Here is a 69,430-nt window from a genome sequence, read left to right on the forward strand (position 1 = left end):
GCGTGCTTCATTTAATCTTCTGATTGTAGTGGCAAGTCAATGGAAGAGGTAGAGATACAGACCCAAATAAGGTAAAAAATGGTAAACAAAAATGGCTAGGCCTTCTCATTAATTGCCCCAACATACTACCATAAATAGAGAGGCTTCTTCCAAAGTTAAAGACTTACCATAAATAGACAGGTCTTTTAATTAATGAGAATATTTCTTTGTTGGAATTTTAAGCTTTTCCCACCAAAGTCAAGGATAAAGCAAGTAAAGCATGGGAATGTGCTCAGTTTGGTTGGGCTGGTGTAAGGTGCATGTTTGTCCTACATCAAACCCATCTGGTGATTTGGTTTAGAACCGGACTGAGCCGATAGACCCATCCAAATTTGGTTCCGGATCGCCAACCATTGAGCTGAATCACAATCTGGTGAGCCGTCTGGAGAATTTTTAGATCCGATTGTCATTTTACAACAACCAATCTACTGTTCGAGTCAGGTTTCTTCCCAATTATTTCTGTCATCTCCTAGTCGAATTATTGAGGGTCATTTGTGTATTTCAATAGGGAATAAGTGAAACGTGGAGAATTGTCAATTAAAGGAATTGTAATTGTACCATAATTAAGGTGAGTAGGACATCTCATGGTATCTCATTTACTCGTATAATATATATTGTGTATAAATAGACATGATGAGCATATGTATGAGATAACTAGGGTAGCATGCATATATATATATATATATATATAAAAGACACCATTGACTTCATGTGATGTGCATTTGTATACGTCATGGGTTAGTATCTAATGCTTATGGTGATAAAGATACAAAGGATGCCATGTTTGTATTTGTGAAATGAATGGTATGAATGTATGTATGGTATGATATATGAGTGGCATCATGGTCACTGGCATGTGATGATTGCGTCATCAAAATAGTAATGAATCGTATGTGCAAGTAGCGATAGAGTTAACAAAACATGAATGTGCATATAAATTTTCTTCACTTAGGAGGGGAGAAGGAATGAGAGGTTAACTTGTTTAATATCATTGAAAAGTACAATATAATTTTAAATAACAAAAAAAAAAAAAAAATGATACCCATTGACTGTCACCCCTTTTTAATTAGGGGTTAGGTAACTAGAAGGGATGTTTGTGTCTACTAACTCCATTGATCAAGAATTAGTGCTTGGTGCTACGGTGACCAGGATAGTATGATGCATGTTCTTGGGATCGCTCTATGACTGGGATGGATAAAGTGAAATTGGATGTATGGCTACCCTAGTTGTACCTCCCAGGATGATTTGGTGGTATCAACAAAAATGCCCTAGAAGTGCTCTTAGATTCCAGGATGATGATGATGTGATTTTCTCATAGTTGTGGGGTATATGAGATCCCAATGTATCGATTGGAGGGCCTGATGCTTCGGACCAAGGTAAGAAAAATGGTGGTGTAGTAAATTGGTCACCGAGGATCATAACGTATCCTTGATTTTGCATATTGATAGATCAATAAAGACCTAGACTTAAAATGAATCCATTAATGAGTAAAGTGCATGTGGATTTTATATGATGTGTTTATGAGATTTGATTGTACAATGTATTTTTAAAATCATGCATGCATCCTTATGAATTTTTAAATTTCTAGAATACCATATAATAAGGCCATTCATCTTAATATGCCGTATCCATGTGTCATGAAATGGTTTACTCACTAAGTTGGTTAGCTCACCCCTTCTTTACAAATGTTTTATTTTAGATTATTCATAGGTGGTAGGTCCCCAAAAGAACCAAAGAGTAGTTGCTGGTTCAGAGTGAAGAACGTTCTTTTGATACCTCTTAACAAATGAGTGTGCCACTTCCACTTGTACCAACAATCCTATTCCAGCTCCACCATCACCATCACCATCATTACCAAATGTTATTCGGATTCCATCTTCTTTTGCAGGACATGTGTTGGACCTGCTTATCCTAGCTAGACAATATGGATTGGGTTGTTTTGGTGGGATTAGCATCAGTCGGGCTATTCGAGTGGAGTTGCTAGAGTGTTAGCATAATTTAAGAAGTTACATCCATCAACCTTTAAGGGTATTATATCTATAGACCCCTTTAAGACAGAAACTTGGGTGAAGGAATTTGAAAATATTTTTATAGCTTTGGGTAGCATCGACAAACATAAAGTCATTCCTGTTGCCTTTATGCTTCAAGGATATGCTTACAATTTGTGGGAGTTGACCAAAAGGGTGTTGGCTGGGTAGTAGATCACTTGCAAACTTTTTCCTAACGCTTTCTAAGATGAGTAATTCCTCATTGCTATAAGGAGAAACAAAAAAGTAGAGTTGATATAGTTACAACAGGGGAGTATGATGGTGAAAGAGTATTATAGACACTGATTTATGACAGTATCTCAATATGCTCAGTTCGGTAAGGGGATACACCCTAATATCTAGAGGTTCATGGTTGCAGATGAGTTGGAGACTTATTCACTTATTGTGAGATGTGCCCATGTTATTGAGTTTCGGTCTCATACGCAGAAAGGATTAGGGTAGGAAGACATTTCGCCAGAACCCTTTAAACGTAGAGAACGATTAAAATCACCCTGACCGTGGTGGATTAAAACTTCCAAGGAAGTGTAGAGAATCTAAAGCGAGTACCCAGGTTCATTCAATGTAGTTTTTTGGCACTTAGTTTAAGAAGAGCGTTTTAGATCTCATCCGTAAGTCAATTTCTCTGGTACTTTGATGACTACGTCAAAGTGAATTTAAACGGATTTGTACACTTACAGATGGAGACATCAGCAGTTGGAGCAGTCATTGAGACCATATGGTCATATTTCAGACCGCCATTGCATACAACCTCAGCTCATACTGGGCTCATTGTTCCCTATCATCCCCAAGCAGAGTGATCATCCCCTGGGGAAAAAGATGAGGAAACACTAATAAGGCTTGGACTAGCAGCTGGGTTCATATCCTCTGCTTAACATCATAGCTTAGTGCTACTAGCTTGTAAGAGTGAGAAACTCAATTTCAATTTGAATTTGAATTATTCATATACCCTTAACATGGGTAGTGGTTATATTTGTAGTATTTGAATTACAAAAGGTAACGATTATCTTGGAGCCTATATTGGAGCTGTTACAACAGTTACAATTAGATTAGGATTGGAGCCAAATGAGAGGAAACCTTCATGTCCGATTTTGAGGGGGGGAGATCCTATAGGAACCTATACCAATTTTTCTTTTGCTAGGCCCCATAGCTAAAAAGCCTACCTTCTTACGATTACGAGGTTTTAATCAAATATGAAATCGAATCCTAAAAAAATATAGCATCCTGCTTTATTATACTACCAAAGGATTCGATACATTTCAAAATCGAGAAATCTCTACGGGAGTGGGTGCTATCAGAAAACAATTTGAATTTGAATTAGTTTAAAATTATTTGAATATGAATGAGTTAGTCGTTATCCTTAACAGCCCCCCGCAAGCTAGAGGTGGTCTTCTGGCAAATATTTAGCTTGGACTTCAGATTATGATGTTGACATTTGGAGAGAGGCTTGGTGAAGATATCTGCTATTTGGTCACGTGTCGATATGAAGCGAACCTCAAGTTGGCATTGTGACACAAATGGCGGACGAAGTGAAAGTCAACTTCTTTATGCTTCGTACAAGCATGAAACCATGGATTCACCATGAGATATGTAGCCTCTAGATTGTCTCACCACAATATTGGAGGTTTGGTTTGAGGGACACCTTACTCCCGTAGCAAAGACTGTAACCATATTACCTTTGCCGTTGCATTTTCTAATGCCCTATTCTCGGATTATGTTGAAGATCGGGCAATGGTGTGTTGGTTTCTAGCTAACCAGGAAACTAGATTTTGATCCATATAAATTGTATACCCACCTGTAGACCGTCTGTCGTTGGGGCAACCAGCCCAGTCTATGTCACTGTAAGCATGGATTTTAGTGGAAGAGTTGTTACTGATAAGTAATCCATGTGTAACGGTCTCATTTAAGTAGCATAGGATTCGTTTCACTGCACTCTAGTGTTCTTCTGTGGGCGCCTTCAAGAATTAGCAGACCTTGTTTACTGCAAAAGAAATGTTTGGCTAGGTCAGTGTGGCATATTGGAGAGCCCCTACTGTACTTCTATATAATGTTGCATCTTTTAGTGGTTTTCCTTGATCAGTTAAGAGACTTGTATTTGTAGCCATCGGGGTCTGAACCGGTTTTACACCTTCCATGTTGGTTCTTTGGAGAAGATCAACAACATACTTCATTTAAGAGAGAAGCAACCCAGTAGGATGTTTGAGAACTTTCACACCCAAAAAATAATGGAGTTCACCTAAGTCTTTTATTGAGAATTCTGTGTGTAACCGGTTGATGAATCCTCGATAAGAGAGGGATTTGAGCCGGTGATTACAATATCATTGACATATACTAACATGCATATGGAAAAAGTGTGTCAATGCATTATAAACAATGAAGTATCGGTTTTAGATCCAGTAAACCCCAGTGACTCCAAGAAATTGCTTAATCTGTGAAACCAAGCCCTTGGCACTTGTTTCAGACCGTATAGTGATTTTTGGAGTTTGCAAATGTGGTGACTTCAATCCTAATCAATGAATCCTTGTGGCTGATTCATATAGACTTCTTTAGTTAGGCAACCATTTAAAAAGACATTGCCAACATCTAGTTGTCTAAGTTATCAATTCTTGGTCACTGCTAGAGAGAACTATCCGCACAGTGGTTGCTTTAACAACAGGACTAAATGTTTCTGTATAGTCAATACCCTCTTGTTGATTGTAGCCTTTGGCTCCTAGACGGGCTTTGTATTGATCTATTGAGCCATCTGAATTTCTTTTGATGCGATAGACCCATTTGGATCCAACCACATTTTCCTTGGTATTGGGTGGAACCAGAATCCATGTTCCATTTTTCATTAGGGCATTGAATTCCTAGTGCATCGTATCCCTCCATTTTGATTGTTTATTGGCTTCGGTGAAGCAATTGGGTTCCAATTTAGGCCGAATTTCAGTCAAATTTACATCGGCCAAAGGGTACTTGGATGAGGGCCTTAGGTTTTGACGTAGTGTCATATAATGGGTCCATATTATTTGGACTAATGGTGGTGGGTCCTCCAAAATAACAGGTTGTGAAGAGGTTGTGGGTATGAACTCTTGCGATTCTGCAATGTCATTAGTTGGACTAGAAATCAAAGTGTTAGATTCTGGAATAGTATTGAAATTAGATAATGTTGGCATTGAATGGTCAGTAGTGGGAGGGGGGGTTGTGAAGATGGGGATAAGGGTTGAGGATCATTACCATATGCAAGAGTGTCACTTGGGGAGGGCATACCGGCTGTAGAGATAGTCGACCAATGATGAAGAAGTGGTGGATTATTTGAATGGGGGAAATTGAGGGAAGCAAATGGGAATATTTTCAATAAATTGAGAGTGAAATGAAATATACATGCGACCGGTTTTGTAATCCAAACAATGGTACCAACATGCATTGAACTGTAGCCTAAAAACACACATGGAGTAGAGCGGAGCGAAAATTTATGGGAATTGTAGGGCCTTAATAATGGGAAAACTGTAAAACCAAAGATTTTAAAAAATTTGTAATCTGGTTGTTGGTGAAATAGTTTTTGAAATGGTGAGGTGTTGTTTATGATTGGAGCTGGTAAATGATTGATGAGATAGATGGTGATTTCAAATGCATTAGGCCAATACTTGAGTGGGAGGCATGGGTTAGTACTGTCAGGGCAGTGTCAACCATATGGCGAATTTTTCACTCAGCCACTCCGTTCTGCTCATGTGTATGTGGGCAGGCTACATGATGGATGTTAGATCAAACACCAAGAAACACGAATAAAGAAAGACAATAGATCCGTACGACACAGAGATTTAACGAGGTTCACACACCAGGGTGGTGTGCTACGTCCTCGGGCGAAGAAGAAGATGATTCACTATGCAGAACAAGGATTACACCCTAGCAGCGGCGAGGAAGAACTCGCCCTGAAACCCTAGCTTCGTGAAAACCCTAGAATACAATGACTCTCAACAAGCAACAGTACATTATATATATATTCCAAATAGCGGTTCGACCCATCGGGTCGCAGTCGATCCGGTCGAACCATACCGCGGGGGCGTACCCCGCACCCCCATACGAGATACGAGATCAGTGATCAGCTCCGGGCTTGGGCCCTCTGCTTCCATCACAGATCTCAGAAAAATTTCTATTCGGGTCGCCACCAAAATATGTCGGATCGGGTCAATCTTCAAAACGGGTCAAGAATTCGAGACAAACTTAACAGATCTCCACCTTGCCTTGAATTCTCCTCCAACAGATAAACAAATAGCTAATATCTTCATCTTCTCCAATAGCCCTCCAAAGGGCTGAACTCAAACATGACAAACACCAAGTAAGTTCAAGCACTTTATGTGTTGGTAAGTTCGAGCATTGCTTGAACTTACCAACACATAAAGGCTTAGTCAACATATCAGCTGGATTGTCTTCAGTACCAATCTTCAACACTTGAATATTACCTTGAGCAATTATCTCTTTTATGAAATGATACCGAACATCAATGTGCTTTGTCCTCTCATGATACATTGGATCTTTAGTCAAGTGAATAGCACTCTGGCTATCACAATGGACAACAGTCACCCCATGATCCATGCTGAGTTCTCCCAACAAACCTCTAAGCCAAATAGCTTCTTTAATTGCCTCAGTCACTGCCATATACTCTGCTTCAGTAGTAGATAATGCAACTGTAGCCTGTAAAGTAGCTTTCCAACTAACCGTACTTCCTCCAAGAGTAAATACATAGCCTGTGAGTGACCTCCTCTTGTCAAGATCACCTGCATAATCTGAATCAACATAACCAGATAAATTATCACCATTCCTCCCAAACTCCAAACAAATACCAGAGGTCCCTTTCAAGTACCTAAGTATCCACTTCACTGCTTCCCAATGAGTTTTACCTGGACATGACAAATATCTGCTCACCACACTGACAGCTTGTGAAATGTCAGGACGAGTGCAAACCATAGCATACATAACAGAGCCAACTGCACTAGAGTATGGAACACGTGACATGTACTCCACCTCTTCATCTGTCTTAGGTGATAGAGCAGTTGAAAGTCTAAAATGAGATGCAAGAGGAGTAGTTACAGGTTTGGCATTTTTCATGCCAAAACGATTCAATACCTTCTCAGTGTACTTTTGTTGAGATAGCCACAGCTTCCCTGCTTTTCTATCCCTCTTGATCTCCATACCAAGGATCTTCCTTGCTGCCCCCAAATCTTTCATCTCAAATTCAGAACTTAATTGTTCCTTCAACCTATTGACCTCATTCCTATCTTTTGCTGCAATCAACATATCATCAACATAAAGCAACAAATATATGAAAGACCCATCAGAGAGCTTTCTGAAATAAACACAACAGTCATATTGACACCTGGAGTATCCAAAACTAGCCATAACTGAATCAAACCTTTTATACCACTGTCTAGGAGACTGTTTCAAACCATATAGGGACTTCTTCAACAAACATACATGGTCCTTCTTACCTTCAATAACAAACCCTTCAGGTTGATGCATATAAATCTGTTCTTCTAGTTCACCATGCAAGAATGATGTTTTCACATCAAGTTGCTCCAACTCCAAATCATGCATAGCAACTAAAGCAAGTAGGACACGAATAGAACTATGCTTAACAACAGGTGAGAAAACATCATTAAAATCAATTCCTTGTACCTGACTGTAGCCCTTTGCAACTAAACGTGCCTTGTACCTAGCATCTTCAACACCTGAGGTAGATTCCTTCTTCTTGAAGACCCATTTGTAACCAACAATTTTCTTCTCTGTTCTCAGCTTCACAAGCTCCCAAGTCTGATTTTTATGAAGAGATTCGATCTCCTCATTCATGGCAATCAACCATTTTGTAGAATCAATTGAAGCAACAGCTTCAGAATATGTTGCAGGCTCACTATTTTCAATTGTATCTGCAACAGACAATGCATAAGCAACAAATTCAGCATGCCCATACTTTTGTGGTTGTCTAATATTCCTCCTTGGTCTATCCTTGGCAATGTTGTACCGCTCTTCTTCTTGATTCTCTTGAGCATCATCTCCTTCAGTAAAAATAGGCAACTGGACTAAAGTAGATTGTGCTTTGTTTGAAGATGAACTACCAATTTCAAACTCCACCTTCTCTCTAGATTTTTCGAACTACCAATTTCTCTCTCATAATGAATAGGAACTTCTTTCCTAGGATGCAACATAGCAGATTCATCAAAAGTAACATCTCTGCTAATAAGAAATTTTGGAGACTTTGGATCAGAACACCACAACCTGTATCCTTTCACTCCAGATCCATACCCAAGAAAAATGCATTTCTTAGCCCTAGGTTCCAACTTCCCTTCATTTACATGTGCATAAGCAGGACATCCAAATACTTTTAAATTTGAGTAGTCTGCAGGTTTACCTGACCAAACTTCTTCTGGAGTCTTGCACTCAATAGCTGTGCAAGGAGATCGATTCACCAACAAGGTTGCTGTGTTAACTGCTTCTGCCCAGAACTCCTTGCCCAATCCTGCATTTGATAACATACACCTTGCCTTTTCTAACAAGGTTCTATTCATACGCTCCGCCACTCCATTCTGCTGGGGTGTTTTAACAACTGTATGGTGTCTTGCAATACCTTCATTTTTGCAGAACTCATTAAAGTCACCTTCACAAAACTCTAGGCCATTATCGGTTCTCAACCTTTTAACTTGTTTCCCGGTCTGCTTCTCAAGCAAATTCTTCCACTGTTTGAAAGTGACAAATACTTCATTTTTGTGCTTCAAGAAATAGACCCAAACCTTCCTAGAGAAATTGTCAATGAAAGTAAGCAAGTATCTTGCACCAGCCCCCTTTGAAGCAACCCTAGAGGGCCCCCATAGGTCTGAATGAATGTAGTCCAAAGTTCCCTTGGTCCTGTGAATAGCAGTACTGAAACTAACTCTTTTCTGCTTCCCAAACACACAATGCTCACAGAACTCCATTGCTCCTGTACTCTGACCACACAACAAGCCCCTTTTACTTAATGATGCCATCGCTCTTTCACTCATATGGCCTAACCTCATGTGCCATAAATTTGTGACATCTGATTCAGACATAGATGATGAAGCTGCTGCAACAGACCCAGTGACTGTAGTACCCTGCAACACATACAAACTGCCAACCTTGATTCCTTTCATCAATAAGAGAACTCCCTTGCTGACCTTCATGACTCCACCTTCAGCTATATACTTGCACCCATTTGAATCAAGAGTGCCTAAACTGATGAGATTCTTCTTCAAATCAGGGACATGCCTGACATTGGACAAGGTTCTGATAATGCCATCATACATCTTGATATTGATCGTTCCCATTCCAATAGTCTTACAAGAAGCATTATTTCCCATCAACACAACTCCACCTCGAACTGATTCGTATGTGGAGAACCATTCACGATTGGGACACATATGGTAGGAACAACCAGAGTCAAGAATCCATTCATCCTGTGATCTAACTTTATCATCAGTCACCAAAAGCATATCAGACTCACTCTCATCTTCAGCAATACTGGCTTCTGCAGAATCATCTCTTTTCTGTTGATTTTGAGCACCACCACCTGCCTTCTGCTTATTTAAAAGCTTATAGCATTCAGATTTAATATGCCCCTTTTTCTTACAGTAATTGCAGGTTAAATTCTTGTGTTTAGATTTTGATCTAGCCTTCTTTTTGTCACCATATGAACCTCTTTCATTCGTTCTCCCTCTAGCTACCAAACCAACACCATCAGATTTATTGGTAGTTGTCAACTCATCATCAATCTTCTGCTTGCTTTGCAGATTCGTTTTAACATCCTCAATAGAGATTGTCTCTCTACCATAAATCATGGTATCCCTAAAGTGCTTATAAGATGGAGGCAGAGAACATAACAATAATAGGGCCAAATCTTCATCGTCTATTTTAACATCTATCCTTTTCAAATCAGTAACAATAGAATTGAACTCAGATATATGGGATTTAATAGAAGTACCTTCACCCATATGAAGGGTATACAGTTGTTGCTTCAATCTCAACCTATTGGTGAGGGATTTGGTGAGGTAGAGGTTCTCTAACTTCACCCATAACTCTGCAGTTGTTTTCTCTGAGAGAACTTCCTGTAGAACATCATTCGAAAGACACAACTGAATAGCTGAAAGGGCTTTATCATCCAAATCGCTCCAATCATCATCGGACATAGTTGCAGGTTTCTTCGCCTTCCCAAATAGGGTTTTCTTCAAACCCTGCTGCGTGAGAACAGCCATCATTCGAACCTGCCATAAACTAAAACTGATGTTGCCGTCAAACCTATCAATATCGTATTTCGTTGAAGCCATGGATCGAAGTAACCAAAAGCTCTGATACCAGTTTGTTAGATCAAACACCAAGAAACACGAATAAAGAAAGACAATAGATCCGTACGACACAGAGATTTAACGAGGTTCACACACCAGGGTGGTGTGCTACATCCTCGGGCGAAGAAGAAGATGATTCACTATGCAGAAGAAGGATTACACCCTAGCAGTGGCGAGGAAGAACTCGCCCTGAAACCCTAGCTTCGTGAAAACCCTAGAATACAATGACTCTCAACAAGCAACGGTACATTATATATATATACTCCAAATAGCGGTTCGACCCATCGGGTCGCGGTCGATCCGGTCGAACCATACCGCGGGGGCTACGCCCCCGCACCCCCATACGAGATCAGTGATGGGCTCCGGGCTTGGGCCGACAGAAAATTTCCCATTCGGGTCGCCACCAAAATATGTCGAATCGGGTCAATCTTCAAAGCGGGTCAAGAATTCGAGACAAACTTAACAATGGAGGATGCTAGTTTTTGAAAAAATATGATTGAGTGTTCAATATTTCCCACCCCAGTTTGACTGTATTGCTTTGAAGGATTTTTCTAATTGTTTTGCAGCCATGGTTTTGAATATTGCAAAAATTGAAGGAACCATGGACCAATTTTGAAATGGGTAATACTAGGTATATTTCAAAAAATCATCAACAAATATTATGAAGTACTTATAACTAGAAATTGAATCAACTGAAGTAGGACCCCATACATCAGTGAAAATTAAATCTAGTGGTGCTTTACTGATGCTCTTAGTGGGGGTAGGGGAGACTTATATGATTTTCCTAACAAGCAGGAAGCACATTTATTGAAGGCAAAGGTTGAACGTGGTAATTGATTAGAACGAAGCAAGGAACGAACTTTCCATTGTTGGGGATGACCCATTTTGACGTGCTAGTCAGTGATGGAAGCGAGGGCATCGAGAGAGATATTGTTGGCAGATGGAGGTGTGGATTGAAGACTCGGAAGCCAGTATAACCTATCCTTAAGCGAACCTCAGAGCAGTGGTATTTGGTTTGCAGATTCTTCACAACAAAATGAAATGGATGAACCTTAAAGATGCATTTATTATCACAGGTAAAATGTTGTACTGATAGTAAATTTCATGTAATTTTGGGAACATGGAGTATTTGAAAAAAATTAATAGCAGGAGTTTTGAAGGTAGATGAGCCAACATTATTAATTTCTAAACCAGTTCCATTACCTACACGAAGAGTTTCGTTGTCAGTATGTGGTGCAGAGATCTGCAGATTGGGGATGTCATGTGTCACATGGTGTGTGGTAGTGGTGTCAGGAAATCAGGCTGATTGTGATGGGGTCGGTAGAATGCCGGTCATATTAGCTGCAGGTGGTGCATTGTTGGAGGATTGTGAATACCTGAAATAGCACTTTGCCGCTGTGTGGTTGTATTTTTGACAAATTTGGCATCAGTCCTTTTTGGTTTTGGAACAATTGTCGTGGCCACAATTTTGGGAATAAGAGGGATCCTGTGATGGAGGAAAAGGGGGGGGGGGGGGTTAGAAGATTGAGAATAAGAGGGGTTCGGTGATGGAGGGGGTGTAAGAGGGTGTGGAAGTGGTGAGGTTGGCCTCTACTGGTGTTATTGCAGACTTGAGGCGTAACTCATGACTTAACAATAGTCGATGAAGTTCGGAAAAGGAAATAGGATCCGCCTTTGTAGCAATAGCAGCTACAATATCAAAAAAATCTGGACCCAGGTTTTGGAACACAATCGCATTCAATTCTACATTCCCCAATGGTCGACTGGTAGAAGCCAATTGATTTGAGATATATTTGACTTCACAGAGATAAGCAGAAATAGTTTTGTCACCTTTATTAGTGTTCTGCAGCTGCATTTGAAGCTGGAAAATACTAGTATGCGACAATGAGCCAACAGCTGCTTAGAGGGCCATCCAAACATTGCAGCAGTGGCTAATCTGACAACATAAGGTAGCACCTCAGGAGATAAAGAAGATATTATCCAGCTTAAGACAAGCTGGTATTTCTGAATCCAATCTTCATATGCTGGATTTGATGTAGCAGTGGTCTCCTCTGTAGGGGTATGCATCCGAAAGGGACAGACGATGGAGCCGTCATGATATCCCATTAAATCCTGGCTATGGAGAAGTGGGAAGAGTTGGGTCTTCCATAAAAGAAAATTGTCTTTGGTAAGCTTCAAACTGAGGTGGTGTTGAATAGTAGGAAGGGATGAAGATGACGACATTGTGAAGAAGAGGCTACCAATGAATCGTTTGGTCGACTGATACCATGTAAGAGAGAAACTCAATTTGAATTTGAATTATTCACATACCCTTGACATGGGTAGTGTTTATATTTATAGTACTTGAATTACAAAAGGTAACAATTATCTTGGAACGTATCTTGGAGCTATTACAACAGTTACGGTTAGATTAGGATTGACTAATTCAAAATAATTTGAATTTGAATTAATTCAAAATTATTTGAATATGAATGAGTTAGTCGTTATCCTTAACACAACTGATAGGTTTTTACTGACTCTCTCGTTATCTGCTTCGTACTTTAGTGATCAGCAAGTTTCCAGTCGAGCCAATTCCCATTTGTCAACATCGGAATCAGATTGATATTCTGAATGTTCAGTAATGCATCATGTTTTTACTCTTTCTTTCTCTAAGAACAACTATAAATCTAAGTAGTTTTTGATTTTCTATGGACCACTTGGACATCCAACCAATGAGGTGATGACACATACATGCGTGCATATGAACTTCTAAAGATTGTGCTACATAGTCTTTGAATACATTCTATGAGTTTATGGGGGATTCAATTGTTGGAAATTGAGTGTTTGGTGGCCATTCGATGGGGGGCACGGGGAACTTCTGCCATTGTTGGCACTAGTGGGGGCGGGGATGCCTCGTGAGCTAGAGGGACCCAAAGGGTGGGGATTCTGTTACAGTTGTCCCTGCAGTAGGAAGCACCTCTGTCCCCTACACAATAAAAGCTTTTAACAGCTCTTCCAAATTCCTGGAGGGAGAGGGGACCTTTGCAGCTGAGGTGCTCTCTAGAGTCTTGTTTCTTCTGAAGTAAGTCCTCCCAAAGAGCCTTTAGTAACTCGTTTGACACAGAATCACTCTATATGGAGATGAACTATGGCTCGAGGAGCTAGTAACACACGAGGATGGTTGTGTGTGTGGTGATTGTGCTTCAGGGGCACTTGAAGATGATAGTAGTCATCTTCATCTTTTTTATTCTTTTTGTGTACATACCTGATGTAACCCTAGCGGTATTATTATAATTATGTTCTGACAGGAGTAAACTTTCTTTTGTATAAACATGATACATATCAATAGAATTCACCAGCTGTGTTATCTTATTGATTACTATTATGTATTGTGGATTTTAGATTAATTTCATAACTTTGGGAGCTTCAAGTACTGCATCGAAGATCCTGGATGGATTGTAGATATAGTTGTGTATCCAGGTCACCAGTCTTCATGTAAGTTGAGACAAGTGTGACAAGCTGATGAGCACATTTGTGTGTGAAATCTAGGGTATAAAAGCACACATTTTTACATATTTAGAATGGAGATACCTTTGGTTTTACTCTCTTTTTGCAGGTTTTGTATTTTAAAGGCCTTAAGGACTATCGGGCACCCTATCTCCAATTTTACATATAAAGAGGTCCTGTTTCTTTTCATAGCTACAAAAAGGACGAAATTCTGAGCAAGATGGACATGTTGCATTAAAAGTACATATTCGTTTGGACAATCGTACACGAGTTTATTCTTTTCCGGCCAGAAAAAGAATAATGGACTAGAACTGAACCGAGATGCAGGCCAGCCCTTTTGCAGTTGTCCTAGGAGAATATTCTAGATGCCAACAAGATGGAGGGACCCACTGTTGTTTTATGGTTGTCTTTGTTGGCAACTCGGCCACGTGGCGGTGATGACGTGACCAGTTTGGGTGACATGGATGAAAATGATGACATGGTAGTGTCCAGTGTCACCGATGAGATAACAGAGCAGCTTGGTATGCATGGAGTGGTTTAATACATCATTAATAAGTGGTACGGGTTTCTGGGTCAAAACTGGAAAAATTGGCCTATTTACGATCGAGGGTATTTTTGGTAGTAAAATGACATTTTTGGAAAATCGTTTCTTCATAAAAAATATAGATTGTAATTTATCTAGTCTAGTGCATCTGATTTTGTCGTATTCCGATACCGTATGAAGAAGTTACAACATTTGTGGCAGTCGAGGATAATTTCAGCATTGAAGATGAATTTTTTAAAGGAAGTGTTCTCCATGTAACAATACGACAAAATACAATCTTTCCAACGGTCCTGATTTCATCGCGTTTCGATTTCGTATGAGAAAGATACATCATTGGAAAGGTCTAGGGGCATTTTGGTCTTTTTACATGGATGATTTAGATGATTGAGTCTTCTGAAAAGTCGTAGAGCATCCAGTTATGGTTCCAACGCACTTCATTTTATCTCGATCGGATATCGTATGAAAAAGTTAAAAGTATTTTTGTAAAGTCGGTTTGAAAATCCAAACCGAAAATCCATCAGTTGCTCTCGGTGTTGGGTGGATTTTTCAGAATTTATTTTTGAAATTTGAAGGGCTTTTGTGTAATTTCAAAATTTTGAAGGTCTGAGTTGCAAGGGGTCTTTAAGCACTGAAATATATAGAGGCAGGGGCTTGATTGTAATAAAGGGGAGTAAAGGGAAGTGAAATAGATGGTCAAGATTCGACCACGTAGACTTGATGCCCATCCAAAGGCTGCTGAGATTTTGCGCTGACATGGACAAGATAGATGCTTGCGCGTAGGATTTGATTGGTTAGGTGCATAATTCTTGATGCACTGGCGCTACACCTTATCAAGGCATGTTAGTGTGTTTTGCGCGTGTATAAAAGATATAAAAAAGATTTCAATTTTAATGATCTCATGAAATCTGATTAAAGCCATCATGGAGGATTCGGATCCAATGGTCATTAAGCCTTTCACTTTTGTGAGTGGGAGACAAGCTCCCTCAAAATCCGGAAAAGCAACCAATCATAGATCGACAACAAAAAGTGCATGCTGACCGCTGACGTCATTAGTTGATTATTTTATTCGAATCTTTTGGTTGAGATTTATTATCCGTTATTTTAATCAGACGGTCTATATTAAGAGATTCTCCTTGATGAGATCTACGACCAGATTTGTGCCACTGTTGCGCGCACCGCCGGTGTAGCCTACGCCACTCCTACGAAGATTTCATTTCAGACTATCTCATTGCTCCAACTTCAAATGGTCATATCTCCTTCATTTTAACTCGGATTTGGGTGAACCAAGTTGCAGCTTCTTTTTTTTTTTCAATCCCTACACCATGGAAGCAAGAAAAATGAGTTTTGACTAAAAGAAGACTACGGTTTTGGTAGGAGAAGCTTTCCCCTCTTTGTTGGTCCTTGAATGAATATAAATACTTGATGATAAATGTTCTTAGGCCATTAAAGGTGGTAAAAGAGGTGGTTAAAGTGTGTTAATGGTACATTAACTCAAAGCCAAGGAGGAAGAGAAGAAATCAAGGATGTATTTGCTTTGAAGAGCAAGAAGCCAAGGAGAGAGAAGGTGTGAGTACCAAACTTGTCAGTACAAGTTTTTAGTCATCTCAGGCAATCGGTTGTGAGATTTTCTAACCTTTGATTTTACATTATATGCATGTATGTATGCTAGAGTTAGTTGTGGATGAATGTATACATGCTAGGTTAGTTGTGGATGAACTGTAAGTATACTAGCTAGTTGTGGATGTATTTGCTAGGCAAGGCTTAACTGTAGGGCATTGATATAAGCCCCAATTTACTGTATTATTTATTGTGTGCTTAGTGGGTGCTAAGCACCGGGAGTGAGTGCTCCCGTGTAGTGGGTGCTACACATTGTATCGGTACTATGAGTGCCATCTCAAATTCGGCTTGAGAAAATTGGGTGTGGGTGCTCCCGACTGTGGGTGCAGTCATAAGTAGTATATTGAGTAGGTACGAAGCCTTGACAGGCATTACTCCGGGGATGTAGGAAAATTGTCGAACCTCGTAAAAACCCTGTGTTGTGGGTGCTTGTTGTTTGTATTTTATATTGAAGTGCGTGGAATGTGGAATGGGTGTGCACACTTGGAAGTGCCTGTGAGAGGCTGATTGTGCATACGACTGTGTGCAAACAGGGACAGGTATATCAGGTTTTTCTTGGCCAGAAATTGGACAGGTTTTTAGGGATTGGAATTGGAATCACTGATTCACCCCCCCTCTCAGTGACTGCCGGGTTACAACACCCACATGGGGCGTTGAACACTCTCTCTCTTCCACTTTGGGCGATCCTATCGTTTATGAGATTTTGTTGAAGATTCTTTCCAATCACTTAAAGACAAGGGGCACGGATGGAATTTTCTCATAAAATAGAATAATGTCCAAATCAAAGCAAGACAAGAAAATCGTCCAAGAGGGTTTTTGCGTAAATTTGAAAAAAAGAGAGAAAAAATAGGGAAAAAAAAAGGAAAAAAGAAGCAAAATCATGGGATTCCCTCTCTCTCCTATTTTTTTCCTATTTTTTCTCCATTCTCTCCCCTCCACCTCACAAAATTGCCCAAGGGATCCACTGTGACATCCAAGAATATGGCAAGTACCAGACCTGCTTGGGAGATCAGTGAGGTTTCCCCAGCAAGAATACTGCAAGTACCAGGGGGTTTGGGAGATCGGTGAGGATGTGCAAGACTTTAGTCCCACATCGCCTAGGGAGAGATTACTGGGCTAGTTGATAACCTCTAGCCTTCTTAACATGGCATAACGCATTTTAAAGCCTTGAGGCGGATGAGCTAAAGAGAATAATATTGTACAAGGTTAATAGGGGTGGGACATTTACAAATGGTGTCAAAGCAGGCCCCGATAGCGTGTGGGGCCATAGCGGGGATGCTATGCCGAAAGGGGGGAAGTTGTAACACCAAAGAATATGGAAAGTACTAGACCCGCCTGATAGACTGGTGAGGTGTCCCTACTAAGAATATGGCAAGTACCAGGGGGTTTGGGAGATCCATGAGGGTGTGCAAAACTTTAGTCCCACATCGCCTAGGGAGAGATTACTGGGCTAGTTGATAACCTCTAGCCTCCTTAACATGGCATAACAAGTTTTAAAGCCTTGAGGCCCATGGGTCAAAGAGGACAATATTGTGCAAGGTTAATGGGACTAGGGCAAGGTTACTAGACTCTTACCCTTATTCTGGGTTCGGGTCGTCACATCCACCCTTAGGCGTTCTCCTCTTTTCTCCCATATTTTCTCCCTATTTTCTCATAATTCCTATTTTCCACCTCATCACAATTGACTGTCCAAAACCCCATTTTTTAGGAAACTAAACTTCCCCTATCCCTTATATAAGAGGATCGTCCAAGCCCTAAAGGGGTGTCCTTCTCTTGTGCTTCTCTCCGCTAGTTTTCTCTTCTTCTCCTAGTTTTCATTATGCTCTCTTTTTAGTTCTAGTTTTATTTCTTTATTTTTACTTTAAACACTTTTGTAACTTGGTTTCATTAAATTAATGCAAAGTCTTTTATGTTTATTTGTTTATACAATTCAAGTTATTCAAAGGTGTAATAATTTTAATTTCTAGTTCTAGGATTAGTTCTAGGTGACAAGAACAAGTTGTGGAGCATCTCTTTCATCAGTTTTTCTTTTCTAGATTTGTTTTCTCTAGGCCTGGCAATTTCAGATTTGGTTCATTCCAGATTTGGTTTTTAGGACTGGTAGTATTCCAAATTTCAATCAAGTTTTCAAGTTCGAGTTTTGAAGTTCAGGTAAGTAGGCTTCTACATAAGTCTTCTCATCCCCCCTCTCATTCTCTCTTCTTGCTACCCATTCATTCTTAATTTAGGATTTAAATTTCAGTTTTTTACTTTGATGTTTTCCCTTTCCCCCAAGGTTCATGACTAGATGCATGTGTTGGCTTTGCTCCTTTTTAGCCATGGAACCATTCTTTTACTTTGATTATTTATATTGCATCCCTTCCCCTAAAGCTAAGTAGAAAAGCCCTTGTAAGAGTACTCTCTGATCAAGTAGAAAAGCTCTTATTATTTATGGTGCATCCCTCGGGTTAAGTAGAGATACCTATTTGTGTGCCTCTCTCTAGCTTTGTTCCCCTTTTTTATTTTTTTATTTCAGTCCTTCTCTTTTACTTTTTATTTATTGCTTTTTATTTATGTGGCTTGAGTATTTAAATTCCTAGATGACGAATGGTTATGTTTTTAATTTCAATTGCAATTCCAATTTCCCTAGATGTGTTGGTTAGGACGTTATTTTAGATGCATGTGTTTTAGGGCGGTAGTTAGAAGTAGATCACCATAATTAATTTGTGCACTTTCGCATTACTAGAAGAAACTTAAAATAAAGTAGCTGTTCTCCTTGGGTTTGACCTTTAGCTACACTGATCCGTACGCTTGTGGTTACTTTTAAAATTCAAACACAAGCCCATATATAGAAAAACGTTACACTTTGAAATGAAGGCAAGCTTGATGAATTCTGAGCTTGCAAAATGAAATGATGGGTTTGAATTTGAATTCAAGCATTGTCACATATAATGTACTTATCAATGGTTTTTCTTAAAAAAAATAAAAATAAATGAAATCAGGAAGCTATGGTATTATTCAGTAGTATTGTAGATCAAGGTCTGTTTTCAAATGTTATCACATTCAACCCTCTCATTGATGCATATTGCAAGTTCAGGGAAATGGAATAAGCCATTAGATTGCATGATTGGATGTTAATTAGAGAGGGAGCTCCAGCCCAACGTTTCAACTTATAATTGCTTGATTGTAGGCTTTTATGTGGGAAACAAAACATGGAGAAGGCTAGTGAGCTTCTGGATGAAATGGTAGACAAGGGTGTGCCAGCTCATCTTGTGACCCATAATATATCGATTGATTGGTACACTGTGTAGATGAGGGGAGAGTCAAGAAAGGCAGTTGGGTGTGAGACCAAAGTCATGTTACCTGCAAACTTTGATGGATGGGTTTCTTTGGGGAGGGTATCACCTATGTAGCAAGCTAATTGCATACATAAATGACTTCTTACTAAAGTTCATGTATATACCATCCTTTCATTTGAAGATGCTTCATTGTTTTAGTTGTTTCACCTCCTCCCTATCTTTTGATGTATCATCCTTTAAATGCGATTTAGGCATACCATGTCCTATTTAGAACTTTGGATGTATGTAGTTCTCATTTAGTTCTATGTGTGAATGCTCCTTGCAAATGTGGGCTTGGTTGTTATTTTAATAGGTATAGATGTCTTTCATTTCCTCCATAGCACGTCAACATAAGTATAATTGACCATAAATTTCTGTAATGTAACTTACTTTATCCTTCATTTACTTACAAGCATGATTGGAAATTCAGGTTTTGACATAGGCCTTAAAAAAAAAAAAAAAAAAAAAAAGGTAGAATTACTCGAATCAGTCAAAATTTTAGAAAACCTGGTCAAGAGACATGTAAACTCAATTAGGGTAACAAATGATAAGACTCGATCATAAAACGTTCAAATAAAAAAAGACAAGGCTTTGTTTTACCTGAATCACTATATGTTTGGTGAGTCTAGTTGTTTGTTTAAAACACTATCAAATTGGTTCACTACTTTAGTAATTCACTTATATTATTGAACATCTTTGTAATGGTATAAGCTCAAAATTCAATAATATGTTATTCTTATTTTTTCTTAAATTCTTAGTTTTATGTATTTTTTTATTAATTTATATATATTTATTATATTTAAAAAATTAAAATAATAACATAATTCAACTGGATAAGATTTGATTAGGCCTAGTCACTAGGGTTTTTTTTTAAAGGCGAGTCGAGTAAGAAAACCTGATTTTCTAGCTATTACTAAAAGTAACAAAAAATAATAATAATAAATAATTGAAGGAGGTTAGGTATTCTGTTGGCTTTCTTAGAGCTAGCGGTTCAACTAATAGGAGCGTTGGACTGGTCTGGGATAAGTTGGGCTGGGATGAGAAGGGCGTAGGAGACTTTTTAAAAAGAGGAAAAGAGAGATAGATAAAGATTTAGGTATACCGGCGGCTTACTAAGCCTTATTGGTTGACGGTATTTGAAAGAAAAAAAATTTTAATGCATGGATTGCCCTCTCTCCAACATACTGTTGACCAGCCCTGGTTTGAGGAATAGTCTAAGGCCTGTTTGATAACGTTTCAAGAAACGCGTTTCTGCCGTTTTTGTGTCCAGAAACGGAAGAAACAGAACAAAAAACGTTTGATACAACTGTTTCATGTCACTTGTTTTCAGAAATAAAAATTGAAATTTCTACCTATTTATGGTTCAAGAAACGACCCAGGCGAAACACGTTCTACTTGTTTCACCGTTTTTAGAAACGACTCGTGACCATTCTTTCGCTGGTTAGTATTGATTTCTAGAAACATGACTTATCAAACACCTTCAATTCTGTTTCTATTTTTAGAAAAAAAAAATTATGTTTCTACAGAAACAACAGAAACGTTATCCATCGGACCCTAAAGTTACACGTTTTTATGCGGGAAATTACTTAAACTTGCGTCATATGATTAAATCAGCCAAGAAATTTTATATGATTATCCAAAAGCTAAGCAACGCCACCATAAAGTTAGCTTTATAAGAATGGGTGTTTCTCTTTATCTGTATTTGCATTCGTCTATATATTTTAATATTAAATTGGATATCATCATATATGCTGTTAAATATAAAAAGCCAGAAAAATACAACTGCATGCCATTGTCATCTCAAGGTGCAATTTTATACTTCTAAAGGTACAAACATAATCATATCCCTTAAAAATAAATAACTTTTACAATTAAAATATTGAATTTCTATAAATTAAAAATACTATATTCAACTCAAATCGATATCCCTACAGATTTGAAGGCAAAGGCATACTTTCAAAGGTTCTCTTTGAACATGTCGAATGCAATGTTTAAGTTGCTTCTCTTTTTATGTCATGCTATATAATTTAATCTGCCTCCAATTTATTATTTAAGTATTTGGAAAAATATTTGGAAAAAAGAGGTGTATTGGGCAGCATTAAAAGCTTTTTCCTAAGAGAAATCTCTTTCTACCGAAATTCAAAATTTTGGCTCATTTAGTGACTTCACTCACTGCTCGCTGGCTCGTTCAGTCACTTGCTCATGAACTCGTTGCTTCGCCAAAGGCCCTTCCACATCACCATATCTGTCACCTCTCAATATCCCTTCTCCAAAGTTGGGGGCTGGAGCCAATGGAGGAAAACGTTCATAAGCCCAAAGGGTCAGTAAACAGAAGGGTCCGTAACCAGAAGGGTCCATGTAGATTGAAACTCATACCGTGCTGATTGCGGCTGATGTTGGCATTTCTTTCTCTAAGTTATAGAGCATATTCATAGAGTCTTGTCACTTTCCTGTCCCTATCTAGTCCACCAGCCAAGCCCAGTGAACCAGTTGATCCAACTTGGAAGTCGGAGAAAGACCATTTGAAACTTATTAAAAAAGTCTCGTGGAGCAAACTAGCAGTTGTCCCTATCTAGTCCACCAGCCAAGCCCAGTGAACGAGTCGATCCAACTTGGAAGTCGGAGAAAGATCATTTGAAACTTATTAAGAAAGTCTCGTGGAGCTAACTAGCAGTGACCAAGACCCTCAAGCGAACAAGCCGTTGAACAAAGAAAAGTAGGCCAAGACAAGCTCCACTCTCAAGCTTCCTAAGCAAAATCTCTTTCTACCGAAATTCAAAATTTTAATTTTAGTCCAAACTAGAGGTGAGTATACTGCTATTTCGAAAGTGGAGTTTGTTTGGGAACATAGCATATACACTAATGCTCCTAGAGTTTATCTTTCTCCTCTCATGAGAGTGTTAAAACTTCCATCATAAAACCAGTTGGCTTGAAGTGGGGTGACTTCTTGTGGGTCTTATACATGATAGTTGAGTCATCCACAGCCAATGTGAGACTATCTCAATAGACAGGGATTTGGTAGCTTACACAATGCTCCTCGACATAGAACATTATAAATAAATAAGGGTTTAGGGATCCAAGTTTCTCATCAGAGCCGCTTCCACCCTTCCCGGAGATGTACAATGATGGTGCAAAAATAGAGACCGGATTTGGAAAAGACGAAGTCCCAGAATTATCACAAGCGATAATAGAGATTCCAGAGTGTTGTGTTATATAGATTAACTAAGAAAGTAGTTAGATACATCGAGTTGATATCTAGGATTTCCACTTACATATAACTCCATTGTTTAGAAGAGTGCTTCTTCCTCTTCTATTCTTTAATTGATTTCATTCCCGTGACAGCATCCAAGTTGGGATGGGATTATTAGTCCGGGCTTGCCTTCTACCTCCTTCCTCCCCACATCCTGTGCCTCTCTCCTGGTAACTTCCACTGCATCACAATACTCACCATGTTAAGTAAGAGAGGGGGTAGCGGTCATGGTAAAAATGAAAATTAGAAAAATCTAGAGAGAGAGAGAGAGTACCCAACGTTGAGGGAAGAAAGTGGCTGTGAAAGCATGAAGGGAGGTGAGTTCTGGCCCTCACTCTGCGGCACCAAATGCCCCTGTTGGGCAAGTACCTTCTCCTTCTCCTTGAGCTGTTTCAAACCAAAAATATAAATCCAATTCGCAAACTTAGAAGCGGGATGGAATATCTCCCATGAAGACAAACGAAGCTCACCTTCTTCATGAGCTGGTTATTTTGCTCCTGCAACGCTTTCTCCTGTCACATACGCAAGTGAGATAGTGGTGGAATAAAATTTTATTAAACCAACCTCAAGTTGAATCCAAGCCCTGAATGGGATGGAGCACAACACTACTGAGACTAAGTTGGGCACATGCCACTAGTTTTCCTAGAGCTAGATGCTCAACAAATAGGGGGTTAGGGGGGACTTTTCTAGGGGAGATAGGTGGACATAGAACTGGGCACAACGCTAGCATGCTCAGCCTTTCCCTGAGAAAGAAAAAAAGATACAAGAAGATGGATACAACTTTTTCTTTTTTCATGTGATTATACAGGAATATACGTGGTAATTACAAAAGGGGGAAAAAGCTGGGCATGCCGCCTGTCTACCTAGCCATGTGTCTCTCTCCTCCCTTGTGAAATGATGTCCTTGACCAGCCCATCCTGTGCTCTGGATTGGTGCATGTCACTTGCGGAAAGTGAGCAGCTTGCCCAACCCTATATTTTCCACTCTGTCAATTCTTTTTCCTTGTTTTCTCCCTTAACCTCTTTCATACATGATTGTGATATACTTTCCTAAATTATTTGCTATTGAGAGTTCTGTGCATCAAGGCCTTACCTTTTTCTGTAGTTCGGATATGGAATCATACATAAGCTGATTCTGCACAAAAAAAAAAAGGGATTCTCAGAGTGTCAGTTGGATAAATGGGAGTTATCAACTCCTGTGATATCATGATATTTTCTATGATATAATTCCCATGTTTCATGAAGGAAACATCCACCTATTAGTTGGAGGTTTTAGTCCCTATGAAAAGAGAGTTGGATGTTAAGATAAAAGCCTGGATTGGACAAACTTCATCTGATCCAACATAATAAAAAAAAAAAAAATAAATAAAAAATAAAAAAATCAGTGGTTTTGATCCTCATGATTATAATAGAGCCTAAGAATTGGACAAACTTCAGTTCTTGTCTAATAAATTTGACAAGTATTTTTACCTTTCTTGTTCGTATATGCTTAAGAGCAGTATCAAGCTGTTGCTCTAAATTTTGGAGTTCTTTGATACTCAAGGACTCAAGATCTTGCCCCATGTAGTGCCTGCAAACATCAAATTAAAATCTGTTTGGTAGCCTCTATATGTATTTGTTTGTATAGTCACTCACTGATTTATGCTTTTAGATCTGTATGTATACCTTTGGTTTTTCTGTAGAATATCAACCTTGGACTTTAATTTAGTGTATTCTAATGACCAGTTTCCCTACAAAATATTCAGCGAAGTTTAAGATAACAACATCTTGGAATACAATCAGATCTAAACAATCATGCATTCTAAAGTACAATTGGAGGATACTTTGCCATGTAATAATTTAGGCATTTTTTTAAGGAGACAAATTCCATGGCATACCTGTGATTCGTGATCAGATTGCACAAGCTGTCGCTCGGCATAAGAATACTGCTCGTATCTTTCAAGGATCCTATCCATGCTGTCATAAGATCAAACCTTAGAATCTCTAGCTACCAATAAATTCACCAAGCAAAGAAACCTTTCATGATTCAGTACTGACAAAGGATTGATGGTAAAAATAAATGATGATAAAAGCATTCATAATTCACTTTCAATGACTTTTATTTTCCTGCATTGAGCTTTCTACATCCTACGATTGTTGGTAGTTGATGATATTCTTGGCCTCCAGGTTTAGATCTTTCAATATCCTATCTTCTCTTTTGATGTGGATCTTTTTGGACTGGCTAATGCTATTGCTTCATTCTTTGTTGGACACTACTAGTTCAGACATTATTGCTCACTACATCTGGGATTTTATTGGGTCACACCCTCATGGAGATCATTTGGAACTCCTACAAGGAAAGGAAAACCAGATTCTTCTATGGTAGTAGGTGCTGAGTTCTTTCAGGTTGATGTACTGGAATCGGGATCAGGTTGTGCAAATTTCCCCTTTTATCATCCTCTATTCCATGTATATACTCCTAGACACTATAAGGCACTAAAGCTTTACTTTGACAGTGGTAGCTTGGATATCATGCTCTTGAAAATAATTATTGAGGCACTTGTGTTGGCTGTTTCTACAGCTAAATCTTGAATGAAGATTCTCTTGTGGCAAAACTTGAGCTGAATTTCTTTTTCTTCAATGGATTCTCTAATAAAGTGACACTTGGTGACTTTGTTGTGTCTAGCTGAGGTAGACTGGGTTCTTTGCTATTGCAATAGCTAAATTTTTATAACAGTAGATCTCAGTTCTTTCTTCTTGCCTCACCCTAATGTATTCCATGATTCTTCTCAACCAAATTGCTAGTGAAGTTTCCAATGAAACTGAAATATATTCTGATTCAGCAGAGGATTGAGCAACTGATTGTTGCTTCTTCGATACCCAACAAAACATGGCATACCAAGAGTAAATGCATAGCCAGAGGTGCTCCTCATATTAACAACACAATCTCCATAATCACTATCATAGTGCCCCAATATCACAATACCCAACCAATTTCAGCCTAAAAGTTCTGCAAAATCTATTACAATAGTTAACAGTACTTTTGAATATATCTCAAGACCCATTTTTCTCCAAAATGAAAATGATCTTGGGTTGTGCATAAACCTGGACAATAAACTTGTTGAAAATATTATACCTCGCCTTGTAGTAGTGAGGTATAATGAATCACCAAATAAGCCTTTATACATAGAAGCATTTACTTCCTTTCCCCTATCATCCTTTCTCATTTTTTCACCCATTACTTGCAAATTATGCTTTTTTGCGGATAGATTCAGCATACCTCTCTTGAGAAATAAAAGCACAATTAAACTCTATGTGAAATAAAAACACAATCATTATCTTGATATATTTCAATACTAAAAATGCATTGTAGAAGCTCTATATATTTCATTTCATTTCCATTTTGAATTCTTGAGCCATCTTCTCATTTTTTTTTTCCCCAATGAAAATGAAGTCATCAACACATAAAGCAACAATAAGAATGTAACTTACTTTGAATCTTAACGTACAAAGTTGGTTAATTTTTGCTTCTCATGAGTCCTTTTTCATTGTAGTAGCCGTTAGTTTAGCTATAGCATGGTAGAGGAGCTTGCTTTAGCCCATACAATGCCTTTTTTCAAGTTATATATATATATATATATATATTCTCTTCTAACTTAATGACGAAGCCTTATAATTACAAAAAAGAGTAACCCAGTGCATGAGGCTCCCGCATTCATCTAAAAAATGACTGAATGACCATGCTCCATTTTTTTTTTTTCGTTAAAATATCATTTGTATTAAAAGAAAAAATAAAAAAGAGAATATATAGATGGAGAAAAACCAAAGACATCACAGGGCAGCTAAGGCTGACTAATCCAACCCACCTTCGGCATTGCCATCAGCAGGGAGGGAAGACAAGCAAGAGCGCCCACAGAAGGAATAAAAAGAAAAACTGCAGACACTATCAAATCAACCTGTATCTTGGCTGATGAAACGCATCCATATCCAACTCCATCTTGACCAAGGCCGACCAAGAGGACGCCGGAGAAGAGACTTCAAGATGAGCAGCTGGTTTAGAAAGATAATTTGCGACTGAATTTACTTCCTGGAAGTAGTGAGAAATTTTCCACTCAATTGAGCTCAAATACTGGAAACAATTTAACCATCTTTTCTGAGCAATCCATGTGACCTTCTTCTTAAGCAACAAGATAACCACTGCTTTCGAGTCACATTCGATCCACAACTTTGGAATCTCGAGAGACTTGGCAAGCTCAATGCCTGAAAATACCACCAAGAACTCTACCTCAAAATTTGTAACAACCCCTAGGAAGAATCTGAAGTTTGCCACCACCTTTGCCTTATCATTTCGAAGCACACCACCAACCCCAGCCTTTCCTAGGTTTCCAAGGGAGCACCCATCTGTATTTACCTTCTACCAACTAGAGAAGGGCGGACACCAAAAAATTTCATAAATCTGCCTAGGGCGGCAATTAACTTCAGGGAGACCCAATCTTTTGAAACAGAGCAAATCGAAAATAGAAATTGATGAGCAATGATGCACATAAGATTGGGCGGTTATTTCACCTCTCACCAATTCAAAACACTGATCTGCTGGCTTTTTTTCATTTTCATACCTTATAGCATTTCTCTCCAACCAGATAAAATAGGGAATTAAGATGAACCCTTTTTGCCAGATAACCTTGAAAGAGACTTCCATCGCCTTGGCTTTCCACCAATTTAAAGCATCTTCCATCTTGACAAAACCAGGCCATTGAGTGTTAAAAAAGTTGCAAAATTTCTGCCACAAAATATTTGCGAAACCGCAAGAGGAGAAGATATGGTTTTTTGAATCCTCCTACATGCCACATAAATCATACCTAGAGCTCATGGCAATTCCCCAAGCCTGCACAAGATCATCCGTTGGAAGTCTATTTTAAACATCCACCAACCAAAAGTCACTTGACGAGGCTGAATGCGAGATTGCCATAAAATGGAGTACCAACCCACCTTGGGGGCTTGACTTCTCACAGAGTCCCAAGCTGATTTAATTATGAAAATCCCTAAAGATGAGGGGCACCAGTGGCAAATGTCCTCCATATTGGTAATAACAATACTTATAGCCATCTCAAGAATTCCAGTCATAGCATCAGAATCAATACTTGGAAAGACCCATCTATTGAGAGAAATGAAATTAGCTACCTTAGCTTTCAGAGAAACCAGAGAATTTTCCTCCTCACCCAACATCTTCTCTATTGACATCTTATCCAACCAACAGTTAGACCAAAATCTAACGTTTTGGCCATTTTTTACTGTCCATTGTTCTTGAGACGAGACAAGATTCCAAACCTTCTTAAGACCTGTCCAGATAGAGGAGGAGATCTAGCCTGATTTCAGAGAGTCATCACCCTTAAGAAAGCGAGCTCAAATCACCCTTAAGAAAGCGAGCTCAAAAAAACTTACTCATACAAGATCCCTCATGCTTTATCTGCTAGGCAAGCTTGCATAAACATGCAAAATTCACATCCCTCAGCCTTCTAATCCCCAACCCTCCCTCACACTTGGGTTTGTAGACATCATCCCATTTCATCACTATTTTTTTCCTCGTTTCCAAATCACCTGACCAGATAAAATTGCGCATCCATTTTTCCACCAACTTAATAGAATATTCAGGCCACCAGTATATAGCAAAATTATGGATAGGAATACTAGAGATCATAGATCTGATTAGATCCACCCTACTTGCCATTGACAAGAGTCTTCCCTTCCAGCCTGCTAACCTGCCCTTTATTTTATCTAATAAAGGAAAAATATAGTCCTTCTTAACTCTTCCCTTGAATATCTCCACTCCTAGATATTTAGTTGGTAATCTGGCAGAATGAACCCCCAAAAACTCAGTGATAAACTGTTTCATATGAGAGGCCACCTTACCAAAGAAAAGCGTACTCTTATCCAGGTTAAATTTCTAACTTGAGAAGGCTTGATATTTAATCAAGAACGACTGGAGATTCCTCACATATTTTGCAGACGCATTCATAAAAATAAAAATGTCATCAACAAAAAGAAGATGAGGGGGATTAAATACAACTCTGGGACCTGGAAGAGACTTTGTCAGCCCTCCATGCACCATGGCCTTTAAGCCTTTACATAAAACCTCCTCAGCCAAGATGAATAGAATAGGGGAGATGGGGTCTCTTTGTCGCAGACCTCTCCCAACCTCAAAGAAACCCACCGGGCCACCATTAACAAGAACAGAGACTCTAAAGGAAAGTAGAAGATTATGAATCTAGAAAATCAACTTATTTGAGAAATCGAACCTTCTCAGAGTCTCGAAAAGGAATTCCCAAGACAAAGAGTCAAAGGCTTTTTGCACATCCAGCTTGAGGTGCATACCTCCACCCCTCACCACAGAATGCATCAAATTAGCAAGCTCAGAAGCTAAGCTAATATTTGATGAAATAATTTTTCCCTTCTAAAATGCTCCTTGTTCCTCAGAAATTAATTTGGGCAGCAACCCCTTAAGCCTGGAAGACATTATCTTGGACAACACCTTACAAAAAAAATTTCCCATGCATATTGGCCAGAATTTATCTAAAGAAACAGCCCCAGGTACTTTAGGAATTATAGAGATAAAGCAATTATTCACTCCTTTTGGTAGTCTGCCCACCATAAAAAAAAGACACCACAGCCATGCAGAAATCAACTTCCACAACCTCCCAACACTTCCTGAAAATTTTTCCTAGGAACCCATCAGGACCAAGGGAGCTCTCTGGATCAAGATCCCACACAGCCTGCTTTATTTCCTCCCTACTTGGGATCGAGTCCAAACTAACAACATCATCCACCGAGAGCACATTTGGAATGCAATCTAGCAATTCTTGATGAACTGTCATCTCAGAAGCCTCATGGAACTTCTTGAAATATGAAAAAACATAATCAGCCACCCCCTGCGGATTCATGACCTAGGAACCATCTTCCCTTTTTAAGGATGAGATCTGACTTCAAGCTCTTCTCAGTTTCACAGAAAGGTGAAAAAATTTAGAATTACAGTCCCCATTTTTAATCCATCTCTGCTTCGCTTGTTCAGCCCATAACTTCTCCTACATTTTATTGGCCATAAGCAGAGTTGTTTTCGCATCAGCCTCTTTGGAAAATAAATCTTCAGACATGCCAGACACTTCAATCATGTCCTGAACCACCTTTAATTCACCCTCAACCTTGACCACTGCTTCATTCAAGTTGGGGAAGATCTCTCCCAAGACCTCAGCATCACCTTAATCTCCTTCAATTTTTTTGTAAGAACAAGAATAGGATTACCATCAATCTAACCCCTCCAAACCTCATCCACCACATTAATAAAATTATTATGCTCCATCCAGAAACCATGGAATTGGAAAAGAACGTTTAAAGGTCTCGGCATGATCTGAGACAGAGGAACTAAAACATGCGGCACAATAATCTTAAAAACATCCATCCACTATTCATTACAAAAACTTCAATCTAGAACAGCTGCCATATTTCCCCTCCTCCGGTTATTAGTCCAAGTATACTTCTTCCCTTGGGAAGGAACAGGCAACAGATGACATACATCAACCATCACCTGAAACTCAGCAGCAGAACTGAGATTATATGATCCCAAGCCCCTTTTTTCACTGGACAACAGAGTGGCATTAAAGTCGCCCAACACAGCCCACGGGAAGGCCGAAGTTGCCTGTGACTCCAAATCCAGCCATAACTGGCGATGAATAACTTTAAAGCACTAGCATGGACAAAAAGCATCCCAGTCTTAACACCAAACACCTCAAACAAAATAGAGACATGCTGGTCAGACATAGTAGTCACAACGGGGCGGGGGATCCCTAACCTCCACATGACCCACAAATTAGACACTTTTTCATGCCTCTCATTGTGAATGAAATCCACAGAGTAACTCAACTTATTAAAAAACAATGCTGGAAATTTACTTACTTGCACCATGGGTTCAGCCAAGCACAATACTTTAGGGGCCGAATCCTTCAAAATCGAGCGTAGGGCTATTTTTGCAGCTGCCTTCCTCACACCACGGATATTCCAATACATAACATACATTGGAAAACTAATTGGAGTTTGAATTTTTGCTAGACTTTTTCACCTGGCCACTTTTTTTCTTCTGTTTCCCTCCCACAACCAGCGAAGTACCTTGCCTTTCCCTTTGCATTACTACCTAATCCACCACATCTACTCCTTATGCACCACCGACATAGAGCCCTAGAGCAGTCAACCATCAGTAGAGAAGAAATCACGTGGTCTTCATTAGAGATAGGATCAAGGCGCTGAGCAGGAGCTCCCACATGACCCCTACCCTGAGTCATAGCCATTAGCGATGTACACAAAGGGTACCTCGCTTCAGAGGTGTTTTGATTTCCCTGCACCGTCTGGACTTGGGAAGAGAGCACAATCTCCTCACGCACCAAGGATTGATCCGGGTCATCACCTGGGTAATGGTCTGAAGACACATTTTTAGATCCAACATTTGACCTATTTAATGGGTCGTAATCCCCATTATTATGAGAAATCCCATCCACGTTTATTCCTTTCCTATTTGGTTAGGACTCAAAATGGTAGGTTCCAAAAGAATATGAATATCTCCTCCATCTACAGGCATATTCTGAGGGATAACATTTGAAACACTATTTGATCGCTGAGCTAGCAGAGATCTGACCCCGCTGGAAGACTCTCTCACCGAGTTAACCCCAGTTGGGTTAACTCCATCTTCTACGAACATAGCCCAGGAATCCTTCCATCGTTTTCCAACAAGGACTGTTTGGCCTCATCCACCTTCTTTTGTCTACAGGCAACAATTAGGTGAGCATCATGTTTACAGTACCCACATCTTCCCACATTGTCTTCATAGACAACCTTTTGACGGAATCCAAAGACCTGATTCTTTCCCAGCTCTAGCCTTTCAATCTGGACCTTCTCCACCCTCACAACCAATTCAGATACATCAATCTCCACCAGAATAAAAGTGAAATTACCCATAAGACCTTGTCTTGTGTGTTTGTCTAATGCAACAGGACGCCCCACTGCCTTTGCAATGGATAACAATACATTCTCATGTCAATACTCAAGCGGGAGATCGGGCAAGCGAATCCAAACAAGCTTCGTCAAGGATTGCTTCTCGTGGATGTTGAAATCAGGCTTCCAATGCTGGAAGCAGATCAACTGATCACCAAACCTTAAGGGACTCCTCCTCCAAACTGCTGATTTATCACCCTCACACTGGAACTCGAAAATAACATATCCCTTTCCCAATGGGTGCATTACCACTCATTGACTCAATTTCCAATTTGCACGAGCCTCCTCGCACAAAGCATCAAGGGAAATCAAACGGAAATTAACTCTATCAGTGCAAAACGAAAGTTCTGCCGTTTTGTCTCATAGTTCTGTTGGGCAATGACAATCCTTCGAATGTTTCCTACTTGAATTGGATTAGGCAAGGAATTAATGGTAAGACATGAAGCGTTTCCCACGGCCTTCGCATAGGATTTCTTTGGTGCAATAGCCTCCGGGATCCTATCTTCTTCAGGAATCATAGGACCTCGATCCAGAGCTTCCCTCGAACCTCCATCTTAGTCCTCCTCATCGGCGGGAACTCTAGCCCCAAGATCACCACACACTCTCTCTCCTCCTTTCTCCATCAACTCCCTCCCACTTTCACCTTAGTGCTTGAATAACCATGCTCCATTAGCTACCCCACACTGAAAAAAATTTCTTTGAATCTTTCTCAATGTTGATTGGTCCCTTTCTTTTAGCATGCACCAAAGCCCCATTCCTATTCTCACTTTTGATAATTAATGATAGTATTCATATTTAGTAAACTATTTTTATCTCCTGTCATGTGCTTACTACTTAAAAGCACTATCTAAATTTTAACTGCCTCTAATTAGCTAAGCACTGATACCATATCTGTTAGCTATTTTTACTAAATCTTGAAAGCCAATTTAGGTTAGATGCAGAGAAAAAATAGTCAACAGTAGAAGGCAAGAGAAATTTCTCTAATTCTCTTGTGGTTTCTATCTGCTTTTTACACTGTTGAACTAATTTTTGCTATAGTTTTGCACACATCTGTACCGATTCACTTAGGCCCTCTTTGGTATCATTTTTCTTTTTGATTTTTGTCTCAAAAAATCGTTTTTGGGTGCTTTTGTTATTATTTATGAAGCCTATTTCTATTTTAAAAATATTGAAAAAATACAAAAATCTAAAATAACTTGAAATCCATTAATGGTTTTTCACTGAAAACCATTTGCAGTTGTTTTTGCATTGAACATTAATGAGCATGTGTTTGTACCTCCCAAAATCCAGGGTAAATATGTCATTTCGTTCTATTTTAAGAAAAAAATGTAGAAACTCATCTCTGCTCCATCCCTACCCTCAACCGGCACACTTATTCTCCTACTTGCAAATCCATCACTTCCGGTGATGAAAGTTATTGCCGGCAATAGTCTAGTAGCAGCCGATCCCCACTTCCGTTCTTTTCTTCTCCTTCCATCAATCGATTGAAACCTTCTTTTTCTTCTTTTTATTTTTATTTTTTATTATAAGGATATTTTCTGCAGGTATTCAGATTTGCAAGTGGAAGATAAGAGGACCGACCAGCTGCCCACTAGCTGTGACCAACCACACGTAGCAGCCACGGGTGTTGGCCCTTGAGGGCTGGCTGCAGTAGGCTACAATAAGGCCTTTGGGGCTATTTGCGGTTTCAAATCTGAGTAGATCTGAAAAAAAAAAAAGAAAAAAAGAGAGGAGAGAGAGAGAGAGAGAGAGAGAGAGAGAGAGAGAGAGAGAGAGAGAGAGAGAGAGATCAGAAGGGTCAATAAGAAAGGAGAGGAGAAGGTAGAGGGAGGATGAGAGGGAAAGAAGTTGCAGAAAATTACAAAAGAGAAAGTGGAGATTGGAGAAAGAGAGTTATGAAGAAGATGGGTGAAGAGGACATCTCTTCACTCATTTTTTCAAAAACCCATTTTACACATAGGGATACCAAATTTATTTCTCACAAAAAACCATTTTTGTTTAGTAATTACCCAACCATTTTTACGTTTTGATAAAAAATGGTTTTCGTTAATACTTTTTGTTAAATAGACAAAAATCAAAAAGAAAAATGATACCAAAGAGGGCCTTAGTTACGAAAAAAATTTCGCTGCTGCTCGGGTTGCAGTCAAGTAGCTGCAACCTCATGGTAACAGCCAAGGGAATGGAATCTCAGGGGCAGGTTTGAAAATACCCATCCAGGGTGAATTTTTTCACTCCTACCCTGAGATTCCATTCCCTTGACTGGTACCAGGGGTTGCAGCTACTTGGCTGCAACCCAGGTAGCAGCCAAGTTTCGTTCCCTAGTTACTCCCTCGCTCTCCCCCTTCCTATCATATTAGAGAGATTCTATCCACCTTAATAACAGAGAAAATGTATCAATCCCAATTACACAAAGATCTAAGCGGTATGAGAGGAAGTGATTTTCTATCGCCTCCTTACTTGTGATAAAAGATGACGGTCCTCACCTTTACTTTCGTGAAGAGGAGACTACTCAACATGATGAAGCATCTCCCAAATCTTCCATGTCAACATCTGTATATCCTTACAACATAGACATTCCCCATTACAAACACGAAACTTCTCACATTTGTAGGAGTGCCCACTGCATCTTGTCAATCCTATATGGTTCCTTTGTCCTCATGTCACTTTAAGGAGGGAAGCACAAACTTAAAACTCAATTTGGTTTGTAGATATGTAGTGTGTGGGTCCAATTCTTTAAAGTGATGTGAGGAAGACAAATAAACCATGTTGTAGGATTAGCAAGATGAAGTGGGCATTCCTACAAATGTGAGAAGTTTTGTAATCTTTCAAGGAAAAAGTTTTTAGGTTGTAGTTGGTTGATTTTTATTAGTGTATTATTACTTAGCGCATATTTGATTATCGTTTTTCCCAACACAAGATACCATTCAATCCATCATAACACATAGATAATTGGTTTTAGTAAAAACTAGGAAGCATTGAAAACAGGCGACTTTCTCATCCAGGAGAAAAGCTCAACATGCTTTCTTGGTTGGTTATTTTCTAAGGTTCAACTGGTTCTTAATTTTCCTTATTATTATAGACACTATATGTGATTTTTGTCTCCTAATTCAGCTTTGATTTTGATCTGTAATCCATATGAGTTGTTATTTTCAAAAATTTTGTTTGGAAAGCATTAAGAGTTGCAGCACCACACTTGAATACTGCAAATACTTCAGAACAATTACCTAAAATGTTAAAATAAACCAATAGGTCAAAGTACCCAACTAAAATTATAAATATGATGCAAAAACAGGCTACAGACAAATCCTTAGAATGGTAATCTCAAAAGTAAATTTGGTTTAAAGAAATTAGAATCATAAATATGATGCAACATGCTGCACAATCCTTCAAACTGTCCAACATGCACGATGATTGGGGCAATATAGGAATTTCACTTGTTTTCAGCTCTGGTCATCTTAAAAGGTTGCACTAAGTTTATTAAGTTCTATCAGATTAGTGTTTCATTTGACAATTTTGGCAATCACTATGGGAGGTGGTTTAAAATATGGACAATGGATCTGTAGCAATTTTGGCAGAAAATCAATTTGATGGAAGTGATGATCTCTTTTGTTTGTGGCTTGGAAGGTGTTTACTAGGGCTGAAAAAGGTCATCTTGTTCTTCATTACATCTTAATTCCTGTCTTGCCCCCATCCCATCCTTTTCTCTCTGTATGCCCCCAACCCTACGTCGACCCTTCCTCGCCACTTGTCGCTAACTCACCTCACCCAACACCCCCGTCCCCTCCTTCATCTGCCTCTCCCCAGCCTTTTTGCTCTACCACAGCACCTAACTCATTCTAATATGGCTTCTTCCTCCCCACTTGCCCACATCCGGCTCTCCTTGGTCTCCAGGCCCCAACACCTAGTCATCCCTGATACTGCAACCCTTTCCCACTCTGCCCTCTGCCCCATTACCATCCCCTCTGGTTCTAATGCTTTCGCTAAAAGGTCAGTTGTACTAAAGAAAAAAAAATTGAAAAAGAAAGAATGAAAAAACTGACAAAAAAAGCTAGAAACACCAACAGAATATAGGCAAGTCCTTCCACCTTCAACAAACCCATCAGCAACGGTAAATCATTTATCAAACTAAAATCAATCCCTTGAAATACAAAATGTCAGGATCATAAAAGAAATCAAATAATCACTTTCGCGACAAGGCAATATGGTCAGCCATGTTTCCTTTTCTTTGGCCACACATATGAAAGATTCCTCCTAGCTGTCTTTTGCTCCCTGAAGAAGCTAACCCAGCATAGCATTATGAGGATTCTAAGTCGGAATTGTCAAGGTCTTGGGCATCCCTTGACAGCCACAGAGCTAAAAACATTCGTGTCAAAACATCTGCCAACGGTCGTTTTTCTTATGGAAAAAAAGTCACAAGAAGATAGGATGAAATCTATCTCTAAATTTATTTCCATGCCTAATTTATTTTGTGTTGATCCTACTAGGCTTAATAGTGCATCATATGTTTCTTAAGCAAATTATGTATTGCTCCACGCATTTATAACGGTTTCCCTAGATTCATTATTTTAGTTCAACAATGCCGGACCTTGGCAGCATCTCACAATCCTTGGTGCATGTGTGCCAGACCCTAGATTGATTCTTGGTGATTTTATTGTGGTCCTATATGGGAATGATAATCAAGTAGGACGAATTAGAGCCCTCTCTAATGACCATATTAAGCAACTTCGTTGATGACTGTGCACTGATGGATAAGGATACCACTGGTCTCAACTTCACCATGGTCTAATAGCAGATGGAACAATGGGCTAATTCATGAGAAATTAGACAAGGATTTCTGTTCTATTAGCTGGCAGAGATGTGTTGCAGATGCTTCTTTGGTTATGAAATTAACCGGAATCTGACCACTTCCAACTTCTGGTAATTGCACAACCCCCACCACCAAATGGAAAGAAATCCTGAGACTAGATGGAGAGGCCTCCCTGGGTGCAGTAAAACAGTTAAGAAGAGTTGGGCAAAGTCTTTCAAAGGCTCAATTAATGTTCCAAGTTCACAAAAAGCTGATGTGAGCTCATGCAGGTTTGGCTAGTTGGAGGAAAAGATAAGTGACAAATACTGACATAGAAATTCAATCTAAAATACAGACTTCATGAAATTCATGATAGTAAGTGGTAACCTAGTGGGCAAAGCATGAGTTGGCCACCCAAGAGAGTTTTGAGGCACTCTTTGGAAGAACAAAAAACGTTGAGATCATGAACTGCATTACTGACTTTGGGGCAACACAGGTCGACCTAGTTGACTGATTTGTTTGCTCCTCACATTTTTTTTTTTTTTGGGGGGGTGGGTGGGTGGTTGGGGGTGGGGGGTGACTCAAGTCTACTACCTCTTACTTCCTAATACTTTTGGAAGCTATCTTATTTGTTTCAATGTGCTTGTTATAAGTAGGCTTTTGAAGTTTTGCATGTCCTTCGTCATATGTTCTAAACAGGATAGTTTTTTACTGTAATTTCGCTCTCTATCTGACATATCCTTGTATATTGCCTATGCCATAGCAATAACTTTCAATGGTGGTTATAAGAACTTGGAATCACTGGATGACCTTTCTTGCCCATTGGATCAAAACTTAATAATCTGGTGCTATTTCATGGACCTATGAAAAGCTCACAATATCTTTATTTTTTCCATTTTTTTTTTTTTTTTCTTTTGGGTGATATTTATTTTTCCATCTTGAGGAGAGGTTAGCCATGATATCCCTTCTCCTTTTGAGGATCTTGATTTTGGGTCAGCGGATTCCTCTAAGAGATCTATTTAATGCCATATGATTAAATAGTGAATGGGGTTAAAACAGACCTAACCCTAGGGTATCTAAATATAAGTACAGAAGCATGGGGTTGGGGGAAGGGGTTTAGAAAGATTTCTTTGGAGGTTTTAGCTTCCCAGTGAGATGGGTTTTCAGTTGCTTCAGAAAGAATGTTGTCTTTTCTAATGAAAAATGCAAAAGAACGTAGAATGATTGAAAGGTATATTTTCATCTTTTGAAAGAAGAAATCCCTAGAAGACGATGTGCAAACGAGGGGTCTCTATTACTTTTAATATCTTGTTATAGATGAATTGAGATGATTAGTTTTTCTTCTACCATTTGCTTAATTTGTGTTGGTCATATTTACTATCACAACTAATTACTGCAATTGCAAAACTATCAGTCATTTCTATTCTCCTCTTCGTATATATAGACTTCTCTTCTCACCGCATAACTTGCTCACACCAATCTAGGGCCTGTTTGATTTTGTTTCTCCTGTTTCTATGTCTAGAAACAGTAGAAACAGTTTTTTTCCGTTTCTGTGCTAAGAAATGATTTTTGGAATTGCAAAATGGTATTTTATTTTTCTGCTTCTCAAAATGTTTTCAACAGTGTAGTCGAGTTTGAGATATGAGTGAAGGCACGACATTGTAGGAATGCAATTCACGAGTGAAGGCATGGGTTGGAGTTGCAGGTATGCTTCATGAAGATGAGCTTAAGAAGGATGAAGGTAATCCGAAACTGTGAGTTTCGCACAACCAGGTTGGAATCGTCATATTTGGATAGCTAGAAGTTTCAACAATGTGTTGGGGTTTAGGTTTAGGTTTAGGTAGGTTGAGTGAAGTATCGGGTTTTTCACAATTTTTGTCACTCCCACTTGTTTCTAGAAATAGAAAAACAAGTCTAACTTGTTTCTCCATTCCTATTTTTAGACACAAAAATAGGCATAAATTACAGTTTTTGTTTTCAAAAACAAGTGAAACGAAACAGAAAAATCAAACGGTTTTTGGATTATTTTTTCGTTTCTGAGCATAAAAAAACAGAAAAACCGTTTCTAGAAACAAAATCAAACTGGTTAGTCACCTTAGCAATCGTTTTCATCCATCATCCAACATTACCCTTCATGATTATATGCCAGTATTTTTTATTTCTATAAGAACACTCATCTTGACCTTCATAAGTCATAACTTCCATTTTAACTTCATAAAAATTCTACATTTTCCCACCACCCCAACACACCAAAGCCTAGGCCTGCCTGACTGCATAATAAAACACTATTTTACACAATTCCTAGTTTGACTCTGCAACCACTAGCTATTCTACTTCATTTCTTCCCATTGGTCGCACCCTTTGTGGGCTAAAAATTGTTTAGAACCTTATTTCTACATCAAATTTAGAGTATTATCTCATGATCATTTTGCATCATTATGGCGTTGCCTTAGAAGAACAATTGAATGCTCTAATCATTTCAATATTTCCTTTAGAACTCAATGTAGTGTCAATATCTTCCAGAAAATCTGTCCCGGATCACATAGTTTTTGTTAGATCAAACATCAACTAATACGAAAATAAACAAAGACAAATCTACACAATACATAGAGATTTAACGAGGTTCACACACTGATGTGGTGTGCTACGTCCTCGGGTGAAGAAGAAGATGTTTCACTATGTAAAAGAGAGATTACACTCAAGCAACGACGAGAAAACTCGCTCTGAAACCCTAGCTCTAAAAATCCCCCCAAATTACAATGACTTTCTCAACAAGTCGATGGTATATTATATACTCCTTTAAGTCTCGGGTCGCGATCCATCTGGCTCTACTTTCATCATAGATCTCAGAAAACTTTCCATTCGGGTCACCACCAAAATATGTCGGAGCGGGTCATCCTTCAAAATGGGTCAAAGAAGCTTCGACTACCCCAAGGAGATTGCTCAGTTGGTGAAGACCAACACCTCAAAATTATGAGGTCATGTGTTCAACTTTCCTTGGGATCTTAAAAAAAAAAAAAAAAAAAAAAAGCTTCAACTAGATGCATACTTCCATGTTTGAGATGCTTTAACAACTTGAAATATCAAGTATTCCTACCTATTAGATTTTACTACTAACGACTCAAGGTCGTCATTCAATATAAGATTAATATAATTATGCTAAAATCAAAATATCTAATCCTCTCCCCCCTTAAAGCCCCACCACAACAGCAAAAGCATCTGAGATTGTCAATGGATGATCTAATCCTAAATGAATTCATCTTCATCTTGATAAATGAAGATATGGAAGTACATATTTGGTTTTAAGATTTGATCCCCAATGAGTGTCTATTATTGTATTCTATTGGTCAACTTCCCAACCTTATTGTTGTTTCCATTGTAAGATTTCTTTTACTTTCCTAAATATATCAAGCTATTTCTTAATGAAACTTCTTTAGCATTCACCTATAGTATTATGAATATCTGTTAAGTCAGTCTTTCTTAACGGTGACCTGCTAGTGTTTGTTGTGAAATATATTAAGTTTTTGGGCCCGTTTGACAACGTTTCAAGAAACACGTTTCCGTCGTTTTTGTTTCCAGAAATAGCAGAAACGGAGTAAAAAGCTTTTGATAAAACTGTTTCGTTTCACTTATTTTCAGAAATATAAATATAAATTTTTACTTATTTATGGTTCAAGAAACGACCCAGGTGAAACAAGTTGAACTTGTTTCGCCGTTTCTAGAAACGACTTGTGGCCATTCTTTCACTGGTTACTATCGACTTCTAAAAACATGACTTATCAAACACCTTCAATTCCGTTTCTGTTTCTAGAAACGGAAATTTATGTTTCTACCGTTTCTTGAAACAGAAACGACAGAAACGTTATCAAACAGGCCCTTTGATTAAGGGCTCAAGATACTTAGGTTGCTGAACTAAAGTCAACTAAACTTCGAATCATGGAAGACTAATCATAGTAAATTATGATTAGTAAGACCAAATCCTGGACCCAATGAATCAAAGGTACCTATGACCTAGACACTTCATGCAAGTTTAGCCCAGTGAGCCTGAGCCTAGCCTAGTAGGGCCTAAGCTAGGATTTTCAGCCCATGGGTTGGCGTAGGGCTGTGATTTCTAGGCCCGATTAAGATAGGTCTGGCTTGGACTGAGGCCTAGGTATGAGCCCAACAAGGGCTAAGGTTGGGTACGAATGTCCCTCTGAGACCTTGTTATAATGGGAGTCTTGTAAATTGGGTTGCTCTTTCTTATAAGTATGAGAAAAAGATTCTCTATGCAAGCAAGACATTCTACATTTTCTCACATTGATTTTTAAATCACTATTTTTTTTCTTAAAAAATAATATAATAATCCATGTGAGAACTTAAACTTCGGGAGTCTTTTATTTATATATATACATATACGGTTGAAAAAAAAAAAAAAATCGAGGGTTTGGGGTAGATTGAGTTACAGGGACCTAGGTTAATCCGAGGTCTTCAAAAATCTAACCCAGCCTGGCCCACATTATGTTAAGACAAGTTTCTGGATATGTGATAGGTCCACATCATGCATGCAAAATTGGACACTTGGGTATGGCTATAAAAAAGATTAAATTTTTTTTTTTTTTTTTTGAAAAAGATGAATTTGATAAAGACAAATTGTCTGTCGTAGGAGCCCTTTTTCTTCTGACGCATCAACTCAATTTTGACATATTACTACTTATTCTTCCTGCCATACCGGGTTTTGGACACACATCCCCATATTCAACCGACACCCAAAACCGAACGAATGTAATGTAGCGTAGCTAAGGGTGTCTATCACTTCAACTCCAACTAAACGGTTTGATTCCGGTTAGGTTCATGATGTAAACGATATAACCTAACCGAATTCTATTCAACTCCAACTTTCAAACCAAAATCAATTACTATTTGGTTTCGGTTATCCGATTGAATCAGTTTCGGATTGTACGGTTTCATAAGTTTTTTAATATATACAATGGAGGGAAATCAATTACTATTTTTCTTTCCGGCTTTCCAATTGAATTCCGTTTTCGGATTGTACGGTTCCATAAGATCTGGAATAGCATTGAGGGAAATGAAATTTACCAAATCATTAGAATGCCTTAAAGCTGTAACCTACAATAATATATTCCACAACATATAAACACACAAGAACCTAAATCTAGAAGGATCAAACAGATATATCTAAATGGGTATAAAGTATAAAGCATTCTAATTAATAATAATAAATTAAAATAATTTAAAAAAATTAAAAAAAATTAAAAAACTTTTTTTTTAAAAAATCTGTTAGGATGAAATACTAACTTGGTTGTCTCTTAGCTTCATCCACTTGCAAACAAATTTGAACTCATCAAAGTATATAATTGCAAACTTTGAAGGAAGCGGAAGCAAATTATAGGGAGAGATAGAGTCAGACACAAGGATTTAGAGTGATAATCCACCGGACTAAGGATTTCTTTTTCCCTATATGGAGTCCTTTCCAAATAGTAAGAATCAAACCGTGCAAAACGATCTCAATTCCCTTACATTAGAAACCAATTATAATCCATCGGATTGACACCCAGACTATACTCAGTTAAGTGTTTTTTCAATTCAATCACAATCCATTGGAATGAGCAGTTGAGCCACACTAGGCTTAGGATTTCCCACAAAGTCAATCACAGCCCATCGGCTTGAGTACTTGGACCATCGGCCAAGGATTTCTCTTTGTGCACCAGTACAAAAGTGAGCTACTCCAAACTCACGCCAACTTGAGCAAGATGACTTTTTTATAATCCTGGAACTACACAATTGAAGGCCATTGCTGACTCTCATAAGATCTACTTTGCCCTTCTCAACATGATATACTCATTTAACTTCATTTTTCTGTAATAAGAATACTACTTCTATCTTGTAGTATTTGTTGGTTGGTCCCACTATTTTTTGTTTCAAATGACTCAAACCCTATTTATAGGCCACGAACTAGGCATTAAACTAGCTGTTAGAGTCGAGCACAGTTTTCTTTAAGATATTCAAATTCGAGTTCAAACTATTTTTAAGTTTGATTATGATGAGAAGTATTTAATCAACTCAAGTTTCAAGTCAGTCCAAGGAAAGTCGGAGCTCATAAATATCATTTAAGATGCCTAGAGTTCCTGAGAATTGGTGAAAGTTCAAGTCTTGTATATAAATATCAATAAGTGATTGAATTTTTACTTGGGTCATTAAATGCTTCTGTTATGGAAAACCACCCATTACCATGGATGAGCATGGAATAGGGGACTCAAAAACCCACTGGTTCTTTTGATAGCACACACGAATGACCGTCCATGAGTCTGTCAGTTTAACTTAAAAAGTTTAATGAAGCTAGGACGGCTGCAATAAGTCACAAAAAAATATAAGTAGAAATATCAAAAAAATTTCTAAGTCAAACCTTTTGGTTTCCTAGGTTTTTTTATTTAGGTCATTTTGTCACTATTATGGGCATTTCACTCTTGTGGACATCAATATCAAGATTACATCTAGATGACATATTCAATTTCTATAATTTTAATCTTAATGAAAATTTGTTCAATCTTGATTTTACCTTTGATTTACTTCAATTTCTCATGGCATGGCCGGCCGTAGCCCCCATGGAAGACCTTCAACAACAACTTTTTATCAACTTTTATCTTGCCATTTTTTAAAGCTTTGATTCCACCTTTGTTACTTGGATTCTGTCTTGCATTTTTTCTCTAAAAGGTAATTTTTTGTATTAAGAAGAAAAATAAAAGAATATATAAGAAAAGAAACACTGGCGATTGAACGACTCCAAATACTAAAACAAAATGCGAGACCATCACCCCCACCTTTGGTGTTGTCATCAACAGGAGAGAGGCCCGCCAGAAAAAGAACTATACTCTACTAATGCATAAAACAATACCTCAACTGACAAGAGGCATCTATTTGTAGCTCCTCTTGAATTCTTAGAGGAAGTGTTGGAGTAGAAAAAGTGAGAACTAGATTGTGTTGCCTTTTTCGCTAGATATTTGCTATTTGATTAACTTTCCTAAAGTAGTGAGTTAGCATCCAACAAATAGACTTCAGGTAAGGTTGAAAGAAAACCTAGTTTTGTCTAACACACTACGGAAGTATCCCGCTAAAGGACCGCCAGAGAGACTGCTACAGAGTCACATTCCACCAATAGGTTTTGAATCTGCAGATCCTTTGCCATCAACAATTCTACCACTAGACCCTTAAATTCTATCTCGTAATTCATTTTAATCCCTAGGTAATTACCAAATGAAGACATTACTTGGACTTCATCATTCCAAAAAACTCCACCAGTACCAGCTCTTTCCGGATTGCGTAAAGAGCAATTGTCTATGTTAAGTTTCATCCAGCCAGCTAGAGCAGCATTCTAAAAGACCCCCATAATAGAAGGAGCATTAGAGAAATAATAGGGACGCCGATTCTATCTTGCTTTGAGCACATGAACATGCATGCTAGATTAACTAAACACACATCAACATGTTCAATATATCAATATAGAATCTTCATTCATCCACACATATAGCAAATGCTGCCATTAAGAAGCTTAAACAAATGTATGTAAAATTTCTTTCTTTTATTTCTCTCCATGGTATTTTTTTTTTTTTTTTTTTTTTGTGATTCTATTGAATTTATTATATATTTGTAGTCTTCTCAAGCATCAAATTCATTTAGCAGTCTAGTTTAAATTTATCTCAACTTTATTCCCTGCTTCTATGGTATAAATGATGAAATGTTATCCATATGAAAATTTCATTGCGAGTCTCATATTTGGCATCCTCTTTCTTTGATCACAGATTTTATAGTTTAAATATGGGTCTTTAACTCAATTGATAGAGTACTTGTGGTGCAGAAAATAGTTCCATACCTCAAGAGGATGATGGTTCGAATCCATCAAGTGCCTTATCTATATTTTCATTTTAACCTCAATGGTAGTGTCAAGGGAATATCCTGGTTTTTAAAATAGAAAAAAACCATAACTATTTATTAACTAAATTTTATAGGAGGGTAAGTGGTTGATATTTTGCAATTTTTTCATGATCTTAATTGATGAGTTAGACCAAGTCAACTCAACATTAGACAAGTTAGAAACTTTATTAAATTGAGAAAGTTTAGGTGATAAAGTTTAGTTGAAACAATACTGAGTTTAAGTTGAGTCTCCCATGTGAATTGTAACTAAATCACCTAGAGAGAGAAAAAGAGAGATTCTACCAAAAGAGAGCTCTCTCTCTCTCTCTCTCTCTCTCTTAAAAATGCTATAATTATCCATCATTATTTGAAATAAAAATATTAAATTCTAATAATCATCTTAAATTACTAATTGCTTTAATGGATATTATATATGATTGAAATATATTTAATTTGATGTAGACATTTTTTTCTCTCTCTCTCTCATGTGCATTTGCACGTGTATTTATTACTAGTATATATATATATATATATATATAATCTTTTGGGTTCAACAATCTCTCCATTTTTGGAGATGACAAGCCATGATGATGTGGGAAGCCATAGCTCTCACTCAACATCATATTTCCCATAAAAATGTTAGAATAAAGAATATCAAAATAACTTTCGTATAAGAGTTCAAAACTTTTTAATGTTAAAAACTCCCCATGAATATCAAAAGTGAGTCGTACCTTTTGTGTAAATAGATATGATGGTCATTATGCAATATCACATCACTAATTCATCCTTGCTAAAACAAGTTGTTCCATCACATCCATCATAGGCTCCTTATTAACCCTATCTTTAAAAATTTTAACCCATAGATATTTGGTAGGGAAATTAAATTACAGATAGGAATTTGATCCAGGAACAACTTTCTTTTGTCAAGGAACAATTTTTGGAAAGATAAGTGGCTTGGGGATGCTTCTATTGAGGAGATGTCTAACTTAGAGGAGAGTATACTTCAGTATGCAAAATTAAGGGTTGTTGATTTAATCTCGGACTTCAAACAGCGGTTCCTAAAGGTAAATTATACTTTCTTGCGAAATAACTTAAATATAGCAAATTTGATAAATCTGCCTCAATATAATATTGAGGACAAATGTGCATGGAGATGTAATCCTACAGTGAAGTTTAGTACCATATCAAAAATGGAATGAAATTCATCAGCGTAATCTCAAGGTGCCTTGGTTTTTCATTATTTGAGCTAGCTGGGTAGGCAATTGCAACCTCATCAATCAACGTTTGGGTGGACTTTAATGAAGGTTAGCTTCTTAAGGATGAAATTATTGGTGGAAAAGAGTTTCTTTAGCATCCAAATGCAACCTTTGTGGGAAAGCTAGAGAGTCAATCACTGACACATTCCTATGATGCAGTTTTTCTATAGAAGTGTGGGGTTCATTGATTTTTTGGCCTATCGTGTAACCATCACACTTGTATGGTTGATTTGGTACAATGGTGGTTGAGGAAGTATAGGTTGTTGTCTTGGGTGACAGGATTAATCCTTGTGGCTAATAATATTTGGAGAGAGTGAAATGGGAGACTCTACAAAGGTTGATGCAGGATTTTTAATAAAATCCATGGTATGGTCGTTAGAGATTTCCAAGAGGCTAATCTTAATTTGAAAGGGATTGCAAGCTTCTATGCCTAGCCTAAGGACAATTCTTGAGATCTTTAGGTGTAAGGAATAATAGGTTAGGTGAAACTTAATGTTGTGAACGGGTGTTCTCTAGGCAATCTAGGAAGAGTGGCATTTTTGTTATCATATAGGCCGAACACTTGATTCCTTTAAAATATTTCTTGGTATCCAAACCAACTATGTGGCAAAATTTCAGGGCCTGATGGAAGGAATTCTCCATGTTAGGAATGGTTTGGTGGCATCTCTGTGGATAAAATTTGAATCTGTAGTGGTTGTGACTATTGTGCAAGCAAAGATGATCCCTTGGATTGTTATGCGGGATTGGACTTATTTGCAGCCTTTTCTTAACACAATCACTTCGAAGATATCTCATTGTTTTGAGGCTAACCCAGTTGTGGATTTCCTCGCTAAAGATGTAGCCAAGTTTGAGACTTCAGCATCTTCGATTATCTTCCCAAACCACATTATGTGGGAGTTAGCGTCGAACGTCATGGTAAGACCTAGATTTCGTTTTTGTAGATAGCGGTTGAGGGCCCTTGCCAATGGCAACGCCGAAGGTGGGGTCCCTTAATCATTGTCTTTGGTGTTTCCTTGTTTGATGATTTTTTTTTTCTTTTGGTTCTTTTCTTTAATAAAATTCTGATATTCTAGCAAAAAAATTATATAACTCCCTTTTAATCTAAAGTTTCACACCAAATTAAGTATGATGAATTGTTAGACATCATCACAATAATTTGGTTTAAGTGAATATGGTGAGTTGTTAGACTTCACCATATTACTTAGCTCTTTGAGTGTATTATGATGAGTTGTTACACATTACCACAACCCTTAATTCTAGAGCAAGCAGAATATGATGAGTTGTTAAACATCATCAAATCTCTTAACCTCTTAATTCTCTCTCTGAGTTTAAACACATTCCAGGATATGCACATCACATCACCGTAATATACCTTCCCTTTTGGAAGAAAAAAAATATTACAATGGTTACATCTTCCATTACATGGAATCTGTATTTGCCCTAATGTGGTCTAGAATCCGTAGATATTTCTCTTTGATAATACTTTGTTTCCTATTATAGAGACCCACAAAGAACCCAATCAAGATCCATCGATTTGGCATCAACGATATCGGAACCTCAAAAGTCCCTAAATGATTTTATTTTAATTTTTATTTATTTATTATTTTTTAAAGATAGAAATTACCTAAATGGTTCACAAAGATGAATTCAGATCAGGTTCACGTATAAGAATGTGATCCCTTTTTTTTTTTTTTTTTTTTTACTAAAGACGGATATCTAGGCCTTTGCCCTGACTAGTCCCATGGGTCCATACTTACTCCATAATCCCATAGATCGAGTCATACTGGGGTTGAATGAGAACCATTCAACTTCCATTGAAAATAGTGAAGAGCACTAAACACTCCTGTGTGAGTGGCCTAAGGTATGTCTAGTGAGAATTGAACTTAGGACGTCTGAATTTACGACTCATAATTCAATTTCTCTTTACATTTAATGTATTTCAAATCAATAGAACAAGAAGAAACAAAAAATATACAAAAATATTCTCATACATGAACTTGACCCGATCTCACATAAACAAGAAAGTAATCATAATCCAAGAACAACGTTAAAATTAATTGTTACTTTTTTCTTTTGGCTAGGAAAATTAGTTGTAACTAAGGTTCCAAAAGGCTAAAGTAACTTTCTAAAGACAGCTATAATCGCAAATGTGAAAGCGAGAAAAAGAAATCTCACTTTGTGATCACAAAAAGACAAAGAAGAAGTCATCGCATGAAATATGGAGGTGTTCAAGTTCATCGTATCAAGTCAATAAGGATGATATGTAGCTAAAGTTGCAGTTAATCTCTCTTTTTTTTTTTTGTGGTAGAATCTCTCTCTCTCTCTCTCTAGCTAGAGTGCAGTTAGTCTAGGGAAGTACATACATAAACGGAGGTCAGAAACTTCACTCACCCTAAAAAAAAAAAAATTCACTCACCCCCGTGTTATAGGACTTGTTAGGCTTCAAGTCAGCCCTATGGTCAGCTATTTGTCCAACAGCCTCCGTTTCGTACCATTCCAAGACAAATGATAATAAAAAAAAAAAAAAAAAAGGACAACATATGATATATACAAAATAAAATATAAAAAAATACTGAAACTGAATAACAACCGTACATCTATAATTCGCTAGTCTGCATGGATTTTCGAATTAAAGTGACAAAAAAAGGTACGCCATAGTCTGGAGCAAATTTTCCCCAAAAAAAAAAAATCATATTTAACGTTTAATGATAATTTTTATCAGAAAATAAATAAATAAACAAATAAAAAGACAAAGTTAAAGAAGAGGGAGAGAGATAAACATCGCAGAAGTTTCAGCAACGATTCTCGCTAAAAAAAAGGAAATATTGATTGCTTTGAAGAAATGCATTAGTTGCAGATTGATATGAGAAGAGAACAATAGTATTCTAAATATATAGAGAGAGAAAAAGAGAAACTAGTTCACATAAAATAAAAAAGGGGGGAGAAAGGAAGAGAGATGGTGAGGATGATCGTACCAGGAATCGGTGGAGTACTCGAAGAGCTTGCCTTTGGCGTTGAAGACGATTAAGGCGACTTCGGCATCGCAGAGAACTGAGATCTCGTGAGCTTTTTTCAGTAATCCCGCCCTTCGTTTCGAGAACGTCACTTGACGATTGATCTTGTTATCGATCCGCCTCAGCTGAACCGGACCTCTTCCCATCTTTACTACTTCACTTCCTCACTCACTCACTCACTAACTCTCTCTATCTCTTTCCTTTTATCACAATCTTCTGTTCTCTTCACTTCACACTTCTCTTCTCGGAGATTTTTCTAAGAATACAAACAAATCCAGGAGGAATTAGAGGAAGAAAGGAAGATAAACAAAAACAAAAATAGAAAATTTTCCAAAGAAGTTGGAGAAGAAGAAGAAAAAATGATAGGAGGAGAAGAGATTTGGGTAGGGTAATATACATATATAGTAAATTATTGTGGTTTCCTCGTTCTTTCCTTTTCTTGAAGTTTTGGGGAGAGAGAGGTTCTAATTTCCTGAAACCTGAAACGAACGAAGCTTTGGGTGCAAGCATATTTATATATGTATAAAAAAGTAAAATCTAAAACCGCTTAAAGGACACAAAGTAGTTTTTATAAAACCAGGTAGTTTTGATGAATGCGTTGTCGAGTTCTCATTTGTTCTTGGGGTTTACAATCGTTATTGTCTCGGTTTGGTGCCACAAGGTTTCGACAGCCTGTTACATTCGGGTGTCATCAGTTGTACGGACGACTAGGGGCATTATTTGTTTCTTCTGTGACGCGGTGACGCCTGATGGCGGCTTTTTCTTCGTGTGTATACTGTTAAGGATCTTTCTCTTAAATGCAACATTTTCTTTTACCAAAAATGCAAAATAAATGAATAAAGAGGGAAGGTGGTAGCAACAACGCTGTTGCCAAGCTTCTTAAGAATTCGTCCCACTTATTTTCTTGAGTTTTAATTACTCAACAAAGTCAATTATCTAATGTTTTATTTTAACTAACGGAAGAGGGATAGGTATGCCGCCAGCACACGGTAAACTAATGGATAGCACATTATGGGTATCATACAAGAAGGATATAATGTCATTTCAAAAAGGAGAGGAGGGAGATAGACATAACTTACGGTATAACGGCATACCTAACATTTTTCCTTAACTAATATACTTAAGGGAGAAAGATTGGTATGCAATGAGTTACCTTGGAATCTTACGTGTTAGCAGGATTTTAATCGTAAGATTTGATCGTCTCAATTAAAATCGTTGGCTGAAGAGAAAAAATCCAAACCACCAATCCATTACTGCGAAATATTTTCTCCTCCCCCGGCCAACTATCTCGTGCTATTGCTCAAGTCTCAGGGACCGCTAGTTTTGCCTTTCAATGGCCCCTCTCTCTCTCTCTCTCTCTCTCTCTCTCTCTCAGCCCCTTCACCTCAATCCCCATTGTCCTATTGCCGCTTCCCCTCCCCCTTCCCTCTCTCTTGCTATTGGAGGTTGGAATTTGCTCATATTGCTATCGCCACCTCTTGGGGGTTATAGAACGAGGTCAAATCATTTTGGTTGTCTAGTTTTGGTGAGTTCGAGAGGATCCTAAAGCGAGGCTCTTCTTCCTACTCCTGTAGAGAGCATTACTGGGGCCACCACCAATGCCTCCACCACCACCCCTAGAGTTTGAGTTGACTTCGTTAAGGCTACTAGTTTTAAACTCATCTTTGGCCATGTGATTGTAACCAATACCAAATTACAATCTAAAACCAAACCCAAAAAAATCGGTGAATGGGAATAGGAGTAGGGAAACGATTGATAAAAAAAAAAAAAAAACATGTTTTCCATGAAAGTTTTTTGGTGGACAGGGATTCTCTAGAAATGCTCTCTGGTTAGATTTCTTCCCCGATGAGAGAGAGAGAGAGAGAGAGAGAGAGAGAGAGAGAGAGAGAGAGTTAGTTTGTAGACACCCCAATTATGTCACTCACCCCTGGCAATGATGATGCAGAGGATATGGAAGCGATCTACGCTTGATTGATGAAGAATTTGACCTTTCAAATTAACCTAAACCCAATTCGAAAACCCTGCTCAACCCAAAACCCTAGCTCACCCTGAATCTATACAAGGACAAACCATGGCTAATCTTGTGGCACCCAATGATAACATATTATATGTTGAAACATCGAATCTAAGTATTCTCCAACTGTGTGAGAATGACATGGAAAAGGATTGCTAGACATCCCTAGGGTGTAACAAGGCAAGAGCCTTCCTTGCGAGTCCCTAATAATTTTGAGCGAAAATAGGCTCGGAACTCATACTGATGGATAGTACTCAAAAATACGATTTCAATGATGTATGGTGACCCAAAATTGGACTACTAGATCTCCTAGGATCACATTCGGAAGCTAGAAGCCATGTGGAGGGTAGGAATAGTATCTTTTCTATCCAGCGAATATTCTTTTCCCATGGCCCCATTAAAACGTGGCGGCCCCACAGAAAGTTGGCGGCACATAAAAAATTTAAATTGTGTTGTTGCCCAAATGTGTGCGGCCCTACACTGTTTTTTTCCATTTTTGGCTGCCCCGCCAATATTTACCCTTTTGGTTCTGAATCTCTATAAAAAGGGGACTATTCACCCATCCCAAGATACATAAAGTTCTGATTTTTCACCTATCCCTCTTCTTGTGAGCTGTCTACCCTCCCAAGTGTCCTAGATTGTGGAGAAAGCCCTTTAGCCTTCACTTTCCCCATCCTAAATCCCGCTAGCCAAAGTTCTGCCAAGACTCACTAGTCCTATTACCTCTATTTGTGTGTGAAAAAAAAAATCCAAAAATACCAAGACAATTCTAAAAAATCCTCCAACCTTTAGGATGCTTTAGAAGGTCCTTTCTTCTCTGAGAAACATTTGTCAAAGCCCGTGACTACACCAGCAAGGGATCACTCCTCTCGACACGAAATAGGAGTCGAGCATAGGTGTAAACTCTTGACTCAACTAGTTATAATGTAGTGTGCTCGACTCAACTAGTCATAATGTATACTCTTTAACTTACATATGATAGTGTACATAGTAATGTAGTAATAACTTAGCCATGCATAAGGTGTAAAACTAATTAGGGGAGAATGTTTATTCTTAAGCATCTAGTAGGAAGATCGGTTCAACCAGGTGGAGCGGCTACCAAACATGTCACACCCCGTTCACACTGAACCGGAGCGGTGACCGAGTTAACACCGGTTAACCCAAACCGGCCAGGATCATCAGATACTGTATTCCACCACAGCATACGCACACTAACATAAGTTCATCAGATCAGTGGAAGACTAAGTTTTACCTATGAATAAATCCCATATACTTGATTCTCGAATGGTGATACAATAATTATATACATTTGGGCCCGAAGGCATGATATATACACAAAAAGAATAAAATTCAAATATCAAGTATATACAGGAAATCATCAAAACCATCAGAGTACACAGCGCGGCTCGGTATCAAGGCTGGAGCTCAGCTCGGCATTAAGGGTTGTGCCCAGCTCGGCATCACATAGAAGAGCTCAGCTCGGCCTCAGAAGTGGAGCTCAGCACGGCCTCAGAAGTGCTGTCCCGCAGCACAGCTCTCGCACGAGCAGTCAGCGCCGTGCTCTAACTCCTCAGGGGTCCACCAGTCCTCTTCAGGAAACTCGACCGTGGGACCCACCCCATACTCCTCAGATGTATGACCTGCAAAATCATCTAAAAAGGGGTGTACACGTGGGATGAGCTCACTAGCTCAGTAAGTAGAAAGATGGACCACACACAACAGTCCACACATCACAACACGTCATATGCACTACATGCCATGCTATACATTTTAAATTACATCCACCTAAGCAACATTACTAAGTCCTTGGTTTTAGTGCTACTACAACCACAGTGCGCGTATACTCCGGGTACGAGCCGCGAACTCCCTCCCGCGATACGCCCATAGGGCTGTCGGAGAAGGCCCACTGTGAGTACTCGGAAAAGTAAAGACAATGCCGTCCACCGGCTCTCAACAGAAATGTAAATGACTGAAAATAAAGGTGCTGACTCTAGCAATTTAAAAGTAGTACGATTGGCCCTCTTGAATGTACCACCGGGGTTGCCGACTGTCCTACATGACTCATCGGGCGTAATGCCTAACCGCCACAGTGTCCGACAACCGTGACCCCTGCTTCCCCCCAAATGGTAACCCAACATCTTAACCCCTGTTGGGAAGGGTCGTAGCACAGGATGGTGAGAATCCTAATACCGCATGCTCCTATATAACAATAGTACGATTGCATAGTACCACCATGTCCCATTCCACGGGCCACCAATGCATTCGTTTCCAAGCCAACTACGGCATCTAGTCTATCAATGAATTATGCACCATGATGTCCACATTCAACATATAAACATCTCATTCAAGTGGCATTTGAAAAGTAAACATAGCACATACGCACATCAATGTGTGGAATGACTAATCTACATAGCATATTCATGATGACATGACTAGATTAGATATATTTAAATAAATGCCAAACAAGGCCTTAAAACAAGGCCAAACGTCCTCTCCCCACTTACTTGTAGCGTACAAGGATTCCCGTTCGGTACGGGTGAGATCCGGAGCGACTCGGGTAGGATTTGGTGAACCTAACATAATTGAGTGGGGTTAGTACTTCACCATTTTAGGATCAAAATTAATGAAATCCGATGTCAAAATCGTGTTTAGAATGTCAAAAGAAGGTCACACGTCCGATTTGGGTTCGATCGGACATAAGGATCACCTTTGGGGCCACACGGGTGGGTTAGACAGGTGGGTAGTCTGGCCCACCGGTATACCCACCGGTTGGGACCGGCGGGTAGGGGCCCGCCGGTAGTACCCGCCGGTTGGGCCAGGGGCCCCTGCTAGGACCGACGGGTAGGGGCCCGCCGATTGTACCCGTCGGTTGGGCCCGAAGGCCCCTTGCCTTCTCAGGTGGGTACCCACAGGCGGGTAGGGGCCCACCGGTTGTACCCACCGGTCTTGGCGGGAAACACCCTGTTTCTTCCCAACTTTCTCCCTTCTTTGGGGATTCAAATGGGGCTTTTTCCCACCCATTCTTCACACCTTTAAGGTCCTATAGGATGGTTCTAACCTAGATCTAGGTTAGATTCAAGTGAGGGAAAACCATCTTACCTTCTTTGCTCAAGAACGACTTCAAACCCTCCAATCACTTCAAACCCAAAATGTTCCTTCCACCATGTCAATATCTCTTCAAATCGTTTAAGATTAACCCATAAATCATCTATTAAACCTTAGATTCATCATTTCAAAGGGGTTTTACAAGATCTCAAGGAACCATACTCGAATCAAGGGTTTTAAAGCTTGGGTATGGTGAATGTTCACAAAACCCAACTTTTCTTACCTCCAACTGTAGATCTAGAGTTGAAGATCACTCTCCCGGCACCGGAGTGGGAAGATCGAGCTTTGGCGCCGCTGAAATCCCTCTTTTCTTCCTCTTCCTTCTCTTCCTTTCTTCTTCCCTTTCTTTTCTCTCTCCTCTTTACTTTTCTCACCAACATACGGGGGTAATAAATGGAAAGAAGAGAAAATCATAAAGCTTTATATATAATTCCTAATAAGTGAACAGTGCACATGGATGGGTCCCTCAGGCCGGTGGGTGTACCCACCTGTATACCCACCTGAGGGCCAAAACTTGGGATTTTGATCGGATTCGGCCCTCGGCGCAAACCCCACCCCAGGTATACGATGTAGCATACGTATTTACCTTAAAATATGGATATAATACCTGTTTTATCCGTACATAGCCTTATGGTAGGTGCATGTACACGGCTTGGGCACTCCCGTCTCTTCTGGCACTGGCTCGGACTTGTCGGGCCAGCCGGTGTTTAAGGTCACCCGTGCCATCATAGCCCATAAGGAACCCGCTCTAATTTCCTCTGGCTCGGTTCCTGCATGGTTAAATCGGTTCAACCGCAAAATCAGACCGGGTTTAAGAAGCGGGGTATTACAGTTATTCTCTCTAGCACCGTCTTTAAGTACTCAACCATCCTTTGTTCTTTGGCTTCGTAGTCTCCATTAACCTATTGTACCACGAGCTGGGAGTCACTGTGTACTACTAACTCTTGTACCATCAAAGCCCGCCCCAGATTAATTTTGGCTATTAGCACTTCGTACTCCGCTTCATTGTTGGAGACATCGATGTTGAACCGTAGGGCATACTCTATCTTGAAACCTTTGGGGCTGACCAGTATGATCCCTGCGCCGCTTCCTGTGCTGTTGGAGGCACCATCCACATATAATGTCCAGGTCTTTTTTGCTCGGGCCTCAAAAAACTCTTGGGGATCATCGGGGAGCGCTGTCTCGGCTATGAAGTCTGTTAGGGCCTGTGCTTTTATTGCAGTTCTCGATTTGTACTACATGTCGAATTCTCCCAACTCTATGGCCCAGTTTACCAAGCGGTCAGACATATCCAGCCTCTGCAGTATCTTCTTCAGGGGCTGGTCTGTGAGCACGCACACCGTGTGTGATTGAAAATAGGGCCTCAGCTTTCTTGCCACTATTACCAGGGCGTATGCCAGTTTCTCCATCTTTCTATATCTTTTTTCGACATCCAGCAGGGTTTGGCTAACGTAATATATTGTCCGTTGTTGCCTTCCTTCTTCCTTCATCAGTACCGCACTTACCATCATCGTCGATACAGCCAGGCACAACTGTAAGGTATCCCCGGTGTCTGGCTTCGTCAGTAGTGGGGGCACGGCCAAGTACTCCTTCAGTTGTTCAATGGACTTTTCGCATTCCTCCATCCATTCAAACTTTTTGGATCCCTTTAAGGCTTTGAAGAAAGGGAGGCATTTGTCAGCTGACCGAGACATAAACTATGCTAGGGTGGTGACTCTGCCTGTTAGCTCTTGGACTTGCTTCACATTCTGTGGTGACCTCATATCTCGAATGGCCTATATTTTCATCGGATTGGCCTCAATTTCCATTTTCGATACAATAAAGTTGAGGAACTTTCCCGATGCTACTCTGAACGCACACTTCATCGGGTTCAGCTTCATGTCGTACTGCCTTAGCACCTGGAACACCTTTTCTAAGTCTCGAATATGGTGTTCTGCCTTTAGGATTTTCACGAGCATGTTATCTATGTATACTTCCATGGTTTTAACGATCATCCCCTTGAAGATCTTATTCACCAACCTTTGATAGGTGGCCCCTACGTTTTTCAGCCCGAAGGGCATGACTTCATAGCAGTACAACCCCCCTCGGTCACGAAGGATGTCTTCGGGACATCGACCTCAGACATCTTAATCTGATTGTACCACGAGTACGTGTCCATGAAGCTCAGGCCCTCGTGTCCTACTGTGGCATCGATGAGGAGGTCTATTTTTGACAAGGGTTAGCCATCCTTTGGGCAGGCTTTGTTCAGATCGGTGAAGGCTATGCAGATCCTCCATTTCCTATTTGCCTTTAGGACCATCGCCACATTGGATATCCACTCTGGGCATTGGATTTCACGGATGAACTGGGCCTTCAGCAACTTCTCTACCTCTTCATCTATCTTCTGCTGCCTTTCGGGGGTGAAGGTCCTCTTCTTCTGCTGTACCGGCTTCTTAGTCGGGTTGACACTCAAATGATGCTCTATTACTTCTCGATCTATTCCAAGCATGTCTAAGGCTGACCAGGTGAAGACGTCGAAATTGTCTCGGAGGAATGAGATGAGTTTTTCTCACTGATGTCTTGGCATTATAGCCCCCACTTAGAAGTGGCGAGTGCTATCCCCCTCTTTGGCTTCAACTTGTATCAGCTCCTCAGCCGGTTCCCCCCTTTGATAATTGGTGTCGTCGCGTAAATCTTCTATTAGGAGCGCCTCGACCGCCTTTTCTTTTTCCCATAAGGTGGTGGCATAGCACCTCCGAGATGCCTCCTGATTGCCTCGACATTCACCGACACCGTTCTTGGTTGGGAACTTCATCTTGAAGTGTGGTGTGGAGACGACAGCCTTTAGCAGGTTTAAATCAACTCTCCCTAGTATGGAATTATACGCTGAAGTAATGTCTACTACCAGGAATTTGATCATGACTGTTACCTGGCGGTCTCCGGTGCCAGCTCTTACTGGCAATTCAATAGATCCCTCAACTTTGACTGAGGCACCAGAGAATCAATTCAATAGATCCCTCAACTTTAACTGAGGCACCAGAGAATCCTTGCAACGGGTGTTCGACCTTCTTCAGCTTTCCCTCGTCCAGTCCCATCTTCTAGAAAGCTTCAAGGAATAGGATATCAGCTAAACTGTCGTTATCCACCAAGATCCATTTTACTCTGCAATCAGCTATGGTTATGGTGTTTACTAGGGCATCATCGTGTGGTATGTGCACCCCTTCCAGGTCATCATTCGAGAAGGAAATAACCATCCCCTTCTTCGCCTTCTTGTTCGACCATTCAGCCACATGCACACTTTGCGTATAGGCTTTTGCTTTCTTGACTGATGTTGAACTTTCTCCAGCGGCTAGGCCTCCACAGATTGTCGTTATAACCCTAATTGGGCTTTTATGATCGTCCCGAAGGTGATGGTCGGCTTCCTCGGGTGTTCGGTCCCTTTGCCGTTCCTGATTGCCTTTGCGGGCTGGCCGCCTCCTTTCATGGTGGCCTCTGCTGTCTCTTTGATGCTTATCCCTGCGGTCATTACCATCTTGGGCATCCTCCTTTTCGTGGTCTACGAATCGGCCTAGATACCCTCTTTGGATCATTCTTTCTATTTTCCCCTTCAAGTGCCAATAATCTTAGTGTCGTGGCTGTGGTCCCTGTGGAAGTGGTAATATTTATCCATATTGCATCTCTCAAGGTGTCATCCTATCTTCACTGGCCACTTCATAGCTTTAGCCTCTGGGGAGTCCTTTATCTGCATTAGCACATCCATTCGTTTCTGGTTCAAAGGTGCGTATTTCTCGAATTTCTTCGATGGACTGGGTGCCCGACCACGTTCGGACTTTCATCTTTTACCCTCTTTGGAAGGTTTGTCGTCGCCTCTTGAGATCCTTTTCCTCCCCGTCTTCTCTTCAGCTTCTTCATCGGCTTGAATGGTTTCTTCCATCTGGATGTACTTATCACACCGAGCCCTCAACTCGGCTAGGTTCCGTGGTGTATGCTTTGCCAAAGACCTTTTTAGCTCTTTATCCTTGACGCCTCCTAGCAGGGCTGTGAACTCTTCTTTTGGGTCCAGACCTCTGATTGTGATCTTCTCTTGCTGGAAGTGCTTCATGTAGTTTCACAGCGACTCTCCTTCATGTTGTTTTACGTTGGTTAGGTTCAACGTGGTCTTCCGAAGGGGTCGACTATTGGAGAATCCCTTCACGAAGAAGTAACTCAAATCGCTGAAGCTGTGGATCGATTTCGTCGGCAAGCGGTTATACTATAACCTTGCCGCTCCTCTAAACGTCAAAGGCAGGGCTCGACAAATAATGTTTTCTGATATTCAGTGGAACTGTATAGCAACCTTAAAGCCTTTTCCAGATGATTGACGGGGTCTCCAGACCTATCGTAGGTATCATATTTGGGCAGACAAAAACCAATCAGGAGCGGGTCCCTCATAACTTCATCAGCTAGAGCCGTGTCATTGGTGAGGTTCGGCTCATGAGTTCCCTTCTGGTTTTCTACTACCTTCCAGATCTCATCCTTCAGGTCTAGGATCATCTGCTTCAACCCTGAGTCACGTAATTGTTTGTCCCCTTGGCGCGGTTCTTCATGCCCGGCTCCCATGACGCGGCGCGCTCTTTCTTTGGGTGAGGGGTTTTCCTTCATTGCTCGATTTCGAGGATTTCGGTCAGACCTTATCGATCCTGAGCTACTCTGATCCTCGTCTTGCGGTCGCTCTGGCTGGACATGGGAGCCTCACATTGCTCAACCGGTCTTATGAGAGACGGCTTTGGAGACCTCTTTCATTGTCTTGGCCATTCGGTCATACTTCTACTGAAGGGCGTCGAACTGCTCCCTCATCACATATTCTTGCACCCTAGGAGGTGGAAAATTGCTATCCCTGCGCACCGGATGTCTGACCGAGCACTAGTCCCTCATGGAACCTTCCCTATCGCTGTTTCCCCATTCTTCCCTGATGTCCTTCGAGGGAGGGAGCCCTTCCGAAGGTTCTCCCTCATTCATATTTGTATTCAGTGTTGCTTTTGTTTTTTTACGATTGTAGGTTCTCCCCACCATTACTGTCGTTCCCACGGACGGTGCCAATCTGTTACCACCAGAAATCCACCAGAGGAGCTATACCTGCACAAGGACAGAAGGCAGAGGCCTAGAGGTATCCCCGGGATTAGTCCTCCGACGCCCAAGTTAGAGACCACCGGAATAGTGTTTTCACAAGATTAATGGTGTGTTGACCTACCTCTCCCCCTCCTTTCGGGCCCTCTCTTATAGTGCTTAGGGTCTAGGGTTTCCTTTTTTGGAGTCTCCCTTGGGTCCGCCCTTTTCCCTTCCCAAGTCCTACTCGGATACGTGCTATTCCCCTTGTGGGAAATATTCCCTATTCGGGTATCTTCTCCTCACGTGGTTTGCGTGGTTAGAATTCTTACGGCCTTTGTCAGATGGGCGACATGTGTCTTTCCTTTGGATACCACGTGTTCTTACCTTACAGGGTGATTAATTGGGTCGTATCACTATCTTACCTCATCAAACCACCTTGCTTATATAATGAGATTCAATCAAAATATCCAATGGACTAGGACCAATTCAATCTAATTGGTTCAAGATTGAACCCAAATTTTGATCCATGATTCATAACCAACCCAATCATCAAATCCAAGTGTATTTGGTTAAGATACCAAACCCAAACAAATTGAACTAGAACCATCACGCTGTTGCTAACAATGACAACACTTGATCCGATTTCCCAATAATGAATAACTAGTTTTCCAACTGTATGGCCAGCAAAGAGTCTTATTAAGGCAGAAGGTCCATTCTCAAGGCCTTCAATAATATCTTTTGCATATACCAACTTCTCTTCTTTGATATATTGAAGAGTCAAATCCAGAAACTTGGGATAGAGATGAAGGTAATCATAAACAAATAACCCCTCCATTCGAATCCTCTTAGTGATAAGGTCAAACAAATTGTGAACTCCCTCATGCTATTCAAGGTTGTATATATTGTGAGATCATTCCTCACGCAACAATGCGGCCATGGTGTCTCATGTTGAGGAGAACTGCATCAAGCATTTAACCACCTACGTTATCAAAGTAAATGTCAATACTGTCCGGAAAATACCTGTAATTGATTAACCAATATAAACAAGCAAAATCTCATTAATATGGCAATCTAAAATGAGAGAAATTAAAACAGAAGAAGTCAGAAGTGAGGTCAATGATGGTCATGAAATTCAATTAACCTTTTCAAAGCTGCATCCAAATCATGCTCTTTTTTATAATTCAAAGCCTCATCGAACCCAAACTTGTTCTTCGACAAATCGAACTTAATTAACACCAGCAAAAAATGAATATGATCAATGATAAAATCTTCAAAATTAGTAGAAGAATTAAAGGATCTAATTTATTTTGTACCATGATAAAGTTTAATTTTTTATTATTTATTTATTTTTTATGATCAACAGAAGTATATTAAGAATAAAAAAATAGAGTGCTAACCAAAGAGATCTTGGGTTTTTTACTCCACCTTCGGCATGGCCATCAGCAAAGCAAGAACCCAAAGCAAGAAGAAATAAAAATTACATGATTCACTTAATCTATAGCATTCTTAACATAATTTAGCCGCCGTTTTGGTGGGTTTAGGTAATCTTAGACCTATCCACCCAAAGTCAACCAAAGAGATCTTGGGTTTTTTATAAAATTAATTAAGGGAAAATTTCCTAGATTAAAATAATAATGACAAAACAAATAGGTTTACAAGAAAATTAGATATAAAAAAGTCAATTCTATTTGTTTTGTAATTCTTATGATGGGCACATCAAGTCTCACCTTATCGTCATAGCCGGCGCTTCCAACTGCCCATTAACTTAGCAAACTGTCCAACAATATGCCCAAATCCACCAGTTACGGATGACACAAAGACATAATCTCCTTTCTTAGGGAAGCATAGCTCAAAGAAACTAGCATAAGTAGTAAGACCCGGCATACCTACAACGTAGCCAACATCGATCCAGCATTCAGATGGAGTATTGTAACAAAATTAACAATAGTGGGCAAAATAAGATTGCCTGGTCGCATGCCCTTACACCTAGACATAGGAGGGTGGTGAAAAGCCACCCTACCCCCTTGTTTGGTTGCATATGCGACTCCCTTGCTAGTTGGTTCCTGCACTAGCATGTGGCCACTCGACCAGTTAGTGATTCCCAGCCCCATTAAATATTATTGAAAGATCAATGAACAAAAGGGTAATATCATACTTTTGCTGATCTGAAGCAAAAATGAGATACACAAAAGGAGAAAAGCTAGGCACACTTGCATTGTACCAACACTGTGTCTGCCTCTCTCCTCCCCCTTGGAAAAGTTCCCCTGTCCCTTTCAGTTCCATCCCAGCCCTTTAATTGTTTGAGCTGCTAGCTTCAGTGGAAGCTAGTGGAGTGCCCAACCTCCTCCCTTCACAGAATTACATAATATTATAGAGTAATCATAAGAATTTCTTAAAATGACAAAATTATAATTTTATTGGTTAGAGATCAAATCCCAGAAAAAACCAATTTAGTTTGAGATCCTAGTCCATCATGTGGGTTTACCCAAAATTCCTGTATTGTAGGAGAGAGGTACATCTGTGCTGTGAATCTTAAACATGGACTCAGGCATCTTAATGAGGCTGTACTCTTCCCAAGTAGTCTCTCCCCACATAAAGTCACCTTCTTTGAATTCTGGGTGATTAGAATCCAAGACTTTAGCTATTCCAAACCCAGGTATAGCCTGCACTTAAATAAAAAAACTCAAATTAAATTACTCTAACAAGGGAGATAAGATCTCTATATTTAATTAAATTTGACATAAATCAAATGGTGTAAGTTGAAACAAGAAGTTTGAGTCTCACCGAGCTAGGTTCCATAAAATCCATCAGTTTTTTTGTTTTCGGATCACAAGCTAAGTAGATATTCTTTACCAGAATGGCTTTGGAGCCTTGAGGAGCCTTTAGATGGGTGGTGCTTGTGCTCAAAACCATGTGTGTCTCTTTGAGAGGTCCATGTACATAGTTACTCAAGAGAACTTGCTTGTTGCTAACTTCTGTAAGATTTCCAATTAGGTGGGCTAGCATAGTCCATGATTTGTTTCCAAAATCAGTTTAGTGGTGTTGACTACAGATGGAGTAAGCAGAAAGAATCCAATATTATTGGTAAGTGATCTCTATGGAGATATTGGATTCTATTAGCACACCTTAATGGTATGAAATATTTGTTACTATGTGTGGACCTAAGGTATTGTTTCCTTAATGGGGAAGAAACCCTAATTTTATTGCAGGGTTGGTCCCTACCCTCACCCCTATATATAGTTATCACTGACCCATTAAGTGAGGCTAACGACCAAAAGCAAAAGGGAAAGAGGGTAGACCAGACCAACATTGATCGTGTTAAACAATGAGTATATGAGAAGAGATTGAGGAGTTGTTATTCTTCAGTCATGGATTTAGGTATGTCTAAAACATGTCTTTGTAGTGTTTATGGCGCGTGCTCATCGATCTCCATGAATCATTCTGTATTTATTTTCTATCAATGGTATCAGAGCCTCGTTCATAGAGATCGATAGGCTGTATACATATACACCTTTTGTATTGTTCTGAAGCAAAAAGCCATGACTCAATGGAATGTAATTCTGATATGATTTATTTTAACTTGACTATATATTAGTTGTTACTTTTTTTTTTATGTGGTTCGATGGTTGGACGAATAATAATAATAATAAAAAAAAGGCCGAGGTTGAATCTGGAAAAACTATGGCACACCACCTATTCGACCAATGTCCCGATCGAGACCTAGTCACTTGTAACTCAATCCTTACTGGGTATACACTCTCGTGCCCTTGGCTGATAATCTGATATGGACAGTGGTAAGGTCAAAGAGGGTTTCCAACTTCTTTGCCTTATGCGGAAGTCTATGGTGCCAAGCTGTCTTATGTTAGCAACAATTCTTAAGCTGTGTTTATAATTGAGTCTGATCAGTGTTTTGAAAATTGTTCACAATGGCTATTAACGTCATGATTTCGATCAGCGGTAATTGGTTCCATTGCCAAGACTCTTGGTGTCATTGGCTACCTGGATCGGCTGCCATTTATGGCAGTAGTTTACTAAAACAGAACCTTTTTTGACTTGTTTCTTACTTTTGTCTTTTGTCTTTTGTTTATTTATTTTATAAAAAAAAAATTTATTGTTTCATTTAAACTGTTATGGGCTTAGGCCCATGGGCTTGATCTATTGATATATATATATCAATTTATGGTTCATACTAAAGTCTTTAAACAGTCATCACTAAGGTATTTTCTTGATTCGAACCAGTTTTGATCCGATTCAAAATGAAATGATTATTGACTCTTATGATGGGTACTTATTGTGCCACTTGAGAGGACAGAATACTGTCACACCTGAGATTACAAATTCAATAATCCCATTATATTTTGTAGGATAAAATTTTGTCCTACTGCAGTTGATATATAAATCTAATATTGTCTATATATTGATTTATTTATATGGCATAAACTTGTTGTTTTGTGATTTTCTTGAACCAACCCCGGTTATTTTGACGAGTTCTTCAATACTATATAGTCTGTAACATCTAGTCTATAGCCTATTTATGATAAAGGTAATTTTGATGGAAATGCACTAAAATAAATGAGTCATTTTGGTAATGGACAGCCTTCAGATAATGTCCAATGAGGTTTTTCATATTTAAGTCTATTAAAAACTATTAAGTCATGAGCCATTGAAGATTTCATTTATTTAAAAGAATAAAGACCAAACCAAACCGAACCATGATCAAACCAGATGGAGGCCACACATGATTGAACTAGTTTAGAATCGAACCAAACCGATCGGGTTAGGTTTCAACCTGATCCAATGACCCATATTTTTGACACGTTTAGGTTTTTTGGTTATGATGGTAAACTTGGGCTTGGACTTGGATTTGGATTAGAAGGTTGGAATTCAGTGTGTAATGGGCTTACATTAAAATAGTATTCAATGGATTTTATTGAAAACAAAAGTAATGAGTTTTAAAGTTGATTTTAAATTGTTTTGAGCTTGGATTTATAAATTGGGGATGAATTAACTACTTCTTTTACAATTTTAATGAAACTCAATTGTAAAACCATACAAATAGATAATACTTAAACTGCTTATAAAAGTGCAGACTTGAATCATCTGGTTTTGGTTTAATTATTGGAATTATTATTATTATTTTAAACATGATTATGATAGTTGTCATTGGTTTTGAGTTTTGGTTGTTATCATGACAATATAGTTTTGAAAACCATATGTAAATGGATGTGATGCTAACATGCACCTACATCTCACTGTATTGATAACATGCAATTGTAAAAGTGACATACATTATTAATGCATTATGTGGTTGTTATCTTACCTATTTAAATCCAAACAGAAACGGTCTGTAGACCGTAGGCATGTGGTTTATTTTATTAAATGGAAATTGATTGGTTTGTCACATTACTTTGTACTCTTTATATGGTTTGACCAGTGGAATGATGAAATTCAGAACTATTCTTAAACATTTGTAGTGTTCTATCTTTGTTTCAGAATGACTTTGAAATTATATTTCTATTTATGAATATCTTTACATTGGTTTACTATTACCATGATATTAAAAAGGTCATTTATGAATGACGTAAGTAGAAAATTAATGGCATTTTGTGCTTGCATGTCATATTTAGAACACCATATGATGAATAAATATATTGGAATTACACTAGGTGTAAGTTTCTACAAATGATTAGCTGCATAACGCATTTCTAGGGAACCATGAAAGGGTGAGGTGGATTCCATCAAAGTGGCGCATTTTATTCTTCCATGGTTTTTCTTAGGGCAGCATAGTAGGTGATATTTTCCTGAAGATGATGTCACCAAAGTTAAAGAAATGACAGTAACCTAGAAGTTTCTTAGCCCAAAGGTAAAGGGACCTCAGATTCTTGCTTTTTTCACAGCAAATGTGGATTTATAAGAGGACTGGTGCATTCTTAACCAAAATGATAAGGATACAGTTTTAGTTATAACTCTTGAGTGATATAGTCATTATAGTGAATGCATATGAATCTCACCAAGTTGAACTTTGCTATTAGTGTGGTCTACTGAAATAGGCTTTAATGAAAATCCTTTATGGGTAGAGTTGAAATCTTAACGATTAATATTAATGATGATACCTATATTCACATTTGAGATGTTATGACACAAGATCATCCTACGTTGCTTGTACATATTGATGGTTTATTAACTATTTTAATCATAGTTTTAATGAAATCTAGTTTTGGAGTCTAATAATTATATAGACCATAAACAATTTATGCAAATGGAATTAGAAATCATTTAATTTTGATTTATTGAAATGGCTTCTGAAATCTGTTTATACTGTTGACTATTTTGGCCATTTTTATTCAAGCCAACAGTTAGATTTTGTTCTAATATGAACCGATGTTGACTCCTATAAATGGTACTTTTATTAGGTCATATAGTTATATTTTCTTATATTAGTGGGAGAATAAATTATTATCCTATTGAGGGTAATAGATGTATCATACATGTTATATTATGTATACTACACTTGTCGTTTCATAAATTTTAAGTCAATCTGAGGTATTTTGATATTTCTTCGATGTTATATTTATCATTCGTGACATCAGGTTTCGTCACGAGACACATAATTTTGAGTTTTGACACCCATTTATGATTCAAAATATCACAAGTGCATTGTTTAAGTAATATTTCTTTGAATTTATATGTCATAATTGTACTTGTGATAAAGTTCAATTTTATTGAAAATTCATCGAGATAAAACAGATATATTATATTTGAATGATTTAAATGAATTTATTAAAGTTTTAGTGGCTTATTGGTAAAAGCCTATGAAGTTGTTCATACTTACTATGGATCTAAGCCAACATTATCTTTATTTATTAAAGGCTTATTGTTGTTTTAGCCTACAAGTTATTCGGTTCATGTGCCCTATTAGCTAAATTTTTTTTTTTGACTTAAAGAAATTATGGGACTTTATTATGATTGACTTTAAAATTTATAGGAAAATATTTGTATTAGATATTAAAGTCATTTGAGCCTAAAGATCATACTTGTATACAATTTCTTATATCTAATACATTATGGATAATGTAATATATTTCATGTGTTTTTTTTTTGCTATCATGAATAAATGATATGAACTTTCATATTTAGCATGTTGTCATTATAGGAAATCTCCATATTTAGATTTTCTATTTATTTATGGTAATGGCTGGAAGTACAAAACTGTCATACTAAGAATGTACTCACTTTGATAACTGCTAAATTATGGTGTTGCCATATTGACTATAAGGGTTTATAATGGGTTGCTTTTGTGGGCTTATGTTGAATATTTTATTAATTAAATACTGAAATAGTTCATCCTGTTGTTTGCACCCAAAATCTAAACCCACGGGCATTTGGTAGCAATCCAAGTCTATAGGTTTTCATAATTTCAGTGATTACGCTTCCACTTAGTGGGCTAATTACTAAGATTGTGAAATTACTATTGACTATTCAGGATGGGTTGCAATCAAGGAGACCATATGGCGAATGATGTGCTCTTGCCACCACAGGTGAGTTTTCATTTGGTCGGTTTCGCTTGATAGTGTGAGGGTGACATTTTGGGCTTCATAGTTTTGAAGGTTCTTGTCTTACCACCACAGGTGACAGAATATTTAGAATGGTGTTGTTTCGAGCGTCTTGCCTTGCATGTGAAAGATTTCACTACGTGTTGGGCGATCTTGCCACCACAGGTATGACCCCGATGACGTCGGATCTTTCCCCAGTTTCTGTTTTCCTACAGTTATTGAAAACAATACTGGGCTAAATCTAATTAATAGACCAATTAGTCAGATTTAATTATATTGTTGGGAAGTTTAATATGCTTTCTGTTCTTGCATATTGTATATTTTGGTAAATATGTATGATTATATTTGTCAGCTTTGACTTCTCAGCTATTTTCTATTAAAAAAGTTTGAACGGTTCCAATTTTAAGGAATGGAACTAATCCTTTAATATTTCTCTGGTTATTATGATAATAAATTTTAATCTTGAATTGATGAGCCTCCTAAGCTAGTGGTTGTTAATTATGTTTAAGCTAAGGTTCTTTATGAAAATGGGAGGAATCGAATAGGTCTATCTAAAGATCAGTGGGAGTAAGCTCATAAATCATAAATTTCTGTAGATCTACATTATTACAGATTTTTGACTCTATATCTAAAATTGAGGATGTTTTATGACAACTCTGCTGCGGTTCGTTTCTCTCATAACCGTAGAAGTGCTTCAGACTCTAAACACATTGACATTAAGTAATTCTTTGTCAGAGAGAAAGTTCAAGAGTCACAGATTACAATGGAATAGATTGCTACAGAAAACATGATTGCAGATCCTCTTACTAAGGGCTTGACTCCAAAAGGCTTTTAAGAGCATGTCACTAATATGGGACTTGTTAGTTCTTTTGATGCATTTTATTAGTGGGAGTTTTTCTCAATATGTTTGCATTTGACTTTCAGTTTTATTTTATATATATGCATTTTATGGCCATTTTTTTATATGTATACACTTATTTATTTGCCTCCTATAGAAAATTGAGGTTATATGTGGTGTATTTACCTCATTCGGTATCTGAGGTTCCAGTCAATACAAACACATCCAGTGGCTAGCAAAGCCTCGTTTGATTGAGGTCTAGTGCTAGTGTTGTGGGACATCCGGACCCAGTCCTAATGAGCTTCTTTGATTGAATCTTGAGCGTTTGGGAGATGCTTGTAGTTAATGAGACCTTCGGTATCTGTCTCGTAGGGCTCATTTGGTTTTCAAGTCAGGACCAATTTGGAAATAGACATGATGATCACTATTGCATGTTATTTCCATACCACACTTTCATACTGTTCAACCCAAGTTGGTGAGGTTATGAGCACTTTGACGTGTTTGGTCCCATGTCGCCTTAGATGTGATAATCAATATGGTTGGGTGTTTGTAATTCTCATTCGGACCAAGGCATTTGGTTTAAGGTATACTCCATTCAACACTATTTTGTTTGTGGCTACATTCAGTTTATCTAAACCTAAAAGTCATTTTAAATAAATTTTAAAATCTAAAACTTATGACATATGTTGCCCAAGTGGGAGATTGTAAGATTTCCAATTAGGTGGGCTAGCATAGTCCATGATTTGTTTTAAAATCGGTTTAGTGGTGTTGACTACAGATGGAGTAAGCAGAAAGAATCTAATATTATTCGTAAGTGATCTCTATGGAGATATTGGATTCTATTAGCACACCTTAATGGTATGAAATATTTATTACTATGTGTGGACCTAAGGTATTGTTTCCTTAATGGGGAGGAAACCTTAATTTTATTGCAGGATTGGTCCCTACCCTCACCCCTATATATAGTTATCACTGACCCATTAAGTGAGGCTAAAGACCAAAAGCAAAAGGAAAAGAAGGTAGATCGGACCAACATTGATCGTGCTGTACAATGAACATATGAGAAGAGATTGAGGAGTTGTTATTCTTCGGCCATGGATTCAGGTATGTCTAAAACATGTCTTTGTAGTGTTTATGGTGCATGCTCATCGATCTCCATGAATCGTTCTGTATTTATTTTCTATCAAATTCTTCTCCTTTGGCCATATTAATTTTTAGTAATGAAAAACTAAGCTTTCGATCCTCAATGGCTCAAAAAGATAGAGAGGTAGGTATCTCTTCCTTTCTATGTATGAAGATTTTGTTACTCAAATCGATAATTTATCTCCTCTTAATTGGCTATTTATTCGTAAACTCAAGTGGAAGACATGAAGTCACTGCCACCGTCACCATGTTGATTGTTGAGATTCACTAAGATTAGTCAAGCTCAAACCTTGACCAATTCAATGTTTCATTAAAGAAGGTATTCGTAGTTTCATGGATTGGTGGGGTCTCTCCACCTTATAAATCCTATGTCTCCTCGATATTGGACCTTTTGTGTGCCAGACGCCTAGGTATCTCTTATTTTCCAAGCAGTCCCAGCATTTTTTGGAGGTTGTTTGGTGCATTAGAGGTTGGTTGGGTAAAATTGAATAGTGATGATTGCTTCCTTGGTAATTCGGTGTTCAAGAGGAGGTGGTGTATTCCATGACCATCAAGGAAATGTGATATACTCTTTCAGCAATTTCCTCGATGTCAAACCAACTTTGAAGTGGAGTCGTTGGCTGTAATTGCTGGACTGGAGTTGGCTAGGGAAAAGGAATTTAGGAATCTATGGGTGGAATGTGATTCAGCTGTGGCCACAATTCTTCTTCAGAGGAGCTTGGTTCCTTGGTTTCTTCGCCAACAATGGGCATCCCTGCTCCAATACTTGGGTTCGATTGAGTGGAAAGTTTCCCATTGTTTCAAGGAAGGGAATCGAATTGCAGACTACTTGGCTAAGCTAATGGCAAAGTTCACTAGTTCGTAGTCTAATATTTTCCTCCCGGCCTCGATGTGGGGAGACCTTGAGAATGATTTCCTATGCGATCTAGATTCCAAATTATGTAACCCCCATCATTTTGGGTTTTCTTTCTTGATTTTTTGGCTAGCTTGCTTATTCTACTGACGGCAATGCTGAAGGTGTGAGGAGCAATTTGCGTTGTCAAGTTTCTGATTTGTATTTTTGTTTCAGTTCACTTCTGTATTTTCTTCCCTTTTTTTTTT

At 38.8% G+C, this 69,430-nt stretch overlaps 1 protein-coding gene and 1 pseudogene across 1 annotated transcript; both read right to left on the bottom strand.

Moving 5' to 3' along the window:
- Positions 1-22,550: 22,550 nt before the first annotated feature.
- LOC122059434 (truncated transcription factor CAULIFLOWER A-like) lies at positions 22,551-49,095 on the bottom strand. The gene is made up of 9 exons (XM_042622220.1): positions 49,007-49,095; positions 48,571-48,865; positions 24,505-24,583; positions 24,293-24,357; positions 24,098-24,197; positions 23,721-23,762; positions 23,099-23,140; positions 22,903-23,015; positions 22,551-22,808 (listed from the first exon to the last, which is right to left on the bottom strand). Exons 2-9 carry the CDS (start codon positions 48,753-48,755, stop codon positions 22,706-22,708), a joined length of 729 nt encoding a protein of 242 aa, XP_042478154.1. The 5' UTR covers positions 48,756-48,865; positions 49,007-49,095; the 3' UTR covers positions 22,551-22,705.
- Positions 49,096-59,270: 10,175 nt separating this feature from the next.
- Positions 59,271-69,430, bottom strand: part of LOC122092314 — a 12,881-nt pseudogene continuing 2,721 nt past the window's right edge.

This window comes from Macadamia integrifolia, chromosome 2 (genome assembly GCF_013358625.1).
Source record: "Macadamia integrifolia cultivar HAES 741 chromosome 2, SCU_Mint_v3, whole genome shotgun sequence".
In the NCBI taxonomy this organism is placed as follows: domain Eukaryota; kingdom Viridiplantae; phylum Streptophyta; class Magnoliopsida; order Proteales; family Proteaceae; genus Macadamia; species Macadamia integrifolia.

Excerpts from the sequence above, each read along its gene's own strand:
- LOC122059434 (XM_042622220.1), bottom strand. The coding sequence starts at position 48,755 with ATGGGAAGAGGTCCGGTTCAGCTGAGGCGGATCGATAACAAGATCAAT. Across the intron at positions 24,358-24,504 it reads AATCTGATCACGAATCACAG|GGAAACTGGTCATTAGAATA; the intron begins GTATGCCATGGA and ends AATATTTTGTAG. Across the intron at positions 23,763-24,097 it reads AGCATATACGAACAAGAAAG|AATCAGCTTATGTATGATTC; the intron begins GTAAAAATACTT and ends TTTTTTGTGCAG.